General features: G+C 45.9%; 1 protein-coding gene across 1 annotated transcript; it reads right to left on the bottom strand.

The window, feature by feature from the left end:
- Positions 1 to 29227: 29227 nt before the first annotated feature.
- Positions 29228 to 69976, bottom strand: LOC115466410 (zinc finger protein OZF-like). Its single transcript, XM_030197614.1, has 4 exons — positions 69941 to 69976; positions 69673 to 69786; positions 57172 to 57285; positions 29228 to 30795 (listed from the first exon to the last, which is right to left on the bottom strand). The coding sequence occupies exons 2-4, from the start codon at positions 69722 to 69724 to the stop codon at positions 29354 to 29356; spliced, it is 1608 nt and encodes a 535-aa protein (XP_030053474.1). The 5' UTR covers positions 69725 to 69786; positions 69941 to 69976; the 3' UTR covers positions 29228 to 29353.
- Positions 69977 to 70411: the final 435 nt, after the last annotated feature.

The following is a 70411-nucleotide window of genomic DNA, read 5'->3' as shown; positions in this document are numbered from 1 at the left end:
TAAGGGTGAATATTATATATAGCACCAAATAATTGGTGCCGAAAAAAGCGTTATTCTATAAGCGGCGCTTCAAGTTAAGCATGGCTTATAGAATAGTGCTTAGGCACTGGGATCACATGTAAATTTAAGCTCCACCTTTTGTACTAAGGAAAACATGGCACAAATCACCGAGAAGCCAAAAGGGAGATAAGGCAAGCGAAAGCACAGGCAGAAGAAAAAATGGCTAAAGATGTAAAGAAGAGGTGACAAGACCTTTTCAGATATATTGGGGAAAGGAGAAAAGATAAGAATGGAATTGTAAGACTGAAAGATGCTGATAATAGCTATACGGGGAATGATAAAGATAAAGCGAGTGTGCTAAACAAACGCTTCTCTTCTGTGTTCACAGAAGACAATCCTGGAGAAGGACCGAGGTTGGCTGCTGAGGGTATACTGTTATCTGGGAACTGGAGTTGATATTACGCCATTCACAGAAGAATGCGTTTATAAGCAGCTTGTAAATCTGGTAATGGACAAGCTATGGGGGCCGAATGGGATACATTTCAGGATACTGAGGAAGCTCAGAGAAGTCCTGGCAGGTCCTGTTAAGGATTATTTAATAGATCTTTAGAGATGGGAGAAGTTCCTCAGGACTGGAGATGAGCTGATATGGTCCCTTTTCAGAAAAGTGGAGGAAAGGGAAGAAGTGGGAAACTACAGGCCAGTAAGCCTTACATAGGTGGTAGGAAAAATAATGGAGTCACTGCTGAAGAAAAGGATAGTTAACTTTCTGGAAGCTAACAGGTTATAGGATCCCAGAAAAGCTCAATACATTTATGTTGCTTATCCAGAAATAAGCAGTGGATTTTCCCAAGTCAATTTAATAATGGTCTATTGACTTTTCCTTTAGGAAGATGTCCAGACCTTTTTTAAACCCTGCTAAAATACCGCCTTTACCACATTCTATGGCAACGAATACAGAGTTTAATTACAAGTGAGGAAGAAAATTTTCTCTGATTCGTATTAAATTTACTACTTTGTAGCTTCATTGCATGTCCCTAGTCCTAATATTTTCACATCTACCTTTTCCACTCCACTCATATTATATAGACCTCTATCATATCTTCCCTCTGCCCTAGACGCTTCAGCCTTTCCTCATAGGGAAGTTGTGCCATCCCCTTTATCATTTTCATCGCCCTTCTCTGTACCTTTTATAATTCTACTATATCTTTATTGAGATGCTGCGACCAGAATTGAACAACATATTTGAGATGCAGTCACACCATGGACCGCATTATAACGTCCTCACTTTTGTTTTCCATTCCTTTCCTAATAATACCTAACATTCTATTTGCTTTCTTTGCCGCCGCAGCACACTGAACAGAGCATTTCAACGTATCATCAACAAGGATGCTGAAATCCCTTTCTTGGTCGGTGACTCCTAATGAGGAACCTTGCATTATGTAGCTATAGTTCGGGTTCCTCTTTCCCACATGCATCACTTTGCACTCGCTCACATTAAATGTCATCTGCCATTTAGATGCCCATTCTCATAAATTCCTCTTGTAATTTTTCACAATCCTCTCGTGATTTAACAACTTTGAATAACTTTGTGTCATCATCAAATTTAATTACCTCACTAGTTATTCCTATCTCTAAATTATTTATAAATATGTTAAAAAGAAGCGGTCCCAGCACAGACCCCTGAGAAACCCCACACTCTACCTTTCTCCATTGAGAATACTGACCATTTAACCCTACTCTCTGTTTTCTATCCTTTAACCAGTTTTTAAGCCACAATAGGATACTGTCTGCTATCCCATGACTCTCTAATTTCCTCTGGAGTCTTTTGAAAATCCAGATACACAATATCATCCGGCTCGCCTTTATCCACATGTTTGTTCACCCCTTCAAAGAAATGTAGTAGATTGGTGAGGCAAGATTTCCCTTCACTAAATCCATGTTGGCTTTCAGGCTTATTTTTTATCAATAGAAATCAAACAAAATAAAACATGGAAAAGAAAATAAGATGATACCTTTTTTATTGGACATAACTTAATACATTTCTTGATTAGCTTTCGAAGGTTGCCCTTCTTCGTCAGATCGGAAATAAGCAAATGTGTTAGTTGATAGTATATATAAGTGAAGCTTCAAAGCATTTCAATGACAGTCTAGCAAGGTGGGGGCGGGTAGGAGGTATGCATGGGTACATCAAAGCATTTCATTTCATTGATAGTCTAACAGGATGGGTGGGAGAGGAGAGTGATAAACAGAGAAATACACCTCTCTACTTAAGGCTTATTTTTGAAAGTGATCGCCGGCCATCTTCCAACATAAATCGGGAGATGAACAGCGATCTCTCAAAAGCAGCGAAATCAGTATAATTGAAAGCAGCTTTTTTGACAGCATCGTCGCTGCGCCGGCGAAAGTTCAAGGGGGCGTGTCGGCGGCGTAGCGAAGGCGGGACATGGGTGGGCATGGGCGTGGCTACCAGATGGCCGGCTTTCGCGGATAATGGAAAAAAAAGCGGCGTTAAGCAGTATTTTGCCGGGTTTACTTGGTCCTTTTATTTTCACAACCAAGCCTCAAAAAGGTGCCCCAACTACTACTACTACTATTTAGCATTTCTATAGCGCTACAAGGTGTACGCAGCGCTGCACAAACATAGAAGAAAGACAGTCCCTGCTCAAAGAGCTTACAATCTAATAGACAAAAAAAAAATAAAGTAAGCAAACTGACCAGATGACTACCAGAGGGAATGGGGGATGACCTCCCCGTAGTCCCCCAGTGGTCACCAACCCCCTCCCACACTAAAAAAATAAAAATAAAGACCATTTTTTACCAGCCTGTATGCCAGCCTCAAATGTCATACCCAGCTCCCTGACAGCAGTATGCAAGTCCCTGCAGCAGTTTTTAATGGGTGCAGTGCACTTCAGGCAGGCAGACCCAGGTCCACCCCCCCTACCTGTTACACTTGTGGTGCTAAGTGTTGAGCCCTCCAAACCCCCCCAAAACCCACTGTACCCACATGTAGGTGCCCCCCTTCACCCATAAGGACTATGGTAGTGGTGTAGAGTTGTGGGGAGTGGGTTTTGGGGGGGATTTGGGGGGCTCAGCACCCAAGGTAAGGGAGCTATGCACCTGGGAGGTATTTGTATATTTAAAAAAAATGTTTAGAAGTACCCCCTAGGGTGCCCGGTTGGTGTCCTGGCATGTGAGGGGGACCAGTGCACTACAAATGCTGGCTCCTCCCACGACCAAATGCCTTGGATTTCTCCGGGTTTGAGATCGCCGGCATTCTTTTCCATTATCGCTGAAAAACAAAACCGGCGATCTCAAACCCAGCGAACTCTGGCATTTGGCCGAGCTAAACCGTATTATAAAAAAAAAAGATGGCTGGCCATCTATTTCAAAAATACAGTTCCAGCCAGCTATTGCGCCGCTGCCAAAATAGATCGCCGGTGATCTATTTCACCAGCGACGTTCGATTATGCCTCTCTTTGTCTCATTAATCCATGCTTTTGAATAAGCTGTGTAATTTTGTTCTTTATATGGCCTGTGTCAACAAAGATAATTCATTAGTACAGTGGGGGACTGGCAGATAAAGGTGAGGATATGAGGGAGGGAACCCTTGAGTGTACTTGTAATAAGGTTCTAAAATGCTTTTTTAAATCAGGCTTATAAATATTTTGGATGGATGGATAATCTTTGTTGACACAGGCCACAGCTCTAGTGTTAACTGGCAGAAACCAATATCACTCTACTACATTGGAGACACCTACCCAAATTCATGTGACTTGATACCTTGCAGAGCCCATCAGGGCCATGATCACAGATTTATACATAGTGAACACACAAGACCGCAGTCAGTCCAGACCTGGCCAACATTATCAATCATTTTCTTTGCTACCTACCAGCACTGAATATCTCAGTATGATTTTCTAGATAATGGAGTAACTTCTGGCTCCACCAAGGCTCTGCCCCAACACTGCATTTGCCAAATGATTACTGCGATGCACTATACAATGGTCTGACTCTGACTACAAATGACCTGCACCAGCTCCAGTTGATTCAGAATGCAGCAGCAAGACATGACCACATCACACCATTTGTGCAAAAACTTCATTGACCACCAGAACAATACAGGGCTAAATTAAAACTCTACGTCTGATCTTCAAGGCACGTAAAGTAAATGGCCCTGAGTACCCGAAGAATAGGATGATCCTTTACACACCACCTGTTCCGGGACAGAGAGAGCAGGGAACCAGCGGAACCGACGCAGCTCCCAGCGACATGCACTCGGGGCGGTTCGGCCCTCCCGCCCGTCCCTCGCTGCTTTCCCATGTAATTACGCGCTTTGGGTGGGTGCGCTCCGGAGGGTGCGCCGTGCTGCACCCGGGGGGGGGGGGGGGGTGCGCAGCGGCGACCCGCCCCGGGTGTCAGCTGCCCTCGCTAAGGCACTGCTCTTAGTCTCTCTCTCACACATATGCACATACTGTAGCAGGACATGTTTATCCACTCCTACCCTAGCTGAGATAAAATTTAACCATCTCTCTGACCTCACGTGCAACTTTCTTTAAATTAATCACCTTACTTTCTAACTCTTCTTACTCTCTTACCTATCTATATGTCCCATTATTGCTTTACCCTTCACCATCAATTAAAATGTTCTATTACGTATTGTGTTGACATTGTTAGTATACTACGTCATACTTTGTATTGTTATTTGAATATTTTTACTGCTTTAATTGCCCATTGCTCATGTGTGATCTATTCTTACTGTACACCGCCTTGAGTGAACTCCTTCAAAAAGGCAGTAAATAAATCCTAATAATAAATAAATACAATTAGAACTGGATATTACTTGCTGGCCCTTATCCGGGTATTGCCACTGAATATCCAGGTCTGGAGCAGTTGCCAGAAATTACCCAGGTACCATCATTATTCAGAGGTAGCTACCATATTTGTGGGGACAAAAAAGAGGACACAAAAAATAAAAATTACATTATATGACAATCATATATCCCGCAAAAACCACCAAGTTCAATGCAGGTAACAATAAGGAAACTCACCACAATTTTCATCACAAGTGTACTAGTTAGAGTGGGATATGGATCTGGGTCCCTTTATTTAGCATCCACTGCACTGACTACTAGTTTACTCCTGGGACCAGGTTGCTGCTTTAATAGGAATGGCCATAATGTCTGATGCTGTTATAGAGCTTGGTATGTACTGTTACATCTTAAGGGTGGAGGTAGGAGGGGGTCAGTGACCAATGGGGGATCAAGAAGGGTCATGCCTTAATCCCTACAGTGGTCAACTGCTAAGTGAGGGCACTTTTTTGAGACTTAGTTGTGATTGAAATAGGTCTAGATAAGAACATGCCAATTTTTGCTCTAGACATTTTTTAATTAACATTTCAAAAATTTTCCAACCAAGGAATTATCTTGTACAGCAAAGTATAGCTATCCAACATAATTAATTAATTTTTCTTCTAAAAAATTAAAGAGGTATATTTAGGTAGCTTAACTCAAGTCCACACCTATTGATCTAAGCTCCAAGTGGAGTAGTGGCCTAGTGGCTAGAGCACCAATCTTGCAATCCAGAGATGACCCGTTCAAATCCCACTGCTGCTCCTTGTGGTCTTGGGCAAGTCACTTAACCCTCCATTTCCTCAGGTACAAACTTAGATTGTGAGTCCTCCTGGGACAGAGAAATACCCAGTGTACATAAATGTAATTCACCTTGAGCTACTAGTGAAAAAGGTGTGAGCAAAATATAAATAAATATAGCAGAGAAATTTTTTTATATATTGAAGTTTTAGCCAGAGCTGTGCTGGTAAATTGTTAACAACAGGCTCTTTCTCCGGACGTAGCCAGCTCTGCAGTTGGAAGGGCCAGGGGTGGCCGGGGGGGGGGGGGGGGGGGGGGAGGGGAGCAACACTTGTCTCTCTCTCCTTCCTCCCTTCATGCGGGCACACTAGGCATACCTTTGCTGGCAGCCAATAAATGGACTGCCACCACTCCCAACATCTTGCTCTGAGCAGCATGCTGAAACTTCTCACACATGCTGGAGAAGTCCCAGCCTGCTGCTCAGAGCTGGAAACAAGGAGCGGGGAGCAGCAGTAGTCTATTTACTTGGCTTGCAGGGCTCAGCATCCCCACCAGCAAAGTAAAAGAGAATTCAGCAGGGGGCCCAAGCCCACATTTTGGGAGCCAGTTGTTAAAGTAGCCATGGAGGGCCCTACTTTAACAACCGGCTCCCAAAATTCTTAAAAACTTAACAACCGGCTCTTGCGAGCCTGTGAGAGCCTGCTCCAGCACACCACTGGTTTTAGCCCTGATATACTAGGAACCCCCCTTTTTGTAATTAGAGCTATTTACCCCATGGTCTGTTTGCCTGCAAGAAAAACAGTAAGTTGAGAAGGTTAAAAAAAACATACTTTACATCTTGATGCTTAACTACACATTTACAGGGATATCACAAATAAAATGTAGCTCCTATCAGAAGGACAGCTGGTTTAAGCAAAAGAAACTGTCAACGTTTCTTTTGGGTTTCCCTTGTTACATCTGGGAAAATTTGAACTTTAAAGCCCAGAAAATGTTTTTGTCTATTTTTGAAGAACAATTTCAACAGCCAGCCTTTATCTGGCGCAAGAGTAACAGTTACAAGCAATGTTGAAGATATAGCATTCTCAGTATCCGAGGATTCCAAAATATCCAAAATATTCAATGGTAAATTATCCTGAACTAAGTCTTTTTGCTGATCCTCTAGAATTTTTCTTGAGAAAACGGAGGCATATTATCTTCAGAAACCCCGAAACCCCTAAGATTTCCCGAAACCCCTAAGATTTCTTTAATATATCATTTTAACATTTCTCTGGGAGATATAGAAAAAGTCCTTGGAAAGTTCAAAAAGCGTAGATTATTAGCTCTTGTTATATTCCCCAATGTCTCTATCTTCCTGCGGAGATCAGTTGTGTCTTTAATTATAACTTCCTGCATCTTCTGTATATTTTCCATTTCTTTCTCCTGTTTTTCAACTCGTCCCTTTAATTGCTTAAATTCAGAGTCAACTATTTCCAACTTTTTCTCTTGTGAGACAATTCGTTGTTCTAATTTTTGAACTTGAGAGCATAACTCCTTACCCAGATTTACAATTAGGACCCAAAGAGCGTTCAAAGTTACTTCAGCAGGTTTACTACTCAAAAAAGAAGAAAATTGTGAAGAAGGCATCAAGTCTTGCATCTGAGGACTTACTTCTTGCTCATTGTCTGCCAAATCAGATCACTCACATTAGATGAAATTCCTGCCACTTCAGGCTGTGGGTTTAGAAAAACCGTTGATTCCCCCGTCCGACGCTGGTTGACCAAGAGCCTCTCTACAGTGTCTCCACCATATTTCCTTGCAGTGGAGTCCCTATCACTGACAGTGGGGAACTGCTAATTAGTAGCTGTAAGGGGGGAGCTCTACTGTCAGGGGTCAAGGTGACTTCCAGCCCAGGAGACGCCACCAGATCTCTACCTTCTCCAAGCGTCTCTAGCAGGCTTCCTACCGACCGCACTTAGTTTCCCGGCCTCACCACAAAGGACTCCATAGAACCGAAGACCTGTGGGGGTGGTCGCAGTGAGGCTCCAACCGCCGACTTTCCCCTACGCTTCGGCATCGCAGACAAAGAGAACAATCAGAGAGGCTCAGCGTGTATCAGATGAATGTTGCCATCTTGAATCTAGACATTTTTTTTATATTGTCACTCAAAAACATCCAAATTCTGGCCCCACCCAAATCCTGCCCCCTTATGATTTGGACAAACTGAAGAGAAAAGCATCTCAAATATGAGTTTTGACAATCGCAACTTGGATGTTTTTGCAAAAAAAATGTTCATCTGCCACTTTGTGACACTTTTGAGACGTTTTTCTCTTTTGAAAATGAGCGCTATAACTTTTAAGCTTTAAAATGAATGTAACCCGGTGGGTTATATATATATATTTTTAATTATTTTTACCTGGGCTCCCAGAGATCGTTGGTCACTGCTGTGACTCCAGAAGCAGTTCTGGACTTCCTGCATGGAGCTGCGCTGACTGCGGCTTGCCCCAATGCTCTGAGTGTTGGAGAAAAGTCTGTAAATGTATTTAGATGTGTGTTTAAACATGTGAAAGATACACTGTATGTGTGGTTTGATGGCACCAATGATTGTGGGATGTTTTGATCTGATTGTATAGAAATTTTATGGGGTTTTGTCTGAAAGTATAGCTTTTCTATTATTTCCTATGGAAAGTTATTTTCCAAAATGGAGATTGTGAAAAAATGTTAATTAGTGTCCATGAGGCAAACACCCTGTGTTCTGACTCTTTATTGGCCAGCAGAGGCCAGCTGGCGATTCAGAGACCCAGTGTCCCTTGGCAACAGTTTGCCAGGAAGTGGAGGGGGCTGAAAAGACACTGAAGAGGAAATATGTTTTTTGGGAGAGCTCTGAGTGCATGACTGTATTTCTAGACAGAAAAGTGTGCGAAAGTAAGTTTTTCTGTGAGCTTTAAATTCCTGAATACAGGTGAAGAGAGTTGAAAGTGAAAAGTGTTGGAATTGAGCAGAGAAAGAAAGTTCTAAAACTGATGTTTGTGTACTGTTTAAGTATCTGAAAGGGAATTTCTCTGCCAGTGTTTAGTGCTGAAACACTGGCTGGATGCAGGTGAAGTGTGCTGAAGGTGATTTGAACAAGAGAAAGAAAGAACTAAACTTTTTTTGTTTGTGTGCTATTTAAAAGTTTTACAATTAAGACTGGTAGAGAGACCATGATTGTGTGAAACAAATTTGTGCAAGTAATCCCAGTTAAGCCACTAGGAAAACTGGTCTCCAAGCTTAAGGTTGGGCTTGCAGTATGTGTGTTCACATGCTGGTGCACTAGAGTGGAGGATTGCATGAATTTGGAGAGGCAAAGATGCTGAGAGCTGTGTGACTCTATGTGACTGCAAGATCCAATGAAGAGTGCCCTTCCTTAGTTAGGGAGCTCAGTACAAGAATAGAGAAACTATTTAAGGTTATTCAATTATTCTTTATTTTGTTAGTTAGCAAGCCACAGTTATCCCTGAATCTCAGCTAGTGCTGTTCCTGCTGTTAGTCAGCTAGTGCTGTTCCTGCTGTTAGTCAGGAAGGAAGGTTTTTTTGTTGATTTCATTTAAAGGGTGAGGCAGTAGGTTCCTGTACTGAAAGAGAAGATCCTGAGCTCCAACATACAAGGGGGAAGAACAAAGAAGCTCCAAGAAGGGCCAAAGATAAGTCTTCACTCCTACGCAAAAGGACACTGCAAAAGGACACTGAAAGGTCACAGCTTAATCTGACTTACCTGTTGTAGAGACTGAATCTGGGTGTTCACACCTAAAAGACAAAGTAATTCAAAATAATTGATTCTTGAGACACACAATATAAAGGAAATTTATAGATTGAGAGAGAACAAATAAGATACTTTGGTTAATACTTGTCTGTTGGTTTCACTGTTGTTCTACTGCTGCACCTGTAAGAAGAAAATTATGCTATTAGTTTATGTATAAATGTATTTTTATGTCACAAAAGAACCTAATGTGTAAAGAACATCATTTTTTTCCATACCCCATTTTTGGGTTTAAATAAACAACTAGTAACTTGTACTTACCATCTGTCTGGTTACTGGGTCTTAAAATCCTTTTAGTTGTCTTTCCCTTCCATGGTCTAGGTCTTTGGAGGCGAGGTTAGTTTAATTGTCTCCAAGCTCAGAGATGAACTGCAGGCTCGAGGTATTCGGTCAAGGGTAATAGTAGAGCTTGCAGGGCCTTCTGGGACGAGGAAGCTACATGAAGATGAATTTTGAGCTGAAAACAGGTATAAGAACATAAGCATTGCCTTACTGGGACAGACCAAAGTACCTGGCAAGATCACAGAACAGTAAAACATTATGTTATTGTATTTATTATTGTATTTATTTGTAACTTGATATACTATGCTGCTTATCCTAGAATATGCTGTGAATTTTCCCCAAGTCCATCTTAATGGCCTTTGGACTTTTCTTTTAGGAAATTATACAAACCTTTTTTAAAACCCTGCTATGATAACTGCTTTTACCACATTCTCTGGCAATGAATTCCAGAGGTTAATTAGTCATTGAGTTTTTGTTCTTGTTTTGGACCCTTTGGTCCGGGATATCCTGGGGACAGTGGATGTTCAGGGAGTGCAGCTTGGCATGGATACCTTTAAAATCTTTGCAGACAATCTTTTGGTTTTTCTTTATAACTCTGGACTTCCTTGTCTGCCTTTCTAGATGTCCTTATGGAATTTGGAGCTTTCTCTGGCTTTCATATCAATTTAATGAATTCTGAGGTTCCATCAATTAATGTGGATGAGGCGGCTTGGGGGGCTTTGGGTTACCCTTTGCGTTGAGCTTTTGATTGTTTTACCAATTTGGGGGTTCAGTTATGTGTGGCTCCTTCTCAACTATACCATACTAATGTATCTCACTTGTTTTCCTTTACTACAGACAAATCACGCCAATGGTCTAGCTAGCCTCCCATTATCTTTGTTGGGGTGTATAAATCTCTTTTCTATGGTCATTTTCCCCAAGTGGGGAGAAACCCTTCCTCTATATCTCACTTCAAAAGATTTGAAATCTCTCAATAGTTTAGTCTCTCACTTTCTTTTGTTGGGAGAGGGGAGCAAAAAACTGAAGATTAAATTTCAATTTTTGGTAGGTAATTGGTGCAGGGGGCCCTAGGCCTGCCAGATGTCGTTATACAATATGGCCTGCATGTTGAGACATTTTTGTGACTGACTTACCCAAAGAGATACTTATATTCCGTTGTCCATGGAATCTGCTTTCTGTTCTCCCCCTTCATCTCCTCTATGTATTGCATGATGCTAGGCCTCTGTTTTACCGACTCACCTGCGTACAAGTGTGATGGTTAAACCCATTCGGGCAGTGTGGCGAGACTTTGCTCGGCTATGGAAGTTCAATCTTCATTGTGGTGGTTTGCTGCACCACTGCTGTTCCTTGGTCTTGTCACTTAAATCACTTAGTCAGGGCTAAGCGGGGATATTCATTGACACTTAACTAGACAGGCCTGCTGGATATTCCCTCAAACTGGCCATCCTCTAACCGGTGAGATTAGGGAGGGCCTGGGGCAGAGTTTGAGCGGAGCAGTTGCCTAACCAGTTAGCGGTAATATTCAGTGCATTAACAGGATAGGTAACGAAGCGAAGGTGGGACTTGGGCGTCCCTAACACTTGGATGTCCTCGACCCATAATTGAAAGAAACAAGGACGTCCCTGATGAACACTTGGACGCTTTACCTGGTCCTGTTTTTCTTACGACTAAGGCACAAAAAGGTGCCCAAAATGACCAGATGACCACCAGAGAGAATCAGGGATGACCTCCCGTTTCTCCCCCAGTGGTCACTAGCCCCCTCCCACCCTCAAAAACATCTTTAAAAATATTGATTGCCAGCCTCAGATCTCATACTCAGGTTCATCACAGCAGTATGCAGGTACCTGGAGCAATTTTAGTGGGTGCAGTACACTTCAGGCAGGCGGACCCAGCCCATACCTCCCCTACCTGTTATATTTGTGGAGGAAACAGCGAGCCCTCCAAAACCCACCACAAACCCACTGTACCCACATCTAGGTGCCCCCCTTCACCCGTAAGAGCTATTGTTGTGGGTAGTGGGTTTTGGGTGGGTTTGGGGGACTCAGCACATAAGGTAAGGGAGCTATGTACCTGGGAGCAAATTCTGAAGTCCACTGCAGTGCCCCCTAGGGTGCCCAGTTGCTGTCCTGGCATGTCAGGGGGACCAGTGCACTACAAATGCTGGCTCCTCCCATGACCAAATGGCTTGGATTTGATTGTTTCTGAGATGGACGTCCTTGGTTTCCATTATCGCCGAAAATCATAAACGACCAAGTCTAGGGGCGACCATCTCTAAATACGACCAAATTTCAGGATTTGGGCATCCCTGACCATATTATCGAAACAAAAGATGGACATCCCTGGTTGGGGACATTCTGCGAGGACGTCCAAATCGAAAGGACGATGTCCCTTTCGATTATGCCCCTCTAAGTGACTTCGTGAGAAATGGAGAGACCTCCCATTAACATTGATGGGAAGAGCTGCATTGGTGAAAATGGTGATGCCATCTAAACTGCTAAATCCCTTGCAGAAAATGCCCATATGAGTAAAAAGGCAAGATGATCATAAGCACTGGCAAGTTAGATGCAAAATAATAATAATAATAATAATAATAATAATAATAAATAATTAATGGAGTCGCTGCTCTGAATGAAAGGATAGTTGAAGTGGGTTACAGGATCTGAGGCAACATGACTTTACCAAAGGAAAATCCTGCCAAACGAATCTGATTGACTTCTTTGACTGGGTGACCAAAGAAGTGGATTAAGGACATAAATTAAATGTAATCTACTTGGATTTCAACAAAGTCTTTGATACGGTTTCTCACAGAAAACTGATAAGCTGAGAAGGCTGAACTTAGGTCCCAAAGTGGTGAACTGGTGATTTCAATTACCCCGATATTGATTGAGTAAATGTAACATCAGGGCATGCTAGGAAGGTAAAATTCCTTGACAAAATCAAGGACTGCTTTATGGAACAGCAGGTACAGGAGCCAACAAGAGGAGGAAAAATTCTAGACCTAGTCCTTAGTGGAGGACATGATCTGGTGGAGGAGGTAATGATGCTGGAGCCGCTTGATAACAGTGATCATAATATGATCAGATTTGATATCAACTCTGCAGTAAGCATATGAAGGAAATCAAATACGTTAGCATTTAACTTTCAAAAGGAAACTGTGATAAAATGAGAAGAACGATGAAAAAAAAAGCTGTGAAGGTCAAAAATTTACATCAGGTGTGTATGCTGTTCAAAAAAATCATCCTGGAAGCCCAGGCCAGTTATATTCCATGTATTAAAAAAGGAGGAAGGAAGGCCAAACAACAGCCTGCATGGTTAAAAACTGAGATGAAGGAGATAAAAGAAAATCCTTCAGAAAATGGAGGAAGGATCCAACTGAAAATAATAAGAAACAACATTAGGAATGGCAACTCAAATGCAAAGGGTTGACAAGGAAGGCAAAGAGACTGAAAAAAGTTTGCATTGGATGCAAAAACACATAGTAAAAATGTTTTTAGGTATATTAGAAGCAAGAAGCCGGCATCAGTTGGACCTCTAGGTGACCGAGGGGTAAAAGAGGCAATCAGGGAACACAAGGCCATAGCAGAGAGATTAAATGAATTCTTTGCTTCGGTCTTCACCGAGGAAGATTTGGGAGAGATACTGATGCCAGAAATGGTATTCAAAGTTGACAAGCCAGAGAAACTGAATAAAATCTCTGTAAACCTGGAAGATGTAATGGCGCAATTTGACAAACTGAAGAGTAGCAAATCACTTCTACCAGATGGTATTCATCCAAGAGTGCTGATAGAATTAAAAAATGAACTTGCAGAACTATTGTTAGTAATATGCAATTAATCTTTAAAATCAAGCATAGTGAGAACAAGGGGACGTGTCAAGATGGCTGCTGCATAGCTGGATGGTGAGTGAAGCGCTCCTGCTAAGCTGGGGAGAAAAATTATTTTTCCTCAAAGAAAATGCCACATACTAAATGCAAAGGAGTTGTGAGAAGGGTGCTCTCGCCTTCCTCTACCTCTACGCCTACCCAGCTGAGCTTAGAACGTTTCTTCACCGCAACCTCCCAAACTCCGAAGGGAACAGATCCCATAGTGGGGCTTACCAGAGAAGCGGAATCCCTATGGGGGGAGGACGTTTCCCTCTCACCACCGGCATTGCTGCTCCCTCCGTGTCCGGCGTCGATAGCTGCTCAAGGGACGGCCCAGCTCACCACCGGAAGTGTGGTGGAAGAGGCATCGAGTGAGGGACTAGAGCCCCTATGAAGGACGCTGAGTCCTGAGATTGGTTTCTCAGAGAAAGTTCTGGAGGTAAACTTGGAGACGATTTGGCTGATGTTGAATAAAATGGACGTAACACTACAAAAATCATCAGGTGAAGTACATGCTTTAAATGTAAAATTTGAAGAAGTAAAACAGATGGTAGATTCAGTTAAGCAAGAATTAACAACAAAAGTAATAAATATACAAAAGGATGCTGAACAACTTCAAGAATTCAAAAATATAGCTGTTAAAGATAATACTGACTTACGCCGTAAAATTGAACAGATAGAAAATTATAACAGACGGTTGAATCTGCGTCTTTTGAACTTTCCTAAACTCCCCGTTGGAACTGTTTAAAAGATATTTAAATGAAAATTTAAAAATTCTACTTGAAGCTATTCCTCCTATAAATAAAATATACTACATTGCAAATCCTGAGAGGAAAGAAGGGAAAACATGAGACGTAGGAAAAACAAATATTGACGTGGATAATATTTCAGCTTTATTAGAACAATCCTTGGATAACACCGCAGAAAGAACTACTCTCATTGTTTCCTTTGTAATTGAGCAAGATCTAAATGCCATTATGAGACTTTACTTTAAGAATATTAATACCCTCTTTGGAGGGGAAAAATCTGGATATATCCTGATGTTACAAAGCAAACCCAACAGAAAAGGAAAGTTTTTCTAGCAATGAAGAAAAGGACATTGGAAGTAGGGGGGGGGGGGGGTCCTTTTTTCTAGCATATCCATGTCAATGCATTGTAAAAATGGGTATGACAAAATATGTGTTTTATTCACCAGATCAGCTAAAGTCATTTCTAGATATGAGACAACTGAAATAACATCTGTATCTTTAATGGGAGGAATGCAGCTTGTTTTGTTTAATTTAATAATTTTATGCATGTAAACTTCTCTATTCATTTCACCCCCCTCCCAATTTTGTGGTCTGAGAAAGTGAAATGTTGTTTCCTAATAATGTTGATGTAATTTTCAATTAGTAATTTCCTGGCTGTATTTCACTAACAAGATTATTCTTGTTAATAATTTGAAATAAAGAAATAAATATTTAAAAAAAATCAAGCATAGTACCAGAAAATTTGAGGGTGACCAATGTAACGGCGATTTTTAAGTTTCCAGAGGTGATCCAGGAAATTATAGACCGGTGAGCCTGACGTCAATGCTGGGCAAAATGGTAGAGACTATAATAAAGAACAGAGCATATTCAAAAGCATGGATTAATGAGACAAAGCCAACATGGATTCAATGAAGGGAAATCTTGCCTCACCAATCTACTACATTTCTTTGAAGGGATGAACAAACATGGGGAGAATGCTAGCCAATGGGTAGGCAGTAGCAGTACAGCTGACGTTGGCTTCCCAGAAAGCTGGGGTAATTTGCAAGAAATGCCCCCTTGAAACCCAGTAGTCATCATAATTTCTAACACTTTTTGTTTAAGACACACTGGGTCTCAATCCTCTTGGTGGCTTTATATTCTCCACATTATTCTGATTTGATTGTACAGTGGCCTTATATTCTTTACACTGGCTTCTCATGACTACAGACTTTGGGGTTCACAGTACTGGAATGGGGTTCAAGTAAGGAAGCAGGGCAAACTGACCATTCAGGCAACCGGGCAGTGCCCAAGAGCCTAGAGGCTCTAGGAGACCCAGAAGCTCTGCCCGGATGCCTGGCGCGCTGCTGGTGACTGAGTGGCCTCAGCAGGGGGAACATGTTCTTTCCTGCCCTGCCTGCTGCGCTGCCGCTATTCCCCTCCCCCGCATGGCAGCACCATATTTTAAAAATGGCGGCCGAGACTGTCGAGACCTGCGAGAATACCACAGGAAGTCTCAGCCACCATTCTGAAAACATGGCGGCGCCGGCAGGCGGGGGAGAAACAGCAGCACAGCGGGCAGGAAAGAACATGTTCCCCCCTCCCCCCCCCCCCCCCCCCCCCCCGCAGAGGCTACCAGACTCTCCGGACCCCAGACCACCCTCAGTCTGCCTCTGCAGGGAAGCATAGCTAGACATTGGCTGGAGAGGAAATGTAAGCTAAAAAAGGAGCCAAGACATGATCACATTATAAGTGATTCACATTATAGCAGGGCATGTTATAAAGGGGTTCAACTGTAGCACCACTCTGAGCATGCAGTGAGCAGCTACGCTTAGCGATTAGCTGTTCTGTGCATGCTAGACAGACTGATTGGTTTCCCCCCCCAAATAAGCTGCTCACAAAAACAGCGAGCAGCTCATTTGCATCCTGTTTTTTCTAAGCATCACTGGCTATTTCCAACTCGGTACTGTTTACTATTGGAAATAGCGATCAGTGGTATAACAGGAAATTAGTGCATCTAGGAGTCAGTCCTGTTGCATTTAGGACTCATAGATCTTCTGTTTTGAAACAAGTCTCCTCTCCTCTCTATCCCCTTCTACCCATACACTGCATTTCCCCCCATTTCTCTCCTCCATGTACATGTCCCCTCACTCATCAATCTTTTTCCAGCCCCCTCCCTATACCCACTCCATTCACCATTTTTTACAGCCCCCCTCCCCCCGCATCCATAACCATGATCCATAGTAACACAGTAACATTGTAAATGATGGCAGATAAAGATCTGAATGGTCCATCCAGTCTGCCCAACAAGATAAACTCGTTTTACATGGTATGTGATACTTTATATATATACCCGAGTTTGATTTGTCCTTACCTTTCTCAGGGCACAGACCGTAGAAGTCTGCCCAGCACTGTTCTTGTACTAAGTTCTGAAACTAATGTTGAAGCCCCTTAAAATTTACACTCCAGCCCATCCATATCTAATCAGTTACGATCAGGGCGTAGACCATAGAGGTCTGCCCTACATTGGTTTTGCTTCCCAATTACCGGCGTCGCCACCTAATCTCGCTAAGATTCTGCGGATCCATTCCTTCTAAATAGGATTCCATTGTGTTGATCTCACACATGTTTGAATTCTGTAACCGTTTTCATCTCCACCACCTCCCGCGGGAGGGCATTCCACGTATCTACCACCCTTTCTGTGAAAAAATACTTCCTGACATTACTCCCGAGTCTGCCCCCCTTCAACCTCAATTCATGTCCTCATCATCACACTGTATGGTTTGAAATAAGGGTGAAGGCGGAGTGCGGACGCACAAAACTCAAAGTACTGGATTTCAGACGTACTGATTTTGATAAAATGGGGGAATACCTGAAGAAGGAGCTGTTGGTGTAGGAAGGCATAGGAAATGTGGAAAAAGAGTGGTCCAAGCTAAAGGCTGCTATAAATATGGCAACTGATCTTTATGTGAGGAAAGTAAACAAAAACAAGAGAAGCAGGAAGCCTATATGGTTCTCCAAACAACTAGCTGAAAAAATAAGGGCAAAAGAGGCTTTGTTCAAGAAATACAAAAGAACACAATGAGAGGATCATGGAAAAGATAATCAGATTAAACTCAAAGAAACAAAGAGGGAAATACAGCTAGTGAAAGCGCAAGCGGAAGAAAAAAATGGCTGAAGATGTGAAGAGAGGTGACAAGACCTTTTTCAGATATATTGGAGAAAGGAGAAAAGATAGGAATGGAATTGTGAGTCCGAAAGATAATGAGAATGGCTATGTGGAGAGTGATGAAGATAAAGTGAACGTGCTAAACAATTATTTCTCTTCGGTGCTCACGGAGGAAAATCCTGGAGAAGGACCGAGGTCGGCTGCTGAGGGAACATCTGGGAATAGAGTGGATACTGCGCCGTTTATGGAAGAAAGAGTTGGAGGGGTAAAAATGAAAAAAGATATTGGAGAACAAAGCGGTAGCAGATCAGACTGGCGATAAAAGGAAGACATTATAATGCCACCTTTTGATTTGTACTGTGTTTAGCTATATAAGACACTGTTGAGATATATGTTGGACAAATAAGTGGTTTGTATGGGTCTAAATTCGTTAAATAAGATGCTAGAATATTTGTTGAACAAGTATATTTTGAAGTTTTCCAATAAAAAACTATTGAAAAAAAAAATAAACAGCTTGAGAATCTGAAGGTGGACAAAGCTACGGGGCCGGATGGGATTCATCCCCGGATACTGAGGGAGCTCAGAGAAGTCCTGGCTGGACCTCTTAAAGATGTATTTAATAGATCTTTAGAGACGGGAGAGGAACCGTGAGATTGGAGAAGAGCGGATGTGGTCCCTCTCCACAAAAGTGGAGACAGGAAACAAATGGGAAACTACAGACTGGTAAGTCTCTCGTTGGTGGTAGGAAAAATAATGGAGTCGCTGCTGAAAGAAAGGATAGTTAACTTTCTAGAAGTCGATGAGGGGCATAATCGAAAGGGACGCCCAAGTTTTGTTGAGGACATCCTTGCAAAACGTCCCGATGGAGGGGCGGGGAAACCCGTATTATCAAAACAAGATGGAAGTCCATCTTTCGTTTCAAAAATACGGTCAGGGACGCCCAAATCACGAAATTTAGGTCATCCATAGAGATGGTCATCCCTAGACTTGGTCAATTCTGATTTTCGGCGATAATGGAAACCAAGGACATCCATCTCAGAAATGACCAAATCCAAGCCCTTTAATCATGGGAGGAGCCCGCATTTCTGGTGCACTGGTCCCCCTGATATGCCAGGACACCAACCAGGCATCCTAGGGGGCACTGCAATGGACTTCAGAAATTGCTCCCAGGAACATAGCTCCCTTTCCTTGTGTGCTCAGCCCCCCAAACCCACCCAAAACCCACTCCCCACAACTGTACACCACTACCATATCCCATGGGTGAAGGGGATTGGAAAGGCAAGAAAGAGAGAGAGGTGGCAAGACAGGCAGGGAGAGAAGTGCTGACCCTGCAAAGAGGAGACAACAAAAGTGAGGGAAGAGCGAAGAATACTTGCTGGACCCCTTGGGGGAGAGAGGGGGAGAGATGCTAGCATGTGGCTGGGGGCATAGGGACACAGAAGAGATATGTTGGATAGGGCAAAGCGAATGCTACATACCTGTAGAAGGTATTCTCCGAGGACAGCAGGCTGATTGTTCTCACTGATGGGTTGACGTCCTCGGCAGCCCCCTCCATCGGAAAGTTTACTAGCAAAGACCTTTGCTAGTCCTCGCGCGGCCGTCTTCCCGCCCGAAACCGGCTCAAGCCGGCCAGTCCAGTATGTAGCAAGACAATACACTTCAAGGGAAGACACAACTCCAAAGGGGAGGCGGGCGGGTTTGTGAGAACAATCAGCCTGCTGTCCTCGGAGAATACCTTCTACAGGTATGTAGCATTCGCTTTCTCCGAGGACAAGCAGGCTGCTTGTTCTCACTGATGGGGTATCCCTAGCCCCCAGGCTCACTCAAAACAACAACCATGGTCAATTGGGCCTCGCAACGGCGAGGACATAACTGAGATTGACCTAAAAAATTTACCAACTAACTGAGAGTGTAGCCTGGAACAGAACAAACAGGGCCCTCGGGGGGTGGAGTTGGATCCTAAAGCCCAAACAGGTTCTGAAGAACTGACTGCCCGAACCGACTGTCGCGTCGGGTATCCTGCTGCAGGCAGTAATGAGATGTGAATGTGTGGACAGATGACCACGTCGCAGCTTTGCAAATTTCTTCAATAGAGGCTGACTTCAAGTGGGCTACCGACTGCAGCCATGGCTCTAACATTATGAGCCGTGACATGACCCTCAAGAGCCAGCCCCGCCTGGGCGTAAGTGAAGGAAATGCAATCTGCTAGCCAATTGGATATGGTGCGTTTCCCTACAGCCACTCCCCTCCTATTGGGATCAAAAGAAACAAACAATTGGGCGGACTGTCTGTGGGGCTGTGTCCGCTCCAGATAGAAGGCCAATGCTCTCTTGCAGTCCAATGTGTGCAGCTGACGTTCAGCAGGGCAGGAATGAGGACGGGGAAAGAATGTTGGCAAGACAATTGACTGGTTCAGATGGAACTCCGACACGACCTTTGGCAAGAACTTAGGGTGAGTGCGGAGGACTACTCTGTTATGATGAAATTTGGTGTAAGGGGCCTGGGCTACCAGGGCCTGAAGCTCACTGACTCTACGAGCTGAAGTAACTGCCACCAAGAAAATGACCTTCCAAGTCAAGTACTTCAGATGGCAGGAATTCAGTGGCTCAAAAGGAGGTTTCATCAGCTGGGTGAGAACGACATTGAGATCCCATGACACTGTAGGAGGCTTGACAGGGGGCTTTGACAAAAGCAAATCTCTCATGAAGCGAACAACTAAAGGCTGTCCTGAGATCGGCTTACCTTCCACACGGTAATGGTATGCACTGATTGCGCTAAGGTGAACTCTTACAGAGTTGGTCTTGAGACCAGACTCAGACAAGTGCAGAAGGTATTCAAGCAGGGTCTGTGTAGGACAAGAGCGAGGATCTAGGGCCTTGCTGTCACACCAGACGGCAAACCTCCTCCAATGGAAGAAGTAACTTCTCTTAGTGGAATCTTTCCTGGAAGCAAGCAAGATGCGGGAGACACCCTCTGACAGACCCAAAGAGGCAAAGTCTACGCCCTCAACATCCAGGCCGTAAGAGCCAGCGACTGGAGGTTGGGATGCAGAAGCGCCCCTTCGTCCTGTGTGATGAGGGTCGGAAAACACTCCAATCTCCACGGTTCTTCGGAGGACAACTCCAGAAGAAGAGGGAACCAGATCTGACGCGGCCAAAAAGGAGCAATCAGAATCATGGTGCCTCGGTCTTGCTTGAGTTTCAACAAAGTCTTCCCCACCAGAGGTATGGGAGGATAAGCATACAGCAGACCCTCCCCCCAGTCCAGGAGGAAGGCATCCGATGCCAGTCTGCCGTGGGCCTGAAGCCTGGAACAGAACTGAGGGACTTTGTGGTTCACTCGAGATGCGAAGAGATCTACCAAGGGGGTGCCCCACACCTGGAAGATCTGTCGTACCACACGGGAATTGAGCGACCACTCGTGAGGTTGCATAATCCTGCTCAACCTGTCGGCCAGACTGTTGTTTACGCCTGCCAGATATGTGGCTTGGAGCACCATGCCGTGACGGCGAGCCCAGAGCCACATGCTGACGGCTTCCTGACACAGGGGGCGAGATCCGGTGCCCCCCTGCTTGTTGACATAATACATGGCAACCTGGTTGTCTGTCTGAATTTGGATAATTTGGTGGGACAGCCGATCTCTGAAAGCCTTCAGAGCGTTCCAGATCGCTCGTAACTCCAGAAGATTGATCTGCAGATCGCGTTCCTGGAGGGACCAGCTTCCTTGGGTGTGAAGCCCATCGACATGAGCTCCCCATCCCAGGAGGGACGCATCCGTGGTCAGCACTTTTTGTGGCTGAGGAAATTGGAAGGGACGTCCCAGAGTCAAATTGGAGCAAATCGTCCACCAATACAGGGATTTGAGAAAACTCGTGGACAGGTGGATCACGTCCTCTAGACCCCCAGCGGCCTGATACCACTGGGAGGCTAGGGTCCATTGAGCAGATCTCATGTGAAGGCGGGCCATGGGAGTCACATGAACTGTGGAGGCCATGTGGCCCAGCAATCTCAACATCTGCCGAGCTGTGATCTGCTGGGACGCTCGCACCCGCGAGACGAGGGACAACAAGTTGTTGGCTCTCGTCCCTGGGAGATAGGCGCGAGCCGTCCGAGAATCCAGCAGAGCTCCTATGAATTCGAGTCTCTGCACTGGGAGAAGGTGGGACTTTGGATAATTTATCACAAACCCCAGTAGCTCCAGTAGGCGAATAGTCATCTGCATGGACTGCAGGGCTCCTGCCTCGGATGTGTTCTTCACCAGCCAATCGTCGAGATATGGGAACACGTGCACCCCCAGCCTGCGAAGTGCCGCTGCTACCACAGCTAGGCACTTTGTGAACACCCTGGGCGCGGAGGCGAGCCCAAAGGGTAGCACACAGTACTGGAAGTGGCGTGTGCCCAACTGAAATCGCAGATACTGTCTGTGAACTGGCAGTATCGGGATTTGTGTGTAGGCATCCTTCAAGTCCAGAGAGCATAGCCAATCGTTTTGCTGAATCATGGGGAGAAGGGTGCCCAGGGAAAGCATCCTGAACTTTTCTTTTACGAGATATTTGTTCAGGGCCCTTAGGTCTAGGATGGGACGCATCCCCCCTGTTTTCTTTTCCACAAGGAAGTACCTGGAATAGAATCCCAGCCCTTCTTGCCCGGATGGCACGGGCTCGACCGCATTGGCGCTGAGAAGGGCGGAGAGTTCCTCTGCAAGTACCTGCTTGTGCTGGAAGCTGTAAGACTGAGCTCCCGGTGGGCAATTTGGAGGTTTTGAGGCCAAATTGAGGGTGTATCCTTGCCGGACTATTTGCAGAACCCACTGATCGGAGGTTATGAGAGGCCACCTTTGGTGAAAAGCTTTCAACCTCCCCCCGACTGGCAGGTCGCCCGGCACTGACACTTGGATGTCGGCTATGCTCTGCTGGAGCCAGTCAAAAGCTCGCCCCTTGCTTTTGCTGGGGAGCCGCGGGGCCTTGCTGAGGCGCACGCTGCTGACGAGAGCGAGCGCGCTGGGGCTTAGCCTGGGCCGCAGGCTGTCGGGAAGGAGGATTGTACCTACGCTTACCAGAAGCATAAGGACCAGTCTTCCTTCCCCCGAAAAATCTTCTACCTGTAGAGGTAGAGGCTGAAGGCTGCCGGCGGGAGAACTTGTCGAATGCGGTGTCCCGCTGGTGGAGAGACTCTACCACCTGCTCGACTTTTTCTCCAAAAATGTTGTCCGCACGGCAAGGCGAGTCCGCAATCCGCTGCTGGAGTCTATTCTCCAGGTCGGCGGCACGCAGCCATGAGAGCCTGCGCATCACCACACCTTGAGCAGCGGCCCTGGACGCAACATCAAAAGTGTCATAAACTCCTCTGGCCAGGAATTTTCTGCACGCCTTCAGCTGCCTGACCACCTCCTGAAAAGGCTTGGCTTGCTCAGGGGGAAGAGCATCAACCAAGCCCGCCAACTGCCGCACATTGTTCCGCATGTGTATGCTCGTGTAGAGCTGGTAAGACTGGATCTTGGCCACGAGCATAGAAGAATGGTAGGCCTTCCTCCCAAAGGAGTCTAAGGTTCTAGGGTCTTTGCCCGGGGGCGCCGAAGCATGCTCCCTAGAACTCTTAGCCTTCTTTAGGGCCAAATCCACAACTCCAGAGTCATGAGGCAACTGAGTGCGCATCAGCTCTGGGTCCCCATGGATCCGGTACTGGGACTCGATCTTCTTGGGAATGTGGGGATTACTTAATGGCTTGGTCCAGTTCGCAAGCAATGTCTTTTTCAGGACATGGTGCAAGGGAACAGTGGACACTTCCTTAGGTGGAGAAGGATAGTCCAGGAGCTCAAACATTTCAGCCCTGGGCTCGTCCTCCACAACCACCGGGAAGGGGATGGCCGTAGACATCTCCCGGACAAAGGAAGCAAAAGACAGACTCTCGGGAGGAGAAAGCTGTCTCTCAGGAGAGGGAGTGGGATCAGAAGGAAGACCCTCAGACTCCTCGTCAGAGAAATATCTGGGGTCTTCCTCTTCCTCCCACGAGGCCTCACCCTCGGTGTCAGACACAAGTTCACGAACCTGTGTCTGCAACCTCGCCCTGCTCGACTCGGTGGAACCCCGTCCACGGTGGGGGCGTCGAGAGGTAGACTCCCTCGCCCGCATCGGCGAAGCTCCCTCCGCCGACGTAGTCGGGGAGCCTTCCTGGGAGGTGGCCGCGGTCGGCACCGCACGCGGTACCGACGTTGGGGACCTCAACCTGGGTGATGGGCCAGCCGGCGCCACGCTCGACGGTACCGGAGGCGCAAGCACCGCCGGTACCGGAGGGGTAGGGCGCAACAGCTCTCCCAGAATCTCTGGGAGAACGGCCCGGAGGCTCTCGTTTAGAGTGGCTGCAGAAAAAGGCTGAGAGGTCGATGCAGGCGTCGACGTCAGAACCTGTTCCGGGCGAGGAGGCTGTTCCGGGCTGTCCAGAGTGGAGCGCATCGACACCTCCTGAACAGAGGGTGAGCGGTCCTCTCGGTGCCGATGCCTGCTGGGTGCCGAATCCCTCGGCGACCCAGAGCTCTCGGTGCCGACACGGGGAGGAGACCGGTGTCGATGCTTCTTCGACTTCTTCCGAAGCATGTCACCGGAGCTCCCCGGCACCGACGAGGAGGACGTAGAATCCATCCGTCGCTTCCTCGGGGTTGAGACCGAAGAGGGTCGATCCCGGGGGGGCTGTACCGCAGGAGCCCTCAGGGTAGGAGGAGACCCACCCGAAGGCTCACCACCACCAGCAGGGGAATGGACAGCCCTCACCTGCACTCCTGACGATGCACCTCCGTCCGACGACATCAGCAGACGAAGTCTCGGTACCACCGACGTCGATACAGTCGCCCGATGCCTCGGCGCCGATGCAGAGGTCCGATGCCTCGATGCAGTCGATGGAGCGGCAGCCAAGGAAGATGGTCCGGACGCTGACGACGTCGATGCACTCGATGCCTCCGGTGCCGATGTCGACGAAGAGCCCGAGAACAAAACGTTCCACTGGGCTAATCTCGCTACCTGAGTCCGCCTTTGTAACAGGGAACACAGACTGCAGTTCTGAGGGCGGTGCTAGGCCCCTAGACACTGAAGACACGCAGAGTGCCTATCAGTGGCACTGGGTGCACTTCTTGAAGCCGCTGGAAGGCTTCGATGTCATGGGCGGAAAAATCACGCCGGCGAAATCAAAAGCCGAAATGGCGAAAATTGAAGCACCAAAATTTAGAGGGAGAAAAATCTCGACCGAGGCCAAAAGAGGCCTACCCCGACGACGAAAGAAAACTTACGGGGCAAAAACTGAGAAATTACGGGAAGGGCAGAAAACCCGAAAGGGTCTTCCGGAACACTTCCGGAGCGTTTCCCGAACTTTTTGTTAGAAAACAAGGAAAAAACACGTCGAAAAGGACGCGCGAGGTCGACTCTCTGGGGCACGAACGGCGTAACACGACCGTACCGAGCGCGGACGAAAGAAGACTGGCCGGCTCGAGCCGGTTTCGGGCGGGAAGACGGCCGCGCATGCGAGGTGCGCATGGGCGCGCGAGGACTAGCAAAGGTCTTTGCTAGTAAACTTTCCGATGGAGGGGGCTGCCGAGGACGTCAACCCATCAGTGAGAACAAGCAGCCTGCTTGTCCTCGGAGAAGAATAGGAACACAGAGATGGGAGATGCTCAACATGGTAGGAATATAGGGAGTGATGCTGGATCAGACAGATAGGGATGCAGAGAGAAGATGGATAGTGGACATGAAGAGAGAGGAAGTGCCAAATGGACAAGTAGACTCTGGCAAAACAGTTAAGGAAGAAAGAGGAAAGCAGAAATCAGAGACTGAGACCAACACAATAAGAACAATAAAATGACCAGACAATGAAGGTAGAAAATGATATTTATTTTCTATTTATTGTTTAGAATATGTCAGTTTTTGGAATGTGCGTCTGCCAGAACTGGTTTTAGACATGGCTGGGGGCCTGGGGCCCACAAGAAAAACCTTACTCATTGGTCTTCACTACTACTACTACTATTTAACATTTCTAAAGCGCTACCAGGATTACGCAGCGCTGTTCAATTTAACAAAGAAGGACAGTCCCTGCTCAAAGGAGCTTACAATCTAAAGGACAAAAAGTGCAGTCAGTCAAATTGGGGGCAATCTAGATTTCCTGGACAGAGGTACAATGGTTAGGTGCCGAAAGCGACATTGAAGAGGTGGGCTTTGAGCAAGGATTTGAAGATGGGCAGGGAGGGGGCTTGGCGTATGGGCTCAGGGAGTTTATTCCAAGCATAGGGTGAGGTGAGGCAGAAGGGGCGGAGCCTGGAGTTGGCGGTGGTGGAGAAGGGTACTGAGAGGAGGGATTTGTCCTGTGAGCGGAGGTTACGGGTAGGAATGAGCAGAATAGCAGTGGTAAATCTCCAGCATTGAGATGGGCCACCTTTGCTGACAAGGATATCAAGTCCCGCCAGCCAAATTAAATGGAGTGCCGCTGCTCCCCGCTGCTTGTTTCTGGCTCTGAGCAGCATGCCAGGACTTCTCGCACAAGTATGCATGAGAATTCCTGGCATGCTGCTCAGAGCCAGAAATAAGCAGCAGGGAGTGGCTGGTGGGGCTCGGCCTCCCTGCCAGCAAAGGTATGTCTAGCATGCCCGCATGGGGAGGGAGGGGGAGAGAGAGAAATGCATTGCCCCCCAGTCCACCCAGGGCCCCCCCAAATTGCAGGGCTGGCTATGCCCAGAGAGAGCCTGTTGTTAAAAATTTTCCAGCACACCACTCGTAACCTCTCTCTCTCTTGGAGTCCAGCACATTTTTCTATATCAACATAAGCCAGCAACTCAATTCCCAATTTCTCCAACACTGACTCCTTGTCTTGCAATTCTTCTTCTTCTTCAGTTGACTTCTGTCTCTGTCCCTAATTTAACATGCTATCTTGTTTCTGGGGCTCCTTTCTCCATCTCCACCTCAGCTATGATCATTTCTTGGTTTTATATACAGCTTCTAGTTGCCAAGAAATTCAAAGTGGTTTACAGTTCAAGTAAAATCAATAACATTAGGAAAGGAGCTCCATAAAAATGATAGGAAAGAGATCACACACCCAAAACATGATGAAATGTCCCCACAAAAAAACTAGGAACAAACACACACAAACTGAAATGAGGAATACCTTAATTATTACCCTACTTAGAACATTTACAAATCAGTGGATAACATACCTTACAGCCCTGTGGTCATTCCAAATTGTCATGCGAGAAGCCTGCAGTAGGCTTGCCGCACTGTAGTAAAAGGGCCACTTTATGTACTTGCAAATGGACTTTTTCAGAGAATGTAGCTGGGCTTTATTTCTGAAACATTCATGACATTTACAACATTTAACTGGTTTACTGTATGAGTCATTTCATGTCATTTCAGCTCAATGTTGCTTTTAAAATATTAATGACATGCAAGAACATTTAAAACTTTTCTCTCTTGTGTGATTCATTAAATGCCATTTGCATTTTGGCCTTGCTCTTGAAACATTTATCACATTCTGAGCTTTTAAATAGTTTCTCTCCCATGTGCTATTTCAGCTCAGCCTTTCTTCTGAAACATTTATCATACTCTGAACAGTTAAATAATTTCTCTCATATATGAAACTTTTCCTGCAGTGTGAAGAGGTGTGGTAGCCGTGTTAGTCCACTCTTAAAGGTTATCAATAGAAATCAAACAAAATAAAACATAGAAAAGAAAATAAGATGATACCTTTTTTATTGGACATAACTTAATACATTTCTTGATTAATCTACATAGACATCACATGAAGAAAGCCGGTGCCAGTCAGGTTCCCACCCCTGTGGGCCAACACTTTACAAGACCGGAACACTGTCAGAATGATTGAATATTTTGACACCCAACAGACAGGACTTAACAAGGACCTGGGTTTTCTGGCCCATTATAAACCATAAAGTTGTATTTCTCTGTTTATCACCCTCCTCTCATCTATCCACACCCATCCTGTTAGACTATCAATGAAATGCTTTGATGTGCCCATGCATACCTCCTACCCACCCCCACCCTCCCACCCTGTCAAACTGTCAAAGTAATGCTTGGATGTTTCACTTATATATACTATCTGCTGCCACATTTGCTTATTTCCGATCTGACGAAGAAGGACAACCTTCGAAAGATAATCAAGAAATGTATTATGTCCAATAAAAAAGGTATCATGTTATTTTCTTTTCCATGTTTTATTTTGTTTGATTTCTGTTGATAACCTGCAGTGTGAGAAAGCCCTTCCATATGAAACACTTATCACATTCTGAATATTTAAAGGATTTCTCTCCCGTATGAGTCACTTTTCCGCTTTTACAAGTAGGCCTTGCTTTTGAAACATTTATCACAGTTTAAAAAGTTAAATGGGCTTTCTCCTGTATGAATTCTTTCATGCTGTTAAAGCAGCCCCCTTCTGAAACATTTATCACATTCTGACCATTTAAATGGTTTCTCTACTGTATGAATCATTTCATGAATTTTCAGGTTGTTCTTGCTTCTGAAATCTAATCTACTTAGATTTCAGCAAAGCTTTTGACATGGTTCCCCACAGGAGGCTCTTGAGTGGAGGAGTGGCCTACTGGTTAGGGTGGTGGACTTTGGTCCTGGGGAACTGAGTTCAATTCCCGGCACAGGCAGCTCCTTGTGACTCTGTGCAAATCACTTAACCCTCCATTGCCCGCCACATTGAGCCTGCCATGAGTGGGAAAGCACGGGGTACAAATGTAACAAAAATAAATAAAAATAAAAAATAAACTTCATAGGCTGAAGATGGCCCAACGTGGTGCACTGGATTAGGAACTGGTTGATGAACAGACACCAGAGGGTGGTGGTTAATGGAATTAACTCGGATGAGGGAAAGGTGAGTAGTGGAGTGACTCAGGGATCAGTGCTGGGGCGGATTCTGTTTAATATATTTGTGAGTGACATTGCCGAAGGGTTAGAAGGTAAAGTTTGCCTTTTTGCGGATGATACCAAGATTTGTAACAGAGTGGACACCCGGAGGGAGTGGAAAACATGAAAAAGGATCTGCAGAAGCTAGAAGAATAGTCTAAGGTTTGCAATTAAAATTCAATGCAAAGTGATACACTTAGGGAGTAGAAATCCACGGGAAACGTATGTGTTAGGCAGTGAGAGTCTGATATGTACAGACAGGGAGCGGGATCTTGGGGCGATAATCTGAGGATCTGAAGGTGACAAAACAGTGTGACAAGGCAGTGGCTGTAGCCAGAAGGTTGCTAGGCTGTATAGAGAGAGATGTGACCAGCAGAAGAAAGGAGGTGTTGATGCCCCTCTACAAGTCGTTGGTGAGGCCTCAGCTAGAGTATTGTGTTCAGTGTTGGAGGCCGTATCTTGCTAAGAATGTAAAAAGACTGGAAGCGTTACAAGATGTATGAGGAGAGACTTGCTGACCTGAACATGTATACCCTGGAGGAAAGGAGAAACAGGGGTGATATAATACAGACGTTCAAATATTTGAAAGGTATTAATCCGCAAACAAATCTTTTCTGGAGATGGGAAGGTGGTAGAACTAGAGGACATGAAATAAGGTTGAAGGGGGGAAGACTAAAAAAAAAATATCAGGAAGTATTTTTTCACAGAGAGAGTGGTGGATATTTGGAATGGCCTCCCGCAGGAGATGGTGGAAATGAAAACGGTAACAGAATTCAAAAATGTGTGGAATAAACATAAAGGAATCCTGTTCAGTATGAATGGATCCTCGGAAGCTTAGCAGAGATTGGGTGGCAGCACCGGTGGTTGTGAGGCGGGGCTAGAGTTTATTTTGTTGGGCAGACTGGTTGGATCGTACAGGTCTTTCTCTGCCATCATCTACTATGTTACTATGAAATATGTATTACATTCTGAACACATATAAGTGATTTCTCTCCTATGTAAATCCTATTAAAAGCAAGGTCGAGGTGAAAAGGCACAAAACATTTATTACATTATGAACAATTAAAAGGTTTTTCTCTTGTATGAGTGTTTTGATGACGTTTTAGCTGGGTCTTCTTTCTGAAATATTTTTCACATTCTGAACATTTAAATGGTTTCTCTCCTGTATGGGTCATTCGATGGTATTTGAGTTCTGTTTTACTTCTAAAACATTTTTCACATTCTGAACATTTAAACGGTTTCTCTCCTGTATGTGTCATTTTGTGAGAGTTCAACTCAGTCTTACTTCTGAAACATTTATTACATTCTGAACATTTAAATGGTTTCTCTCCTGTATGGGTCATTCGATGAAGTTCAAGTTCAATTTTCCTTCTAAAACATTTATTACATTGTGAACATTTAAATGGTTTCTCTCCTGTATGGATCATTCGGTGAAGTTTGAGGTACGTTTTCCTTCTAAAACATTTATCACATTCTGAACACTTAAATAGTTTCCCTGTATGAATCCATTCATGCTGTTTCAACCCAACCTTTCTGCTGAAATATTTATCACATTCTGAACATTTAAATGGTTTCTCTCCTGTATGAGTTGTTTTGTGACATTTCAGACCATTCCAGGTTCTGAGACATTTATCACATTCTGAACATTTAAATGGTTTCTCTCCTGAATGAGTCCGTTTATGACACTGCAGATTTGCTTTGCTTCTGAACCACTTATCACATTCTAAACATTTAAATGGTTTTTCTCCTGTATGGGTCCTTTCGTGCTGTACCAGATCATGCTTACTTCTGCAACATTTATCACATTTTGAACATTTATATTGTTTTTCTCCCGTATGAATTCTTTTGTGAATGTTCAGCTGGGCTTTGATTCTGAAATATTTATCACATTCCAAACATTTAAATTGTTTCTCTCCTGTATGAATCCTTTTGTGCTGTGTCAGATTACCCTTCCTTGTGAAACATTTATCACATTCTGAACCTGTGTGAGATATTTTATGACTTTGAAGACTCCTTTTTTGACTGAAACTTTTATCACAATTAGAATATTTAAACGGTTTCTTTTTTGTGTGAGTCATTTCATGCAATTGCAGATAGGCTTTGCTTTTGAAACATGTATCACATTCAGAACTTTTATTTCTTATACCCTGACAATCGTGAACGCCAGTCCTTAGTCTGCTTCTGTGGTGTTCAATAGAATTTGAGTCAGTGGTACAGCTCTCCCAAATACCAGCACTTTTAAAATCTCTCTCACCTTTCAGTCTTCCAGATTGTACAAGTTTGGGGCAATAGCTGCAGTTTGTCTTTGGTCTGTCTAATCTTTCTCCTTTCTGGCCTATTGCTTTCAGGCCGCCTGGTATTATGCTACCAATACCTTCCTCACAGTCAGATGAAGGATCTGTGTTGTCTCTTGAGGTGTCTTCGTGTTTCCATTCCTCTTTCTGCCACTCATCGTACATTCCCACTCTTTCACTATCACTCCTAAACCCATCATCTGTTGGATAAAAAATAAGAGTAAGATCCTTAATTTTACAGCTATGGAAATTGACATTCTTAAAGCAGGAAGCCACAAGGGGCAGGAGTGAGGAGGCTGCGCACCTGCTCTGAAAACCCACAGGAGCACCTGCGATAGACGTAGAACCGGCTGGGGGTGGAAGGGAGAAAGAAAGAAAGGAGGGAGCTTTGTCAGGAAGGCAGCAGAGGGCTTGGGGGGGGGGGGGGGGTGTCAAATGAAAAAAAAAAAAGTTATGTGGGTGCCGGCCCAGTATTCAGTAGTTTACATCCTGTATGAACCAGCAAACACACAACCCTGGGCTCCTCCAAAAATGCCTCCCCCCTGTACCGTCTCTGAGCTGCTCACTTTCTTTGTTAGCGGTCAGATGCGATATTCAGGGGTACAGCCTGCTTTAGTGCCAATGTATATTGGGGGTTAGGCGGTCCCAGAGGATTTAAGTGGGCAGGAATCTCTCCTTCCTGCTTAAATTGCTTTGAGTATCAAACCTTAGGTGTTCACAGTTACAAACTCACACCCCACATAAATATTTTGAATGAGATATTGTGACATTTGTGTGTTAATACCAATATTCTACCTATGCAATATTCTGAAAATATTCTCTTAACTTACAGAGGGAGAAATTTGGTCTGCCCTCATTTTTTAAAATTGCTATACAGTCATATATTTTATTGTTATACTATACTACTTTATTCTAATGCTATGTATAGTGTAGATACATACCTGTAGCAGGTATTCTCCGAGGACAGCAGGCTGATTGTTCTCAAGATTGGTTTGTCTTCTGCGACGGCCCAGGAGGCTGGCAATCCATAAGAAAAACCAAAAACTTCTAGAACGCACCGGCGCGCGGGCAGAGCAAACCACGCATGCGCGAACGGCTTCCTGCCCGCCGCGTGAGCGTTCCTCTCAGTTTAATAAAAAGCAAAAACAGAGAATAGAACAACTCCAAAGGGGAGGAGGGAGGGTTTGTGAGAACAACCAGCCTGCTGTCCTCGGAGAATACCTGCTACAGGTATGTATCTACACTTTCTCCGAGGACAAGCAGGCTGCTTGTTCTCACGATTGGGGTATCCCTAGCCCCCAGGCTCACTCAAAACAATGTAATAACAAAAATGAGCGGAAGCTATTATTTTGTCCTTCTGCGGGAGTTTTTGGACTCTTCTTTGTGGTGTTGTCACTCAAAACAATGAACATAGGTCAATTGGGCCTCGCAACGGCGAGGACATAACATAGATTGACCTGAAAAGAAAAACAACTAAGTGAGAGTGCAGCCTGGAACAGAGCATAAATGTGTTATGATCGTGGTCAGAACCCCTATCAAACTTACCTTTTTCCTGGGGGTCAGCTTCTTAGCTGGCTTCTGTTTCTTTTGTCTGTCCTTTCTGAGCTAGCTCTCTCTCTCTCTATGCTGGCAGCTTCCAGCAGCATGACTCTAATTGTTTCACTTTACTACAGCTGTGTGTGTGGACTGAGTTAGCTCTACCTCTCTTTGGGTGTACTGGCTTCAAGAGCTTCACGGTGCTGCATTGGTGTGGGTTAGGCCTCTCGGGGTTTCAGTGTGCTGTCTGCCTGGCTCTAGGGAGTGTGACATCATCTGGGAGGGCCTTGATAAGGAAGTGGTGTTCTTCCCTTCAGGGCCTTTGCAACGGTTGTGTTTGCTTTAGGTAGGGTGGTGCCAGTGTGCACTTCTGACTGTGTCTAGTTTCCCTGCTTGCTTTTGCTAAGGTCAGTGTTAGTGCAGTGTGCACTTGTGACTTGTAAGTGTTTAGCTCCCCTGCTTTTTCCCTTTGGCTCCCCTGCTTTCCCTGTTGTTATGGTGAGAAGCACTTCTATTAGTGTAGTGCTGGAGTTTGGTGCTTAGAGCACCCTTGTTAGTTTAGTGCTTAGGAAGCACCTGTGTTGTTTGTGTATTTGGCTTTCCTGCTTGTTCCCTTGTGGCTTTCCTGCACCCCTGTTAGTTTCTGTTAGAAGCACTTCTGTGGGTTTAGTGCTTGGTTAGTTTAGTGCTGTGGGGCACAGCTGTAGCTCGGTGCTTAGGAAGCACCTTTGCTAGTTCTTGTGTTTTTCTTCCTTGCTTTTCCCTTGTGGCTTCCCTGCACTTTTGTTAGTGTAGGGCGTAGGGGCACCCCTGTTAGTTTCTGTTAGGAGCACAGCTGTTAATGTAGGGCTTAGGAGCTCTTCTATTGGTGTCTACTACTTACTACTACTTATTTCTATAGCGCTACTAAACTTATGCAGCGCTGTACACTTGAACATGAAGAGACAGTCCCTGCTCGACAGAGCTTACAATCTAATTAGGACAGACAAACAGGACAAACAAGGGCTTAGGAACACTTTTTGCCAGTTTAGGATTTAGGAGCACTTCAGTTTCAAGCTTGTTCTAGTCCTGGTCCCTGTGTCATCTGGTTTCTGGTAAGTCCTGCTGGCCACTCGAACCCAGGGGCTAAACCCTTGGGGGGGCAGTGGCTAAGTGCAGGTGAAGCTGTACGGACCAGTCCAGTATTCTCCAGTCCAGTGTGCTCCAGTCCAGTGTGTGTTCCAGTCCGGTGTGTGTTCCAGTCCAGTGTGTTCCCATCCAGTATTCCAGTCCTGTGTCCTCCAGTCCGGGGGATTCCAGTCCATGTGTTCCGGCTCGCTGGGTGGTGCCTGCAGTCCCTGCCGGTGTGCTTGCCCAGTGTTGGTTGGCGGGTTTTGCCTGCTGCTGTCGCTCCTCGGCAGCAGCCCAAGGGCTCACGTTTGCTCCAGAGCCCGGCCCCGCAGGCTCTGAACCTGGGAACCTGACAAAATGGGTCTAGGAGGGTGGAGTTGGATTCTAAACCCCGAACAGATTCTGCAGCACCGTCTGCCCAAACCGACTGTCATATCGGGTATCCTGCTGAAGGCAGTAGTGAGATGTTAATGTGTGGACTGATGACCACGTTGCAGTCTTGCAAATCTCTTCAATGGAAGCTGACTTTAAGTGAGCCATGGATGCAGCCATGGCTCTAACATTATGAGCCATGACATGGCCCTCCAGAGTCAGCCCAGCTTGGGCATAAGTGAAGGAAATGCAATCTGCTAGCCAATTAGAGATTGTGCGTTTTCTGATGGCAACTCCCCTCCTGTTAGGGTCAAAAGAAACAAACAACTGGGAGGACTGTCTATAGGGCTTTGTCCGCTCCACGTAAAAGGCCAATGCTCTCTTACAGTCCAAGGTGTGCAACTTGTCCTCACCAGGGCGGGTGTGTGGACAGGGAAAACATGTTGGCAAGACAATTGACTGGTTCAGATGGAACTCCGACACCACCTTCGGCAAGAACTTAGGGTGAGTGCGGAGGACTACTCTGTTATGATGAAACTTGATATAAGGTGCATGCACTACCAGGGCTTGGAGCTCACTGACTCTACAAGCTGAAGTAACTGCCACCAAGAAAATGACCTTCCAGGTGAAGTACTTCAGATGACAGGAATTCAGTGGCTGAAAAGGAGCTTTCATCAGCTGGGTGAGAACGACGTTGAGATCCCATGACACTGGAACTGCAAAAGTCGGTGGAGAGATGGATCACATCCTCTAGATCCCCTGTGGCCTGGCACCACTGGGAAGCTTGGGTCCACTGAGCTGATCTCATATGTAGGCGTGCCATGGGAGTCACATGAACTGTGGAAGCCATGTGCCCTAAGAGTCTCAACATCTGCTGAGCTGTGATCTCTTGAGACGCTCGAGCCAAAGATACTAGGGCCAGGAGATTGTCTGCCCTTGTCTGGGGAAGATAAGCTCGAGACGTCCATGTGTCCAACAGAGTTCCAATGAACTCCAATTTTTGAACCGGGACAAGGTGGGACTTTGGATAATTGATTACGAACCCCGGTAGCTCTAGCACTCGAATAGTCATCTGCATGGACTGTAGAGCGCCTGCCTCTGAGGTGCTCTTCACCAGCCAATCGTTAAGATAAGGAAAGACATGCACTCCCAGTCTGCGTAGCAATGCTGCGACAACTGTCAGGCACTTTGTGAAGACCCTGGGCGCAGACGCGAGGCCGTACACAGTACTGAAAGTGCCGAGTTCCCAACTGAAATCGAAGATGCTTCCTGTGAGCTGGGAGTATCGAGATGTGGGTATAGGCATCCTTTAAGTCCAGAGAGCATAGCCAATTGTTTTCCTGAATCATGGGAAGAAGGGTGCCCAGGGAAACCATCCTGAACTTTTCTCGGACTAAGAAAAGGTCTAGGATAGGACGCATCCCCATGTTTTCTTTTGCACAAGGAAGTACCTGGAATAGAATCACAGCCCTTCTTCCCCTGGTGGAACGAGTTCAACCGCATTGGCCTTTAGAAGGGCGGAGAGTTCCTCTGCAAGTACCTGCTTGTGCTGGGAGCTGAAAGACTAAGATCCCAGGGGACAATTTGGAGGCAAGGATTCCAGATTGAGAGTGTATCCTAACCGGACTATTTGAAGAACCCACCTGTCGGAGGTTATAAGAGGCCACCTTTGGTGAAAAAATATCAACCTCCCTCCGACCAGCAAGTCGTCTGGCACGAACACTTTTTCTGAGGCTATGCTGCACTGGAGCCAGTCAAAAGCCCGTCCCTTGCTTTTGCTGGGGAGCTGCAGGGGCCTTAGTCGCACGCCTTTGACGGGAACGAGTGTGCTGGGACTGAGCCTGGATAGGCTGCCGAGAAGCAGGAGTGTACCTACGCCTATTGTAGGAATAGGGAGCACTCCTCTTCCCTCCAAAAAACCTCCTAGATGAGGAAGCTGTAGCAGAAGACGCCTGGCAGGAGAGAGAATCCATAGCATCATGGTGCTTCTTGATCTGATCGACCATATCCTCTACTTTTTCTCCAAAAAGATCCCCCCGGCAAGGAACATCCGCCATTAGCTGCTGGGTCTTATGATCCAGGTCTGAGACACGCAGCCATGAGAGTCTGCGCATCACTATACCTTGAGCAGCTACTCGGGATGCCACATCAAAAGTGTCGTAAGTACCCCTGGCCAGGAATTTGCTACACGCCTTCTGCTGCCTGAACACCTGGTGAAAAGGTTCGGCGAGCTCCGGAGGAAGTGCTTCGACCAAACTAGACCGAGTTCCGCAAGTGGATGCTTGTGTAGAGCTGGTATGTTTGGATCTTGGCTGCGAGCATAGCGGCCTGATACGTCTTTCTCCCAAAAGAATCCAAGGTCCTAGACTCTCTGCCTGGGGGCGCCGAGGCATAGTCTCTAGTACTCTTGGCTCTTCTGAGAGCAGAGTCCACCACCATTACTGGTTTTCCATGGACTCTGTACTGGGACTCAGCTTTTTTGGGGACCACTGGATTAGATAGAGGGAACGACCAGTTTCGCAAAAGAACTTCCCTGAGTGTGTAATACAAGGGGGCCGTTGCAACCTCTGTGGGTGGAGAAGGATAGTCCAAGACCTCGAGCATCTCGGCCCTGGGCTCATCCACAACCTCCATAGGGAAGGGAATATCCTTAGACATTTCCAGAACAAAGAAAGAAAAAGAAAGACTCTCAAGGGGAGACATCCTTCTTTCAATAGGCGGAGTAGGATCAGAGGGGACCCCATAGGACTCTTCTTCAGAAAAGTATCTGGGATCTTCCTCTTCCTCCCGCGAGCTCTGATCATCGGTATCAGACAAAAGTTCCTTGAGTGTAGAAACTAGCCCAAACCCGAGCCTGTCTCGATGTCGAGGAATGACGGCCTCGAGGGGGATGTTGAGAAGTCAATTCCTGCCTGGACTGCGGCGAAACTTCCTCGCCGATGTCGAATCGACCCGGGTGGTGGCCGACGTCGATGCCACAAGCGGCACCGAGGACGGGAACCTCACCACAGGTGAAGGCCCAGATGCCGCTTCCACAGTCGATGCAGAAGGCGCAAGCACCCCTGGCACCGAAGCAGACTGGCGCAACAATCCCTCCAGAAGCTGTGGAAGAAGGGCCCTGATGCGCTCATCGAGAGCTTCCATCAGAAAAGTCTGTGGGGCCGGTGCAGGAGCCGGTGGCAGAATCTGAGGGGGCTCAAGAGCCGGTACCAAGCTACCAGAAGACCGACGCATCGGCACCTCCTGTATAGAGGGTGAGCGGTCCTCTCAGCGCCGACGCTTTTCGGGTGCCGAATCCCTCGGCTCTCCGGAGCTCTCGGTACCGCGCATGGAAGGAGAATGATGACGGTGCTTCTTAGCCTTCGCTCAATGCCTGTCATCGAGACTCCTCGGTACCGAAGAGGATGTGGTCATTCAGCAGCCATTACCTGCGCTCTCGAAGTCGATGCTTCCCTCGACATCGACGCTGATGCCGCTGACCTCGGTACCTATGTAGATGCCGACGTCGAAGGACCAGACCGATCAGCAAAAAGTCTTTCACGTTGAGCATCCCGAGACACTTGGGTCCGCTTTTTCATTAAAGAGCACAGCTTACAAGCAGCTGGCAAATGTTCGGGCCCAAGGCACTGGAGACACCACGCATGGGGGTCGGTACCCGAGATGGTCCGGTTGCAGCGAGGACAATGCTTGAAGCCGCTGGGAGTCCTCGATGACATGGACGGAAAAACGGCGGCTGCGAAATTAAAGGACTCGATCATGCCAAATAAAAAGGCACAAAAAAGGAAAAGAAGACCCGGCCGAGCAGCCTAAAAGGTGGCCGCGATGAAAAAAGAAGGAAAGAAGTGAAGAAAAACTAATAAAATAAGGGAAAAACTAACTCTTTTTTTAAAAATAAACTACTACAACGAAGAAAAAAAGAAAAACGGGGAGCGGTAAACGCTAAACTAACCTGCTTATTTTCAAAAGAGAAAGACACCTATATTTCAACCCAAATCGGGAGATAGTAACATAGTAGATGACGGCAGAAAAAGACCTGCACGGTCCATCCAGTCTGCCCAACAAGATAACTCATATTTGCTGCTTTTTGTGTATACCCTACTTTGAATTGTACCTGTGCTCTTCAGGGCACAGACCATATAAGTCTGCCCAGCACTATCCCCGCCTCCCAGCCACCAGCCCCTCCTCCCAACCACCGGCTCTGGCACAGACCGTATAAGTCTGCCCAGCACTATCCTCACCTCCCAACCACCGGCTCTGGCACAGACCGTACAAGTCTGTCCAGCACTATCCCTGCCTCCCAACCACCAGTCCCCGCTTCCCACCACCGGCTCTGGCACAGACCGTATAAGTCTGCCCAGCACTATCCCCGCCTCCCAACCACCAGCCCCGCCTCCCAATCGGGAGATGGGCGCCTTTCTCTCATGGGCACCCAAATCGGTATAATTGAAAGCCGATTTTGGGCGCCTCCAACTGCAGTCTGTCGTGGGAACGGACAAAGTTGACGGGGGCGTGTCGGAGGTGTGGTGAAGGTGGGACTGGGGGCGTGTTTATCGGCCGAGGAGAGATGGGCGCACTCGGCCGATAATGGAAAAAAGAAGGGCGCCAGAAGCGAGAATTTGGGTCACTTTTTTGGACCCTTTTTTTTCATAAACAAGTCCCCAAAAAGTGCCCCAACTGCCCAGATGACCACCGGAGGGAATCGGGGATGACCTCCCCTGACTCCCCCAGTGGTCACTAACAACCTCCCACCAAAAAAAAAACTTTAAAAACTTTTTTTTCCAGCCTGTATGCCAGCCTCAAATGTCATACCCAGCTCCATCACAGCAGTATGCAGGTCCCTGGAGCAGTTGTTAGGGGGTGCAGTGGACTTTAGGCAGGTGGACCCAAGCCCATCCCCCCCTACCTGTTACACTTGTGCTGCTAAATGGGAGCGCTCCAAACTGCCCCCAAAACCCACTGTGCCCACATCTAGGTGCCCCCCCTTCAGCCATAAGTGCTATGGTAATAGTGTAGAGTTGTGGGCATTGGGTTTTGGGGGGGATTTGGGGGGCTCAGCACCCAAGGTAAGGGAGCTATGAACTTGGGAGGTATTTTAATTTTTTTTGTAATTGTTACAAGTGCCCCCTAGGGTGCCCGGTTGGTGTCCTGGCATGTGAGGGGGACCAGTGCACTACGAATCCTGGCCCCTCCCATGACCAAATGCCTTGGATTTGTTCGTTTTTGAGCTGGGCGCCGTCAGTTTCCATTATCGCTGAAAACCGATACCGTCCAGCTCAAATCCACCCAAATGCGATGCAGTTGCCCGGCACAAACCGTATTACTGAAACAAAAGATGGACGCCCTTCTTTTTCGAAAGTATGGTCTGGTCCGCCCCTTCGCGGACCCGTCCTCGGAGATAAACGCCCATGGAGATGGGCGTTCACGTCCGATTATGCCCCTCTAAGTCTCCTGAGCCGAAATTGAGCACAATAGAAAAAAAAAAAACGTGTCACTCAAGACGCGGATCAAAAGAAACTGAGAGGCACACTCGCGCCGCGGGCGGGAAGCCGTTCGCGCATGCGCGGTTCGCTCTGCCCACGCACCGGTGTGTTCTACAAGTTTTTGTTTTTTCTTATGGACTGCTGGTCTCCTGGGCCGTCACGGACGATGACCCAATCGTGAGAACAAGCAGCCTGCTTGTCCTCGGAGAACTGATGTTATCATAACTCTTGTAAGCCAGATAGAAAACACTAGCCTCAAATTAAGCCTATAAATGCCCTGTGCAGATTACCTTTAAGTCAGTATCTTAATAACAAAGTTAGATGACTGGCCTCTCAATGCTTCCATCATATTCCTCAGATTCAAGTCACCAAGAATAAAAACAGTTCGTGTGCCACTTTTTTTTTCACAAACTTCCCAGTTCATTTGTGATTTCTACCGCCAATCTGAATGTGCCCAGTAGACCATTTTCTGTAATAAAATCACGTGTCTACAGAACAAATAACCATGGGTTGGTTCTGAACTGCTCTGGAGGAACTAAAAAAAGAAAAGAAAGGATCACATGCCTCCTTCCTTAGCATTCCTCCAAAGCAGTTCAGATGAGTGGCAAGTACCATAGCAGTGACCTTCACAAGGGTGGGACAGCCATACCCACGATCCACACTCTATCCAATACTTCATCCTTTCTTGCCTGCAAATCCAAACTATAATGGCTCAAAAAAAAAAAACATATAAAAATGCCCAGACAAATGCCTTATAAAGATCTAGAGATTCCTCTAGACCACTTTCTGCACAGGCAGCCTCTAAGGCACCGGTTTCCAAACTGTGAGCCGTAACCCCAATTGCATTGCAAAATCTTCTTTTGGGTTTACAAGCAGTTGGCACAGCATCAGAATTCTCTTTCCTGTGAACATCACTGCCGGAAAGCTGCCTCACTGAGATGGCGGCAGCAATGGTAAAAGTAACAGCAAGTCATGAGGGTCTCCCTCTCTAGCTGATAGTTTCTTTCTCTCTCATATGAGTCCATCGGTGAAGATTTAGGTGGGCCTTGCTTCTAAAACAATTATCACATTCTGAACAATTTTAAATGGTAGTAGTATTTTGGGGGGTTATATTTAATGAAAATACAAGAAGAAACAAAGTTGACTTTTAAAAAAAAATTAGGTTTCCTGGTAATTTTGAAAAATTAGGGTTTTTTTTTTTTCGGGGGGGGGGGGGGGGGGGGGGGACTGAACTTTAATAGGTACCTCAGTGTGTACTAGATTGATTAAATTTTAACTTCCAGACCTTTTGACCATTCTTCTAATTTTTGGAGATCTCTTCTCATGGTTTCTACTCCCTCAGGGTTATCCACTCTATTGGCTATCCTTGTGTCATCCACAAAAAAGGCAAACTTTTCCCTCTAACCCTTCAGCAATGACTCCCACAGATATACTAAACAGAATCGTTCCTAGTACTGATTTGTGAGGCACTCCGCTACTCGCCTTCCTTTCCTCCAATTGGACTCCCTTTGCCACCACCCTCTGCTGCCTGTCACTCAAACAGCTTCCAATCCAGTTCACCACGTTGGGTCCCAAGTTCAGCCCTCCCAGCTTATTCAGGAGTTTTCTGTGAAGAACCGTATCAAAGGCTTTGCTAAAATCCCAAATAGATTACATCTAGTGCATGTCCTTCATCCAGTTCTTTGGACACCTAGTCAAAGAAATCAATCAGATTGGTTTGGCAAGATTTTCCTTTGGTAAAGTCATGTTGCCTCCAATCCTGCAACCCGTTGGATTCTAGGAAGTTAACTATATTTTCTTTCAGCAGCGACTCCATAATTTTTCCTACCACTGATGTGAGGTTTACTGGGCCTGTTGTTGCCCACTTCTTCCCTGTCCCTGCTTTTGTGAAGAGGGACAACATCCACTCTTGGCCAATCCTGTGGAACCTCTCCCATCTCTAAAGATCTATTAAATAAATCCTTAAGAGGTCTCGCCAGGATTTCTCTGAGCTTCCTCAGTATCCTGGGATGTATCTCATCCAGCCCAATAGCTTTGTGTACTTTCAGATTTTCAAGTTGTTTATAAATATTTGCTTCTGTGAAAGGCAAAATATCCACTCCATTCCCAGATAAACCATAGGCAGGCAACTGCGGTCCTTCTCCGGGATTGTCTTCTGTGAACACCGAAGAGAAGTATTTGTTTAGCAGGTTCGCTTTATTCTCATTTCTTTCCAAAAAGAATGAGGCTGCATGGCAAGCGACAAAAAGAAAGAGTAAAGAGGCTACATGTCAGGGCCAGAGACAGAGAAAGAAGAGCAGCAAGGTAGAGGGCACAGAGGGTGAGTGAGTGAGTGAAGATGCTGCACGCCAGAAGGCAGAGAGATAGATAGAGAGTGTGAAGAGGCTGAATGGAAGAGTTAGAGAGTTAGAGAGAGAGAGAGAGAGAGAGAGAGACAGGAGATAGACAAAGTGAGAGAAGAGGCTTAATGGCAGGGGACACAGAGAGAGAGAGACAGTGAAGAGACTACAGAGAGGTTATGTGATTCAATTTTGTATAGTGAAGAATTGTGGAGTGAATTTTCTAGTATGAATAGTAAAAATTATAGTGTGGAAGTAATATCAAGTTCTGGTTTTGATCTTTGTAATAGTTTGGTTAGAACATAAGAGTAGCCATACTGGGTCAGATCAATGGTCCATCTAGCCCAGTATCCTGTTTTTTGAACAGTGGCCAAGCCAGGTCACAAGTACCTGGCAGAAACCCAAATCGTAGCAACACTCCATACTACAAATCCCAGGGCAAGGAGTTGCTTCCATTGTTTGCCCCAACAGCAGACTATGAACTTTTCCTCCAGGAACTTGTCCAAACCTTTTTTTAAACTCAGATACGTTAACCACTGTTACCGCATCCTCCAGCAAAGAGTTCCAGAGCTTAACTATTCGTTCAGTGAAAAAATATTTCCTCCTATTTGTTTTAAAAGTATTTCCATGTAACTTCCTTGAGTGTCCCCTAGTCTTTGTACTTTTGGAACGAGTAAAAAATCGATTTACTTCTACTCGTTCTACACACCTCGGGATTTTGTAGACCTCAATCATCTGTCTCTTTTCCAAGCTGAACAGCCCTAACCTCTTTAGCCTTTCCTCATGTGAGAGGAGTTCCATCCCCTTTATTATTTTAGTAGCTCTTCTTTGAACCTTTTCTAATTCCACTATATCTTTTTTTCAGATATGGCTACCAGAACTGAACGCAATACTCAAGGTGCGGACGCACCATGGAGCGATACAAAGGCATTATAGCATTTTTGGTCTTATTCACCATCCCTTTTCTAATAATTCCTAGCATCCTATTTGCTTTTTTGGACACCGCCACACACTGAACAGAAGATGTCAGCGTATTATCTACAGCAATACCCAGATCTTTTTCTTGAGCGCTGATCCCCAAGGTGGACCCTAGCATCAGGCACACTGACCATTGATTTCATGACTCAATCAATAGTCTTTGGAGGAAGGTTGTTTACCTGATTCCTTAAAAAATGCATCAGTAATGTCATTGATAAAAAATGTTAAACTGGATAATACCAACGCTGAGAATTTGAGACCTATCTTATCACTTCCTTTCATAGCTAAGGTGATTGAAAAAGCTGTGTTGCTTCAATTGGTGGATTTTTTAAATATCAATTTGTCTTCAGATATGAGAATAACACCGAAACTTTGCTGCTTTCGATGACATATGTTATAAGCACAAGTTTTGACAAATCAACCTCTTATTCAAGTCTCCTTAGATATATCTGCGACATTTGATTCAATCTGCCATACACTACTTTTACAAAGCCTGAGTTCCATCGGTATTACTGGGGTGGTTGGGAGATAGTTTTCCTCTTTTTTGGAGTGAACGGAGTTTTTGTGCTGTTAAAGGATCGTATAGATCTGAGATAATAAAGTTAATGACTGGAATGCCCCAAGGGTCTGCCCTTTCAGCAATTTTGATCTTTCTTTATGCATTTTGCTGAAGGGACTGGGTCTTTTCTATAGAATTTACCCTGATGATATACAATTCTTCTTTAAAATTGAGACTTCTGTGGTGGATTCAATTGTTAGGTCTCTAATTGAAGTGAAGAGAGGGAAGCAACTTCAAGCAAGTCCCAGCACAGCTTTCATACCGAGTAGTCTCTACACCTCTAGCCTCCCCTCTTACAAGAGCAGACTCCGCACCTAATCAAGAAAACAAACAAACAAAAGCGACCAGTCAGAACAGCTGGCAAGAAAATCAACAGCAGGATCTAAGGGAATTTCGAACCGCAGATCAAATTCATCAACTGACGAGGCATACAACGAAAGTGGCCCAAAACAGCCCAACCAAAAGGTAACACAAAGCCACACATCGCCTAACCCAAGGAAAACATACTGAGAAATAGTGCAGGCAGACAAGATCTCAAACAGTCATACACAAACAAAAACCAGGTCATGCACTAACCTCATGCACACACACATACATAACCCCACAATATTAACCAAAGACTAAGCCTGAAATAACACACAAGACCAGAACACCAGACCCCACATCAAAGTAAAAAAGTCTTATCACGCATCCAGTCATCAAAACTCAGTCTTATTAGTAGCCCACAGCGAAAAGAAACCAAAATGAATAACTTCAAGCTACTCCTAATAATCTCCTGTGACCAGCAGAAGAAAGGAGGTGTTGAATTGATGCCCCTGTACAAGTCGTTGGTGAGGCCCCACCTGAAGTATTGTGTTCAGTTTTGGAAAATTGAAGCGGTGCAAAGAAAAGCTACAAAAATGGTATGGGATTTTCGTTACAGAACGTATGAGGAGAGACTTGCTGACCAGAACATGTATACCCTGGAGGAAAGGAGAAACAGGGGTGATATGATACAGACATTAAAATATTTGAAAGGTATTAATCCGCAAACAAACCTTTTCCGGAGACGGGAAGGTGGCAGAACTAGAGGACATGAAATGAGGTTGAAGGGGGGCAGACTCAAGAAGAATGTCAGGAAGTATTTTTTCACTGAGAGAGTGGTGGATACTTGGAATGCCCTCCCGCGGGAGGTGGTGGAGATGAAAACGGTAACAGAATTCAAAAATGCGTGGGATAAACATAAAGAAATCCTGTTCAGAAGGAAGGGATCCTCAGAAGCTTAGCAGAGATTGGGTGGCAGCACTGATGGTTGGGAGGCGGGGCTAGTGCTGGGCAGACTTCTACGGTCTGTGCCCTGAAAATGATAGATACAAATCAATGTCAGGTATACATATAAAGCAACACATATGAGTTTATCTTCTTGGAAAGACTGGATGGACCGTACAGGTCTTTTTCTGCCGTCACCTACTATGTTACTATGTTACTCCTTAACACTGATCCACTTAACACTAACCACCCCTCTTGCAGAAAGTAACATTATACGCATACTATACAATCATCAAATACTGATCAGATACACCACACCTCAAACTGATAACAACTTAAACAAAGGAAGAATACCAACATGCAGACAACCACTACAGAATGCAAAGAAGGGTCCAAACAAACTCACCTCAACAAAGAAACGACAACTAATAAAAGTCCACACAACACCAAACGCAGAAGACCCATTCCAAACAATCCAAGGGGGCTACATCAACGCCAGATCCGCAGTAAACAAAACAACAATACTAACAAACTGGATCATGGCAGAAGACCTTGACCTACTCTTCATCAATGAAACCTGGATCCACGACCAAAAGGACCCCATAATCCTAGACCTGTGCCCTCCAGGATACAAAATCACACACTGGACCAGAAAGGAAAAGAAAGAGAGGTGGAGGCATAGCACTAATCTATTGATCCCACTTTACCAGCAAAACCACTGCCGAGTCCATGACACCTCAACTTGAAATTGCCTCAATCAGGGGAGGAAGTGACGTCACCACCTGAAATGGCTGCCTGAGCCACGAGCTCCGATCAGCCCCAAACAATCAGGAAACCCACTGCATAAAGAACAAGCAAGCGCGACTAGGAAACGCAAGAAAACAGCGTTTAAAACTAGGGGTAAGCGATATATGATGACCTCGAAAGCCCCAGCGGTCGACTTACAAACTTTTGCGTATACGGGCCCAGCCGCGAGCTCAACCACGCCAGCCCCCGAACAGCGCCAGCCCGAATCCCGAGGGGGAAGTCCCCCGCCGCTCTCCCCGTCGTTATTCGCTACGGGGGAGGGACGGATCCAGGAGGACACAAATATGCAAGAAATTCGGGGATGGTTACAAGAGATAAAAACGGAGATAATTACAGCAGTGCGGGCAGACATCGCCGCGATGGGGGCGGAGCTACGCGGAGAAATAGGCGCGCTGGGCCTACGAGTAACTGAAATAGAAGACCGCCTGGAGGAGCAAACAGATTTAATCCAGACACTCGATTCCCAGCACCGTGAGGCCCGACAAGACACCCAACAAGTCTGGGATAAAATAGAAGACCTTGAGAATCGGAGCCGCCGATGCAATGTACGATTTCGGGGTCTTCCAGACACACCACACTATACAGATTGTGAACAGACGGTTCAAAAAATCGCGAGTGCGCTGCTCCAGAACATTCAAATCACAAGAGACCCTGCTACAATCCAACTGGTGCGGGCCCACAGAGCCCTAGGAACTCTAACATCAAACCGCCCAAAAGATATTATTGCATGCTTTAGCGATTTTAAATTAAAAGAACAGATCATGCAGGCATCGCGTTCCACGCCAGGATTTGAATGGGATACGTATCACATTGAATGTTACCAAGACCTGGCTGTGGCTACTTTGAAAAGAAGGGCAGAACTCCGGCCCTTCACGAAATTCTTGAAAGACAAGGGGATTAAATATCGCTGGGGCCACCCTTTTGTGCTGCGATTCTACAAGGAGGGGAAGCAATGCCAAATACGAGATATTGCAGAGGCAGCGCACATCTTTCCGGAAGCAGGCCCCAGCGGGGACATTAATACTCCCAGGAAACGTGTACCATCAATTGGAGACAGACCAAGATGGCAGCGGGTCACAGCGGGAAAAGGCCGACTACAGCGACAACACTCTGATACTCAGCTAAGAAGACCTGAAGACAAAGCAAAGAAGTGACTGGAGGAACAGGCACAACAATGGTTGATCCCAACCATAAGTCGCAAGAAAATGACTGTAAGATTGAATCTTGTACTGTGATGATCATTTACTATGCAAAAAGCGCCTTTCAGTTGCGCACTTAGCACTTAGCATTACTTTGCTCTAAGCAGTGGGGCCCAAATTGTTAATCGATAATATGTAGGGGGGTGGGTCACTTCCCTCTATGACACCCTTGTGTTTTGGCTACGGGGATGTCTTAAAGGGGGAAGGGAGGGCAAGGGAGTTTCTAGTTGGGGGGAGATTAGATCAGATTCGACATTACCTGAAGGTTAGGGAGCAGGACTTTCAAGAGGGGAAAGACCAGAGGATTGGGAATGGAAGAGGGACAGAAGAGATTGCCACACAGTTGAGATGAGTATTGTCAAATGCATGACCCTTAATGTAAAGGGACTTAATTCCCCAGGAAAGAGACATCTCATGATTCAGGAGATAAAACGTCTCCATGCAGATATAACATTTATTCAAGAGACCCATTTACTGCAGGAGGCAGAGCGTCTGTGTAGTAATATGAGATCACAGCAAGTATTTTTTGCATCATGTCTCACAGAAAGAAAAAAGAATGGAGTCCTGATAGCATTATCCCATAAATATCCCTGGCAGGTGCAACGAGTAGTAAGGGACAAAGAGGGTAGATATTTATTGCTGATTGTAAAAGTGGAAGGGGAGGTGTTGACACTTTTAAATATATACGCTCCCAATGATCAACAAGGTGCCTTCTATTCGGACCTATCAGTGCTCCTCTCTAAACATGTTGAAGGGACCCTTTTAATGGGTGGTGATTATAATCTCACACTACAACCAACACTAGATAACTCTACACAAGGGATATGCTATTCACAAGCAGATCGATCCCAATTGTATAAATTTATGAGACAATGGCAACTAGTAGACATCTGGCGACACAGAAATCCCCAAACTAAAAGCTATACATTTTACTCAGCTGTACACAACTCTCATTCCCGCATAGATTTTTGGATGGGACACTTGACATTAATGACAAATGCTGTCGATATTCAAATATATCCGAGGACATGGTCAGACCATGCCCCAGTCGTACTTGAGCTGAAATTGAAGGTAATGAGCCCTGAGACACCACAGTGGCGCTTTAGTGACAAACTATTAGCAGACCCAGTCATAGCCGCCAGGATAGAAGCGGATATTAGAGAGTACATTGACATCAATGATAATAATGAAGTATCGGCTGGGATCCTCTGGGAAGGATGTAAGGCCGTGCTCCGGGGAAAAGTTATATCCTTACAGATCCACCTAGAACGACTGGTAAGAGCGAGGACCCAACAAATACACGCGGAGTTGAGAGACCTCACTGATCAATCTACAGGGCGACCGGGGGCGGGAGCTGTAAACCACCGCATGCATACATTACGGACAGAGCTTAGGGAGATTCAAATGGCAGAGATAGCAGAGCACCTCCAAAGGGTGAGACAAGCTCATTTCGAATTTGGAAATAAAGCTTCACGATTACTAGCATTTAAGTTAAAAAAGCATTATACCCATACACAAGTACCTTCCATATTCAATAGGGAGGGGAAACTATGCATAACACGAGAGGATATCAAGACAGCCTTCTCAGACTTTTACACAGCCTTATACAAAACGGAGGGGACTTTAGATGCGCAGGAAGCCCAGAATTACCTTGCAAAGGCGGCGCTTCCCACGTTGACAGTGGTGGAGGCAGAGGCGCTCTCTGCACCGATCACATTAGATGAGGTGGCGTGGGCCATAAGCGATATGCCTAACGGTAAATCCCCGGGCCCAGATGGATTCACAAACAAATTTTATAAACGATTTAGCAAGCTTTTAATCCCTTTACTGGTCCGAGCATTCAATGAGCTTGATACCCAAGAGGAGCTATTTTATACTTGGCGGATAGCAAATGTAGTAGTTTTGCCTAAACCCGGAAAGAATCCACAGTACTGTGGTTCTTACCGTCCGATCTCCTTGTTGGGATCGGATTATAAGCTTTTTACTAAGATATTGGCTAAGAGACTACAAAGGCTCATGCCGAAGCTGGTACAAGAAGACCAGGCGGGATTTATCATGGGAAGGCAAGCAATAGATAACATTCGCAGGGCGCTCCACTTGATTCATGAGGCAACCAACACCAGCCAGCCAATGTTGCTCCTATCTTTAGACGCCGAAAAGGCATTTGATAGGGTCAATTGGGCCTTTATGTTCGCAGTACTAGAACGAATGGGATTTACAGGGCGTTTTATAATATGGCTCCAATTATTATATACCCAGCCATTAGCAATACTGAGAATCAATGGATCCAATTCTGACCCAATAACATTAGAACGTGGGACCCGTCGGGGCTGTGCCTTGTCTCCACTGCTGTTTGCACTAACAATGGAGCCCTTGGCCCAATGCATACGTCAACACCCGCACATACACGGTCTTCAGGTGGGGCATCTAACACACAAAGTCATGTTATTCGCCGATGATATCTTATTAACAGTGACTAACCCAGGCGAGTCTTTACCGTATATATTACAAGAATTGAATCAATATGGCAATATGTCCGGGTTCCGGGTGAATATTGATAAGTCTGAGGCCTTGGGATTGGGGCTGATGACAGAGGAGGAAGCCTCACTGCGACAGCAATTTCAGATCAAATGGGTTCAGCGGTCCCTCCGATATCTGGGCATTCAATTAACACCCAAAATGTCGGACCTCCATCAAGTTAACTATCCCCAGAAGCTTAAAGAATTTTTTCGAGATCTTGACAGATGGGAGGGGTTAGAGTTGTCTTGGTTGGGACGTGTGGCAGCCATAAAAATGATGATTTTGCCCAAGCTTTTATACCTGTTCCTTGCACTACCATTACCAGTACCGAAGGGATTTTTTCGACAACTTAACAGAAAGGTTTTCGCCTATATATGGCAGCATAAGCCGCCACGGGTGCGTGCAGCTGTTATGTATCAATCAAAAAAAAGAGGAGGAATGGGGGTCCCAAATTTTGCTTTATACCACCAAGCAGCACAGCTACGAGTATTAGCGGAGTGGAGCACTGGTAGTACTAAATCATGGGTCCAAATGGAACAACACTGGATGGGACTAGCAAACTTACGCTCTATACTGTGGCTACCAAAGAGCCAATTCCAGTCTTATATTAGGAAAGCCCCACTGGCAGTGCAATACCCCTTGCAAACATGGTGGGCGGTTAGGCAAAGGACTCTACCCAACAGACTACACTTTCAACAGATGACAATAAAAACTGCCCCGGGAAGCCCGTTGGGGATAGACAATCCTCTCTATGGCCAATGGGAAAGGAGGGGTCTGGTCACACTAAGTCAATTGTGGGAAGATGACCAAGTAATCCCATTTGAGGAATTACAGGAGGACTATGGATTACCATCCTCCCACCTGTTTCATTACCAACGATTTAGAGATTATATAAATAGGAAGGCAAAGACAGAACTGGTTCGGGAGGAGGTAGATATAGAAAAAGCAATGAGGGCGGGCAGTCATAGGGGATGTGTATCTCGCCTATATGGGGCCCTGCTTGCTGATCAGGCCCCAATACAACACTATATACAACGATGGGAGCGGGATCTACAGATAACCCTAGATAAGACCCAATGGGAAAAAGCTTTAGAACAAATGTTACATGCCTCTGTCTCCAGTTCCCTCACTGAAAACAGCTATAAAATATTGTATCAATGGTATTATACCCCAAAGAGATTGGTAAAAATGTATGGGAAAGGGTCTGATCAATGTTGGAGAGGGTGTGCAATGGTGGGGGATATGGCCCATATTTGGTGGTTCTGTCATAAGATCCAACTATATTGGACGGAATTGATTGATACGTTTGCTCAAGTGACTGGGGTGCGATATCCAGCTAAACCTGAGATATGCTTACTGCATGTTCGCCCACCTGGAGTTCGCCTTTCTGACCATCGACTTACTTCTATATGGTTTATAGCTGGGAAAATAGCATTGGCGGCAGCGTGGAAAAGTACAATGACACCACCGGTGATCCGGGTGATACATAAGATGGACTATCTCTACCAAATGTCAAAACTGACAGCCTTGAAATCGGGACATATAACAAAATTTAACCTGCTATGGGAGCGATACCGCACATGGAGAGGGCACAATGGGATAGATCTTGATGCACCCCACTTGATTGTTCCTAGACTCTGAAAGCGAAATAATCGACCTTAATACAACTAACCTTCATTAATGAGTAAGAGTTTCTCATGTTAGGTAGAGGGGTAGGGAGGGAGGAGGGAATTTGTTCATTTTCCTGTTATTGGTTATGGAAGTTCTATATATGTGCCATATGATTGTGATATGACAAATGTTGTATATTGTTATTCAAAAATTTCAATAAACATAATTAAAAAAAAAAAAGAAATTGCCTCAATCAGAATCCACAACAAAATCCTACGCGATCATTTAAATTGTGTCGTGTTTTACAGACCTCCAGGTAACTGGAACGAAGGCCAGACTAACTTCATGGACTTCAGTTTGAACACATGTGTAACAACTCCAATGTACTAGTATTAGGAAACATCAACCTTCACTTAGAAGACCCAGACTCAATCAACGCACGAGAATGTAAGGAATTCCTCCACCTATGGGATCTCAAATGGCCACAAATGCAAGCAACCCACGTCAAAGGGCACACACTCGATCTTATCTCACACAAACTTTCAACAGACCAGAACCTAATAATAACAGATATTAAATTAACAGAAACACCCTGGACTGATCACTACAAATTAAATTTATCCCTACACTGGCGGAAGAAGGGATTACACCAAATACAAGAACACACATCCTACAGCACAAGAGGTCAAGCAGATACAAAAACATTCTGGCAACAGATATACAACAATGAATAGACAGCACAAACAGACTCCATATATTACCTCGTGGAATGGGATAAAAGATGCAAATGTATACTAGATGTAATAGCACCCTTACGAACAAGAACTTCACGTAAGCATAACTCAATACCATGGTTCAATGATGAACTGAAAAAGCTAAAAACACAATCCAGGAAACTCGAACGAGCATGGAGAAAAACAAAAGACGAACACACACTCAACACATGGAAACAATCACAAAGAAAATACAAATACGCAGTAAGACAGACCAAAAGATCATACTATAAAACTAAAATAGGGACAGACTACAAAGACACGAAGAAATTATACCAACTCGTGAACAAACTCCTAGACACCAACTTGGTCACTACATCAAATACAGACATCCCATCTGCAGACAAACTTTCAATGAAAAAATTGCAAACCTATGCAACACGCTACCTCAGGACAACACTGACATCAAAATCTTCCTTAATGAGTTGGACCCAACCACTGGAGAATACCCAGCTGACCGAACCTGGTTAAAATTCACCCTCCTTACCATTGATGCAGTTGCACAGGCGATCAGCAGGTTCCCCAAAACTTACTGTAAACTAGATACCTGTCCCAACTAGCTAATAAAATCCGCCCCTGACCGCTTCATAGCAGACCTCACATCCCACCTAAACTACATGCTTCAGCAAGGTCTCTTCCCTAAGGAAAATGGCAATATCCTACTCACCCCGATAACAAAAGACACCAAGAAAAAAATAAATGAAATCACTAACTACTGTCCAGTAGCATCCATTCCATTGTCAGTCAACCTGATGGAAAGCATGGTAGCCAAACAACTTACAGGTTACATAAACAAATTCTCAATATTACATGAATCACAGTCAGGTTTTTCGCCCCCACCACAGCACAGAAACAGTACTACTCACTCTCCTAGCCAAATTCAAGAAGGAAATAGCAATAGGCAAAAACATCCTCCTCCTCCAATTCGACATGGTAAACCATAATATATTAATAAGATTACTAGATAAGTTCGGGATTGGTGGAAACATACTTAGCTGGATCAAGGGTTTCCTAACCACAAGAACATATGAAGTAAAATCAAACTCAAACATATCACCGTGGAAAGCAGACTGTGGAGTACCACAAGGATCACCGCTATCACCGATCCTCTTCAACCTAATGATGACCTCACTAGCCAAGTCCTTATCCAACCAAGGCCTTAACCCTTTCATCTATGCAGACGATGTCACAATATTCATTCCTTACAAATCTAAACTGACAGAAATCACCAACAAAATCAAGATCAGCTTGAACATCATGGACTCTTGGGCAAATGCATTTCAACTAAAACTCAACAAAGAAAAAACACACTGTCTTATCTTCTCATCCCTACACAGCGCAGATAACCCCACAATTATCAACACCACCAGATTACATCCTCCCTATCTCAGACAGCCTGAAAATCCTCAGCGTTACAATGGACCGCAACTTAACACTGTTAGATACTGTTCCCCCTGTTTGCTTCTTGTATACTTTCCTAAGTTTCCAACTTTGTAATTTTTACTTAACTTTCTGTAATCCACATTGTGCCTGCATGAGTGGGAAAATGTGGGATATAAGAGAACCATAAATAAATAAATAAGTGACATCCACGACAAAGAAAATGTTCCACTCAATGTGGAAAATCAAACGCGTGAAACAAATCTTCCCGAGGGAAACATTTCGCAACCTGATACAATTATTATTATTAGCATTTGTATAGCGCTACCAGACGCACGCAGCGCTGAACACCTGATACAAAGAGACAGTCCCTGCTCAAAAGAGCTTACAATCTAAATATCAATGGTACTAAGCCATGTAGACTACTGCAATGGAATTTATGCAGGATGCAAAGAAAAAATCTTAAAGAAACTTCAGACCGCTCAAAACACGGCAGCTAGGCATATCTTCGGAAAATCGCGATTTGAAAGTGCAAAACCCCTTCGCGAAAAACTACACTAGTTCCCAATCAAAGAACGCATTGCTTTCAAAATCTGCACTCTGGTTCACAAAATTATCTACGGTGAAACTCCGGGATACATGATAGACTTGATCGACCTACCAACTAGAAACACATCCGAATCAACGCGAACGTACCTCAATCTGCACTACCCAAGCTGTAAAGGACTCAAATACAAATCAACTTACGTGTCCAGTTTTTCCTACATAAGCACACAACTGTGGAACGCATTACCAAAAGCCTTGAAAACCACGAACAGCCACCTAAACTTCCGGAAAACACTAAAAACTAACCTGTTTATAAAGGCATACCCTACCGATCCGACATAAATGCCTGATCTCTGCAACACAACAAAACTAAAGAACGTAATGGACATAACACAACTCTTCCGTTGTACGATTCGCTAGTGTGGCTGTGCCACATGAACTTTATCTTTTTTTTAACTTTGAATTTTTATTGAAATAACATCTCAAACATAACAACGAGCCATTGGCTCCAGCACATGACAATGCAACAATTTAATTTTTATTTTAACATTATGCTTATAACCCTTTTATCTCCCCTATTCTCCCCCTTCCCCCTCACTAACCCCTCAACAACTGAGTCCCCCAACAGCCCAAACCCCCCTAAACCCCCTCAATATCTGTTAGATGAATCCATTCAGGTGCCTCTGGATTATATCTCCCCTTACGCTTATCAGTCAATTTTTCCAACTCTATAATGGTTTTAAATTTCTCAGCCATGAACTTTATCTTATCACAACATCACTTTGTATTTGTTTACACCGGAGTCTGTAACGCCTCTCCGGTACTATGTAAGCCACATTGAGCCTACAAATAGGTGGGAAAATTTGGGATATAAACGTAACAAATAAACAAAAAATAAATAAATATTTAAAAACCATTAAGCAATGGTTGAGTGTGAATTGTTTTGGTTTAGATATGTCCAAAACTCAAGTAATTTTGATGTCGAGTTCTCCAGTGGATAATATGCCAAAATCTTTTATGATAGAGTAGAAATACTGTTTAGTACAACCATTCGGTCATTGGATGTGATTTTAGATCCAGCTTTGAATACGAAATCTCAGGTTCTAAAGTGATTAGTACTGTCTTTTTTTTTAATTGAAGCTTAGTAGATGGTTAAAAGATGATCTTTCTCAAGAAAATTTCTCTACAGTGGTCCAAAGTATAATGATACCACACTTCGATTATTGTAATGAGTTGTATATTGATTTACCTAAAAAATGTCGAACGTTCTCTTCAAGCTGCCCAGAATGTTATTGTGCAGGTTTTGCTAAGGTTAAGGTGTTTTCAGATCAGTACTCCTGAGTTGTTTTTTCACAATGGTTACCAGTACATTTTAGACTTCAGTACAAGATTTTTATTGTTAAAGTGATGATCAATAAGATTTTACCTGTTATTACATCTAGCCTACATTTGCATCAACCGATCATTGAGATCATCCCCTAGTAATCTTTTGGATATTCCATCTTTTAAGTCAATTTATCTTGATGAATATAGAAATTCTATTTTCTGTATTATTGGGCTGAAGCTTTGGAATTCTCTCCCCCTGAATTGAGAGCTCTGAGAAGTTGCCCGAATTTAAGAAAGCTAGTTAGGATGTGAATCATGGGCTACAATTATTGTCTGTTCTGCTATTCTTATTTGTTTTATAAGAGTTTTGTTTGAACATGTAATTTGTGTCAATAAATATGTTTGTATTTTGTTAGCAGCAGGCTATACATTTTATAAATAAGTATGGAAGTGGAGAGGGGGGGGAGAGAGAGAAAGTGAACAGGCTGCATAGCAGGGGACATATAGACAGAGAATGAGAGAGAGAGAGGCTGGATGACAAGGGGCAGAGAGAGAGAGAGAGAGCATGAAGATGCTACATGGCAGGGGGCACACACAGAGAGAAGAAGCTGCATGGTAGGGCCACAGAGCGAGAGAGCGAAAAGAAACTGTATGGCAGGGGACACAGAGGGGAAGAGTGAAGTTGCTGCCGAACCAGTTCTGTCTTTGCCTTCCTATTTATATAATCTCTAAATCGTTGGTAATGAAACAGGTGGGAGGATGGCAGGGAGGAGAGAGAGAGAGAGAGAGAGAGAGAGAGAGAGAGAGAGAGAGAGAGAGAAGACACTGTGTGACAAGGGAAACAAAGAGGGAAGAAATAAAGAAGAGACTGAATGGAAAAGGACAGAGAGGGAGATGCTCTAAAGACTCGTTAAAGCCCTTCCCTTACTGATTCCCTTAGCGAATTGGTAAGGAACGGGCATGCATCAAGGAAAAGGAATGCAAACGAGCTGCTCATTGTAGCTCACTTGCATTCTCTATTCCATCGGTAAACAGTCGGCCAGTCGAGCATGCGCAGAGCAGCCAAGCATTATGCTGGCTGCTCTGCGCATGCCAAATACGTCCAAAAAGGATGTCAAGTGCTCATGAGGGACTTTAAAAAAGATTTTTTTTAAAGTTATGGCACCTTCGCTATGCCTGTGGCAGTCCCTGCACCTCCCTGTGCTGCCCAGGAAAGGAAGGCGCCGACGCCGCTCACCCCCTCCATGGCCTGCTGCAGGAACGCTCCGATGTGGCTCGCCTCCCTTACGTGACCCCTGAGAGCCCACCCCAGGCAAGAAAAATGCAGGAGAGCACAGTTGAGGACATCCATCATCCATGTCTTCGATACCCGTCCAACTTCCGCACCTAGGTCTCTCTCAGCCAATCACAGCGTGTTTAGCTCAGCTGAGAGAGAGCTGGAGGTCTCTCAGCCAATCACAGCGCGTTTAGCTCAGCTAAACGCGCTGTGATTGGCAGAGAGAGACTTAGGGGTGGAAGATGGATGGGTATCGAAGACGTGGACAATGGACGTCCTCAACTGCGCTCTCCTGCACTTTTCTTGCCTGGGGTGGGCTCTCAGGGGTGGAGGCTGAGCCGGGATCATGGAAGGGAGGCGAACCGAATCGCAGCGTTCCTGCAGCAGGCCGTGGAGGGGGTGAGCGCGTCGGCGTCTTCCTTTCCTGGGCGGCACAGGGAGGCGCAGAGACTGCCACAGGCATAGCAAAGGTGCCATAACTTACAAAAAAAATTATTTAAAAAGTCCCTCACGAGCACTTCGGACACGCAGCTTGTTCTTTTTTTTTTTTAGATGGGTGTTAGGCGCTTTTCCACTGGTCTCTATGGGTCCCGTTCACAGCAGCCCCAGCCTAACGAGAGGTGCAGACCTCCCGTTAGGTTGTCCACGGTAAGGGGAATCGGAAAACGGTAGTGCATCTCATTATAATAGCCTTGCAACCGTAGTGCAGCTCATTATAATAGCCTTTGGATCATTTGCATTCCGTTTTCGTTAGCTGCTACCGTGATCGGAAAATGGCTCGAAGAAGCCTTTAGTGCATGCCAGGGTTTACTACTTGCTCATTAATGGCTTGTTAAGTTTAGTACATCTGGCCCAGAGAGGAGAGAGAGAGGGGATACATGGTAAGAAGCACAGAAAGAGAGAGGGAGTGAAGAGGCTGTTACTGTTACTATTACACGGATCTTATATTCTATCAAGGGTAATATTCATCAGTCCCCCACAGCATTGGTACCGGCATGTTTTTCATTATGCCTACTTCTCTGTATCCAGGATTGGTACCCCAATCGAATCCTCGAGCAATGGACACAGTCTCTCTGGATCCACTGGCTAGCACTATCTCTGAAGGCACCAAAGAAAGGAGAATCGTAGCAAATGGGTAGAGTGGCAATACCGCTGAAGCTGGCTTCCCAGAAAGCTGGGGTAATCTGTAAGAAATGCTCCAAGTGCAAAATCTTACTGCACTTTAGTAAAAGGTAACTTTGGTAAGACCTGATTGTTCTCATCTGCCTTCACCTCTATAGAATTTCCTTTTACTGTTTCTGTTGAATCAGTTTTACTTTTTTTGTACTCTGGTAACTGTTACATGAATTTTACAGATTTTATTTTCTTGGTCTTACTGTTCTTTATAGTCTTTATACTGTACTTGTTGGATAATATTTATGCTTTGTTTTCTGTAATCTATCTTTTATCTGGAATCCATAAGGCAGTTTTATAAACATTAATAATAAATAATATAAAAAGTAAATGTTCCACTTGCCTGTTACAGGAGAGTGAACCTGTTCAGATGTCTCTGATTCACGATGATCCGTGCAGGGGAGATCTTCCTCTTGTTTAATGCTCAATGAGAACACAGACGTTACAGTAGGGAAGCCTGTGATGAGAAAATAAACATGTCTTGTCTAGGAGTATTCAGTGAGCCCCAATAAAATCTATTTTCTAATACAAGATTAAGTTTCCACATCTTTGATTTTAAAGACCCATCTCCTGTGATCTGAAAATGCAAAGCCCTTTAACTCCAAAACATTCACTTACTTGTGCTGGGGTCGTTCATGTTATCTTTCCCCTCCAGTTCAGTGTTGTGCAAAATATTTCTAGGGGGGTCAAACATGAACCGAGTCACCCCATTTTTGAATACCTTAGACCAGTGATGGCGAACCTTTCAGAGACCGAGTGCCCAAACAGCAACCCAAAATCTAATTATTTATCGCAAAGTGCCAACAGGGCAATTTAACCTGAATAACAGGTGCTGGTACTCATTATGAGCGGGGTCACCACATATGACTCCACCCCTATGACAGCCACACCTCTTACACCAGCCATGGCGCATATAAACAGACATCATTGAAAATATTATACTAGTATAGGAGAAAAAAATAACATGTTTTTTTTCATTATAAATCATTTCTGTAAGTTGTTACAGCTCCAGTATACCCAGTGCAAAATAAGACAGCAGATGTAAATTCTCAAATTAGACATATTCCAAACACTAAAATGAAAATAACATGATTTTTTCTACCTTTGTTGTCTGGTGATTTTGTTTTTCTATCCATATTGGTCTTAGTCTCTGATTCTGCTGCTCTCTATCTGTTCTCTTAACTCCATTTCCAGGACTTCCTTTCCATTTCTTTACTTTCCTGCTTTCTTCTTCATTTCTTGCCCTCCATCCATGTCCAGCAACCCTCCTCTCCCCTCCAGCCACCTTCCTCTCCCCCCTGCCCTCCCGCCCTCCCTCCCAGCACCAGGCAGGCCTCCCTCCCAGCGGCAGACATCCCTCCCTCCCACCCAGCACCAGGCCTCCCAACCTCCCACCAAGCCGGCTGGCCGCCCCCCCCCCTCCGAATTAAAAGGCGTACCTGGTCGGGGTTAAGGCAGCGTCAGCAGCAAAAAGTGTGTTGCCTTCCCTCACTACAATATATATATATATATATATATATATATATATATATATATATATATATATAAGAGAGAGAGAGAGAGAGAGAGACTTTGTTCTATGTAATCAGAAGGGCTTGTCAGTTCTACTTTTGTTATACTGTGAGCCACACTGAACTTGAATCCTATTTGAGATAATGTGGAATATAAATGTCATGAATTAATAAATAAATAAATAAAAGGTAGAGAGAAAGGCGACAAAAATGATAAAAGGAATGGGACAACTCCCCTATTAGGAAAAGGCAGCTAGGGCTCTTCAACTTGGAGAAGAGATGACTGAGGGGAGATATGATGGAGGTCTATAAAATACAGAGTGAAATGGAACAGGTAGATGTGGGTATAAATGTTACAAATAAATAAATAAATAAGAATAGACATACTGGGTCAGACCAATGGTCCATCCAGACGGTATCCTGCTTCCAATAGTGGCCAATCCAGATGACAAGTACCTGGCAGAATCCCAGATAGTAGCAACATTCCATGCTACCAATCCTGGGGAAAGCAGTGGCTTCCCTCTTGTCTATCTCAATATCATCCTGAAAACCTGGTGTGTTAGGTGTGCATCCAAGATACAGTTGGGAAACAGAGAAAGAAATCTGATTTGCAAAGCCCTTCAAACGCACCTTATGACCAAATAAGGCACAGAAAGTTTTCCCCTTTTTTGAAAAGCTATTTTTTTTGAGTCCACACAGGTGGGAATGCACACTTTCAGCCTAATTCTATAAAAACACCTTGTTTACTCTTTCCAAAAATACTAGGACTAGGGGGCATGCAATGAAGCTACTAATTACTAAATTTAAAACAAATCTCGGGGCCTAGATGTCTTTACAGGCCTTTTTTGCAAAACATTTCAGCCTTTGGTATCGCCTTTACATACTCGATTGTTCAATTCATTGTGAGCAGGGGAAGTTCTGTCATACTACATAAGACTGGCTGGCATCATGGTATTGCCTAAGCCTGGTAAAGACATTACAGAATATGGAGGTTATAGGCCAATCTCGCTCCTGGGCATAGACAACAAGATAATGGACTCAGATATTGGTGGAACGTCTATCTGGGTATATGCCCACTATAATTAACCGTGATCAGGTAGGATTTATTACTGGAAGGCAAGCAGTTGATGGTATTAGAAGAGTACTTAACGTCTTTTGAAAGGTATATCAAGAGTGGACACCTATGATATGAGTAGCAGTAGACGCTGAAAAAGCATTTGATAGGGTAGACTGGAAATTTATGATAGGGATACTAAAAAAGGTGGGCACTGGGGAACGGTTTATTAACTGGATATTGAATCTATGTACCCAACCACTGGAATGTGACAGAGTTAATGGGCACTATTCACCATTTGTCTTACACTGGGGAATGCAGAAGGTGCCCACTGTTGCCCCTGTCGTTTGCCCTGGAGCTAGAACCTATGACACAAAAGCTTAAGGAAAGTTTAGAAATTGAGGGACAAGGAAGAAAGGAATATAAAGTGTTATTATTTGCAGATAATCTTTTGATATTGACTCAAGGTACAGAAAAAGCCCTAATGGCTTTACTACTACTACTTATCATTTCTTTAGAGGCGATAAAGGCAGAATATGGAAGATTATTGGGCTTCAGAGTTAATCTCACTAAGACAAAGATTTTGAATATATCCCTTTCAGAAAGGCAGGAGATGAATCTTAGGAAATGCTTTCCCTTTCAATGAGTTTCTGGTTCTATTAAATATTTCGGTATCAAACTAGGGGAGGACTGTTGGTACCAGTTAGGATAAATTAATACTGTCCAGGATAGAAAGGATGCAGGCAGTGAGAATGATGGTTCTCCCTAATTGTTTATATTTATTCCAAGTTCTCCCTGTTGAAATACCTCCTATAACATTTCAATGTTGGCATAGAAAGATATTTTGCTTTATATGGGTAAGGAAGAGATCCAGAGTTGTTCGAGAGGCTGTGTTCCAATCAAAGGGGAATGGGGGGATGAGAATATCCAATCTGGAAAAATATTACGAAGCTCCACAACTTAAGGCAGAGTGACAAGTACTCCAACCCAAACAATGGGTCCTAGAAGAACAAGAGGCAAGTATTTTTCAGCTGAAGTTTCTCCCCTGGGCTCAAAGACCTTCAAGATTTCCAAAACCCATTTACGAGGACCACTATGGGCCTATGGCTCAAGACATGTCCCTATTTACTGAAGAATAATACATGGTCTTATTTTCAACCTTTGGAACATACGGATAAGTTTGTACCTGGGCGTGGCAATAGCTTGTTTCAAAGATGGAAAAGACATGGTCTTCTCTATTTTGGTCAATTTATAGAAGATGGCCAAATTCTACATTTTGGAGTGTTACAAGTTCGCTACCAACTGGCAGCTACAGATGTATTCCCTTAATTTCAAGTTAAACATTTCATTCAGGTAGAACAACTTATAGCAGGGGTGGAGGCTTTAAGTCGGCTTTGAAAGTTTAGTGGATCAACAAGTTGGTAGGGGTTATATATCTTTTGTTTATGGGCTCCTCAACACCTTAGATAAATGGAAGACTAGCTACAGGGGGTATGGGAGAGGGATCTAGAGAGTTTTCTGAGGAGGAATGGAAAAATCTCATTACAATCTTATAAATTGTCATATGCACCTCAGATTATTGAGAATGGTCTTTAGGTACTGGTGAGATGGCATTACTCTCCATCTAGACTGCGAGCCATTATGAGGAAAGAGGATGGTTTATGTTGGAGAAGGTGTAGCCAGAGGGGAACATATACTCACATCTGGTGGGAATGTCCTATGGTCCAGAAATTATGGAAAGAATTATTTGTGTATGGTCAACAGTTACTTGAGACTCATATACCGTGTACTAGGGAAAATGCCCTACTAAGTGGGAGAAAGGGTATGATACATACCTGTAGCAGTTGTTCTCCGAGGACAGCAGGCTGATTGTTCTCACGACTGGGTGACGTCCGCGGCAGCCCCCACAAACCGGAAAAAAGGCTTCGCGGGACGGTCGGGACGCAGGGCACGCCCACCGCGCATGCGCGGCCGTCTTCCCGCCCGTGCGCGACCGCTCCCGCCAGTTGAATAACTAGCAAAAGATGAAACACACAACTCCAAAGGGGAGGAGGGAGGGTAGGTGAGAACAATCAGCCTGCTGTCCTCGGAGAACAACTGCTACAGGTATGTATCATACCCTTTCTCCGAGGACAAGCAGGCTGCTTGTTCTCACGACTGGGGTATCCCTAGCTCTCAGGCTCACTCAAAACAAGAACCCAGGTCAATTGAACCTCGCAACGGCGAGGGTACAACAGAAATTGACCTACGAAGAACAACTAACTGAGAGTGCAGCCTGACCAGAATAAATTCGGGTCCTGGAGGGTGGAGTTGGATTTACACCCCAAACAGATTCTGCAGCACCGACTGCCCGAACCGACTGTCGCGTCGGGTATCCTGCTGGAGGCAGTAATGAGATGTGAATGTGTGGACAGATGACCACGTCGCAGCCTTGCAGATCTCTTCAATAGTGGCTGACTTCAAGTGGGCCACCGACGCTGCCATGGCTCTGACACTATGAGCCGTGACATGACCCTCAAGAGTCAGCCCAGCCTGGGCGTAAGTGAAGGAAATGCAATCTGCTAGCCAATTAGAGATGGTGCGTTTCCCGACAGCGACCCCTAGCCTGTTAGGGTCGAAAGAAATAAACAATTGGGCGGACTGTCTGTTGGGCTGTGTCCGCTCCAAGTAGAAGGCCAATGCTCTCTTGCAGTCCAATGTGTGCAACTGACGTTCAGCAGGGCGGGCATGCGGCCTGGGGAAGAATGTTGGCAAGACAATTGACTGGTTAAGATGGAACTCCGACACCACCTTCGGCAGGAACTTTGGGTGGGTGCGGAGCACTACTCTGTTGTGATGAAATTTGGTATATGGAGCATGAGCTACCAGGGCTTGAAGCTCACTGACCCTACGAGCTGAAGTAACTGCCACCAAGAAAATGACCTTCCAGGTCAAGTACTTCAGATGGCAGGTATTCAGTGGCTCAAAAGGAGGTTTCATCAGCTGGGTGAGGACGACGTTGAGATCCCATGACACAGTAGGAGGCTTGATAGGGGGCTTTGACAAAAGCAAGCCTCTCATGAATCGAACGACTAAAGGCTCTCCAGAGATGGCTTTACCTTCCACACGATAATGGTAAGCACTAATCGCACTAAGGTGATTCCTTACTGAGTTGGTCTTGAGGCCAGACTCTGATAAGTGCAGAAGGTATTCAAGCAGGTTCTGTGCAGGGCAAGAACGAGGTTCTAGGGCCTTGCTCTCACACCACACGACAAACCTCCTCCACTTGAAAAAGTAACTCTTTTTAGTGGAATCCTTCCTAGAGGCAAGTAAGACCCGGGAGACACCCTCAGACAGACCCAACGCGTGAAGTCTACGCCCTCAACATCCAGGCCGTGAGAGCCAGAGACTGAAGGTTGGGGTGCAGCAACGCTCCGTCGTTCTGCGAAATGAGAGTCGGAAAACACTCCAATCTCCACGGTTCTTCTGAGGACAACTCCAGAAGAAGAGGGAACCAGATCTGACGGGGCCAAAAGGGCGCTATCAGAATCATGGTGCCGCGGTCTTGCTTGAGCTTCAGTAAGGTCTTCCCCACCAAAGGTATGGGAGGATAAGCATACAGGAGGCCGGTCCCCCAATGAAGGAGAAAGGCATCTGACGCTAGCCTGCCGTGTGCCTGAAGTCTGGAACAGAACAGAGGCAGCTTGTGGTTGGTCTGAGAGGCGAAAAGGTCCACCGAGGGGGTGCCCCACGCTCGGAAGATCTTGCGTACCACTCTGGCATGGAGCGACCACTCGTGCGGTTGCATGACTCTGCTCAGTCTGTCGGCCAGACTGTTGTTTACGCCTGCCAGGTACGTGGCTTGGAGGAGCATGCCGAACCGACACGCCCAACGCCACATCCCGACGGCCTCCTGGCACAGGGGGCGAGATCCGGTGCCCCCCTGCTTGTTGACGTAATACATTGCAACCTGATTGTCTGTCCGAATTTGGATAATTTGGCAGGACAGCCGATCTCTGAAAGCCTTCAGTGCGTTCCAGATCGCTCGGAGCTCCAGGAGGTTGATCTGCAGATCCTTTTTCTGGAGGGACCACAGACCCTGGGTGTGAAGCCCATCGACATGGGCTCCCCACCCCAGGCGAGATGCATCCGTCGTCAGCACTTTCGCGGGCTGCGGAATTTGGAATGGATGTCCCAGGGTCAAATTGGTCCGTATGGTCCACCAGAGCAGTGAAGTGCGGCAACTGGTGGAGAGGCGGATGACATCTTCTAGGTTCCCGGTGGCTTGGAACCACTGGGAAGCTAGGGTCCATTGAGCAGATCTCATGTGAAGACGAGCCATGGGAGTCACATGAACTGTGGAGGCCATATGACCCAGAAGTCTCAACATCTGCCGAGCTGTGATCTGCTGGGACGCTCTGGTCTGCGAAGCCAGGGCCAAGAGATTGGTGGCCCTCGCTTCGGGAAGGTAGGCCTGAGCCGTCTGGGAATTCAGCAGCGCTCCTATGAATTCCAGAGATTGAGTTGGCTGGAGATGGGACTTTGGGTAATTTATCACAAACCCCAGCAGCTCCAGAAGTTGAATAGTGCACTGCATGGACCGGAGGGCTCCTGCCTCCGAGGTGTTCTTGACCAGCCAATCGTCGAGATATGGGAACACGTGCACTCCCAGCTTGCGTAGGTAGGCCGCTACCACCACGAGGCACTTGGTAAACACTCGTGGGGCAGAGGCGAGCCCAAAGGGCAGCACACAATACTGAAAGTGCCGTGCGCCCAGGCGGAATCTGAGATACTGTCTGTGAGCTGGCAGTATCGGTATGTGAGTATATGCGTCCTTTAAATCCAGGGAACATAGCCAATCGTTTTTCTGAATCATTGGCAGAAGGGTGCCCAAGGAAAGCATCCTGAACTTTTCTTTGACCAGGAATTTGTTCAGGCCTCTCAGGTCTAGGATGGGACGCATCCCCCCTGTTTTCTTTTCCACAAGGAAGTACCTGGAATAGAATCCCTGCCCTTCCTGCCCGGGTGGTACGGGCTCGACCGCATTGGCGCTGAGAAGGGCGGAGAGTTCCTCTGCAAGTACCTGCTTGTGATGGGAGCTGAAAGACTGAGCTCCCGGAGGACAATTTGGAGGCAGGGAGGCCAAATTCAGGGCGTATCCGCACCGCACTATTTGGAGAACCCACTGGTCGGAGGTTATGAGAGGCCACCTTTGGTGAAAAAATTTTAACCTCCCTCCGACCGGCAGATCGTCCGGTACGGACACTTGTAGGGCGGCTATGTTCCCATGGATCCAGTCAAAAGCCCGTCCCCGGCTTTTGCTGTGGAGGCGCAGGGGGCTGCTTAGGCGCACGCTGTTGACGAGAACGAGCGCGCTGGGGCTGTCCCTGTGCCTGACGAGGCCTTCGGGCCGGCTGGTTGTACCTACGCTTCGCAAAAGAATAGGGTGCAGCCTGCCGGGCCCGGGAAAAACGTCCACCTGTGGAGGTGGATGCTGAAGGCGCCCGGTGGGAGAGCTTGTCGAGAGCGGTTTCCCGCTGATGCAGTTGGTCCACCATCTGCTCGACCTTCTCACCGAAAATATTATCCCCCCGGCAAGGGACGTCAGCCAGTCTCTGCTGGGTGCGGTTGTCCAGGTCAGAGGCGCGCAGCCATGAGAGCCTGCGCATCACTATACCTTGGGCCGCAGCACGAGATGCCACGTCACAGGTGTCAAAAATACCCCTGGACAGGAACTTTCTGCACGCCTTCAGCTGCCTGACCACCTCCTGATAAGGCCTGGACTGCTCCGGCGGGAGCTTATCGACCAGGTCCGCCAGCTGTTGCACATTGGTCCGCATGTGGATGCTCATATAGAGCAGGTATGACTGGATGCGGGTCACGAGCATGGAGGATTGGTAGGCCTTCCTCCCAAACGAGTCCAGAGTGCGAGACTCCCGCCCCGGGGGCGCCGAGGCGGTATCCCTCGAACTCCGTGCCCTCTTGAGAGCAGAATCCACGACCGCTGAATCATGGGGCAATTGGGGCCGCATGAGCTCTGGGTCAGAGTGGATCCTGTACTGGGACTCTGCTTTCTTGGGAATGGTGGGGTTAGTTAACGGTCTCACCCAGTTCCGGAGCAGCGTCTCCTTCAGGACATTGTGCAGCGGCACCGTGGAGGACTCTCTAGGTGGTGATGGATAGTCGAGGACCTCGAGCATCTCGGCCCTCGGCTCTTCCACAGAGACCACGGGGAAGGGAATGCTAATAGACATATCCCGCACAAAGGAGGCAAAGGAGAGACTCTCAGGAGGTGAGAGCTTCCTCTCCGGTGAAGGCGTGGGGTCCGAGGGAAGGCCCGTAGACTCCTCTGAGGAGAAATATCTCGGGTCCTCCTCTTCCCCCCACGAGTCCTCATCCTCGGTATCGGACATTAGCTCATGTAGCTGAGTCCGGTACCGGGCCCGGCTCGACGTCGAGGCACCGAGGTCTCGGTGTCGTCGAGCGGTGGACTCCCGCGCCGGCGGGGACGGAGCTCCCTCCATCGACGTCGACGGGGACTCCACCTGCGTGGCGGTCGAGACCGGCACCGCAAGCGGCGGCGGTGTCGACAGCCCCGGCACCGGGCTAGAGCTCGCCGGCGCCACAGTCATCGGCGCCGGGGGCGCAAGCACCCCCGGCGCCGGCACAGCCTGGCGCATCAGCCCTTCCAGGATCCCCGGAAGGATGGCTCTGAGGCACTCGTCCAGGCCCGCTGCCGGGAAAGGCGGTGGGGCCGGCAAGGGTGTCGGTGCCGGAAGCTGCTGGGGGCCAGGAGACGGCACCGAGGTGCCGGAACCCCGACGCGTCGGTACCTCCACAACCGACGGAGACCTCTCCTCACGATGATGACGCTTCGGCGTCGCCTCCTCTTCGGGATGCACCGAAGGCGACCGGTGACGACGCTTCTTATCCTTCTTCCGATGCACGTCACTGGCGCCGGAGGGCATGGAGGAGGAGGAGGTCGATCCCCCTCGGTCTCGAGGTACCGGGTCAGACAGGGTTCGGTCCCGTGGGCCACGAGCTGAGGGCGTGACCGGGGCCGACTGCCCACGCGGCCTCTCACCCCCACTCTCACCGGAGGACCGGCGGGCCGACGGGACCTGTTCTCCTGGGGTCGCTGCCATCGGTGCCGATGTCTCGGGCATCGATACCGGTACCGAAGGGCCGGGCGTCGATACCGATGCCGTCGAGGTCGACGTCGAGGGGCCGGCGCAAGTTCCAAAAAGACGGTCCCGCAGAACTTGCCTCGCAACCTGAGTCCGTTTCCGGAGACTGAGACACAAAGAACACGACTTGAGATTGTGCTCCGGCCCGAGGCACTGGAGGCACCAAGCGTGGGTGACGGTCTGCGAGATCGGCCGGCCGCAGCGACCACACTTTTTAAATCCACTCGGGACCTTTGAGGACATCGACGGAAAAATCGCGTCGGCGAAGTCAAAATCGGCAATGGTGGCTAAAATCACACCACGAAAAAAGAAAACGACCGTGCGGCCACTAGGCCGCCACGCAGCGTCCCCGCTGGAAGCGAGGGAAAAGAAGGGGAGCGCGTGCTCCACACGCGCAGGGTCTCTCTTTGTTTTTTTTTTTTTTTTTGAAGAGAGAAAATAAAAGGAAAATAAATTTAAATTAACGAAGCGCGATCCGCGTATACGCGATCGCAAGAATCCGGCGGCTGAAGTAGAGAGAGCGGCAAAGCACGACTCTCTCCAGGTGCGGAAAAAAAGGAACTGGCGGGAGCGGTCGCGCACGGGCGGGAAGACGGCCGCGCATGCGCGGTGGGCGTGCCCTGCGTCCCGACCGTCCCGCGAAGCCTTTTTTCCGGTTGGTGGGGGCTGCCGCGGATGTCACCCAGTCGTGAGAACAAGCAGCCTGCTTGTCCTCGGAGAATGAAAGGGATAACAGGAGCTATGGATAAATTAATGTCGTTAATTTTTAAAGCAGCTCGGTAGCTGATTGCCTCACACTGGCATACAACCAAAGAGTGGGTTAAAAAAAGACCATGTAATATATGCGAGCAATAAAGATTGACTGTCTTAAAATCTAATAAATGGAAATATTATCAAGAAATGTGGGGAAGATTTCTCCAGTTGGAAGGACATTCTTTGAGTTTTGGGGAGGGAAGTGGGAGAGATAAGGGATGGGAGGTTCTATTTTTAGTTTTTCATTATTGGAAGGTGGCAGTTTGTTACGTACAAAATGTACATAAGAACATAAGTACATAAGTAATGCCACACTGGGAAAAGACCAAGGGTCTATCGAGCCCAGCATTGTCTACAACAGCGGCCAATCCAGGCCAAGGGCAACTGGCAAGCTTCCCAAACGTACAAACATTCTATACATGTTATTCCCGGAATTGTGGATTTTTCCCAAGTCCATTTAGTAGCGGTTTATGGACTTGTCCTTTAGGAAACCGTCTAACCCCTTTTTAAACTCTGCCAAGCTAACCGCCTTCATCACGCTCTCCGGCAACGAATTCCAGAGTTTAATTATGCGTTGGGTGAAGAAAAAGTTTCTCCGATTTGTTTTAAATTTACTACACTGTAGTTTCATCGTATGCCCCCTAGTCCTAGTATTTTTGGAAAGCATGAACAGACTCTTCACATCCACCTGTTCCACTCCACTCATTATTTTATATACCTCTATCATGTCTCACCTCAGCTGTCTCTTCTCCAAGCTGAAAAGCCCTAGCCTCCTTAGTCTTTCTTCATAGGGAAGTCGTCCCATCCCCGCTATCATTTTAGTCGCCCTTCGCTGCACCTTTTCCAATTCCGCTATATTTCTTGAGATGTGGCGACCAGAATTGAACACAATACTCAAGGTGCGGTCGCACCATGGAGCGATATAACGGCATTATAACATCCTCACATCTGTTTTCCATACCTTTCCTAATAATACCCAACATTCTATTTGCTTTCCGAGCCGCAGCAGCACACTGAGCAGAAGGTTTCAGTGTATTATCGACGACGACACCCGGAATCCCTTTCTTGGTCCGTAACTCCTAACGTGGAACCTTGCATGACGTAGCTATAATTTGGGTTCTTTTTTCCCACATGCATCACCTTGCACTTGCTCACATTAAACGTCATCTGCCATTTAGCCGCCTAGTCTCCCAGTCTCGTAAGGTCCTTCTGTAATTTTTCACAATCCTGTAGCGAGTTAACGACTTTGAATAACTTTGTGTCATCAGCAAATGTAATTACCTCGCTAGTTACTCCCATCTCTAAATCATTTATAAATATATTAAAAAGCAGCGGTCCTAGCACAGACCCCTGAGGAACCCCACTAACTACCCTTCTCCATTGTGAATACTGCTCATTTAACCCCACTCTCTCTGTTTCATATCCTTCAACCAGTTTTTAATCCACAATAGGACTTTTCCTCCTATCCCATGACCCTCCAATTTCCTCTGTAGCCTTTCATGAGGTATCTTGTCAAACACCTTTTGAAAATCCAGACACACAATATCAACCGACTCCCCTTTGTCCATATGTTCGTTTACTCCTTCAAAGAATTGAAGTAAATTGGTCAGGCAAGATTTCCCACACAAAAGCCGTGCTGACTCGGTCTCAGTAATCCATGTCCTCGGATGTGCTCTGTAATTTTGTTTTTAATAATAGCCTCTACCATTTTCTCCGGCATCGACATCAGACTCACCGGTCTATAATTTCCCGGATCTCCCCTGGAACCTTTTTTAAAAATGGGCGTTACATTGGCTAACCTCCAATCTTCCGGTACCTAGATTGTTCTTAATTTTTTCTGTTATGAGATGCTGCCAGTTATTTTGCTTGAAAATTAATATAAAGTTACAAAAAAAAGAAAATGACAGCTGTGACTTCCTGTGGCACCCTCATGAGACTGTTGCGGGAGGCTGCAGCCGCCATTTTGGAACTGGGAATGGCATCATTATGATAAACTGCATTATGTACTGTGATTTGCATTAACCTATGAGCAATACAAAATATCCATGCCTTAGTCAAACTGCACCAGGTCAATCAGTCATGTTCCTCCACAACAGTACAGAAACCTCCACCTTCAGAAGCCCTTTCTCAACCCCAAGACACTCTAGGATGAAGGGTTTTGCAGACTTGATCCTACCCCTGGGATACCCACCTCCATCAGTGCCTCCTCCATCTCCACAGGCAGTTTAATCTGTCCAAAGTAGGGAAATAGACATAGGGAGGAGAAGAGGAGATGACAGCCATTTATTCCACCAGCGTGGAATTCCTGAATGGTCCCAGCTGACTTTAGTAAAGATATGTAGGAAGAATTTTATACTTACTTGTTATAGAAGGATGAGTCTGTTCAGACATCTGTGATTCAGGATTTTCCATGAAGGGGAGATCATCCTCTTGTTTAATACTTAGTGAGAACACAGAAGTTACAAATGGGAGGCCTGTGATGAGAAAACACATTTACAAGGGTTCACAAAGTAGCTGATAATATTAAATTAGGAAACTGATTTTAAGTGTCCAAATATTTGATGTTAATGTCCCCACCTCTTGTAATCTAAAAATGCAAAGTCCATTAAATTCAAAACATTTACTTACTGTTGGTGGAGTCATTTGGATTTTCTTTTCCCTCCCACTCAAATGGTTGAGTGAAATATTTCTCATCTTCCTTTTTAATCTTGAATATAACATCAGGATTAACAATTGAATAACCTGTCGATAAGAAGTAGGAAAATTATATTTAAATTGTATTTGTAGAATCTCTTGGGAGGTTCCCTCTGCTTCATTTTTTGATGGAGCCATGTGTGATTGTGTGCATGGAGGTGTGTGTATTGTAGGGAAGCATGTAGCACTACAGTGAAACAATTTTCTACATTATGAACCTGACTTTTCACAGACTTAGGCCATGTCAGTTTCCATGCTAAGGCTTGTTCCTGTAACAGGCCTCAAGCATACTGTGACACATCAAGGCCTGTACAGAGCCAAAACAACTGTTCATAACAACTTTTGTTTACTGTGCTGGGGACCTTCATGGACAAGAAGAAAACGTCTATGGCAATGGTTCCCTAA

The sequence above is a fragment of the Microcaecilia unicolor genome, chromosome 3, assembly GCF_901765095.1.
Source record: "Microcaecilia unicolor chromosome 3, aMicUni1.1, whole genome shotgun sequence".
In the NCBI taxonomy this organism is placed as follows: Eukaryota; Metazoa; Chordata; class Amphibia; order Gymnophiona; family Siphonopidae; genus Microcaecilia; species Microcaecilia unicolor.
Note: the sequence above shows the minus strand (reverse complement) of the source record. Positions and strands in the feature narration are given on the sequence as shown.

What these genes read in the sequence shown, in the direction of transcription:
- LOC115466410 (XM_030197614.1), bottom strand. Translation starts at nt 69,724, where the DNA reads ATGGAAAATCCTGAATCACAGATGTCTGAACAGACTCATCCTTCTATA. An exon ending in GACTCATCCTTCTATAACAA is followed by an intron (nt 57,286 to 69,672) that starts GTAAGTATAAAA and finishes TTCTCATCACAG; the next exon opens with GCTTCCCTACTGTAACGTCT. An exon ending in GGTTCACTCTCCTGTAACAG is followed by an intron (nt 30,796 to 57,171) that starts GCAAGTGGAACA and finishes TTTATCCAACAG; the next exon opens with ATGATGGGTTTAGGAGTGAT.